This window comes from Scleropages formosus, chromosome 5 (genome assembly GCF_900964775.1).
Source record: "Scleropages formosus chromosome 5, fSclFor1.1, whole genome shotgun sequence".
Classification (NCBI taxonomy): domain Eukaryota; kingdom Metazoa; phylum Chordata; class Actinopteri; order Osteoglossiformes; family Osteoglossidae; genus Scleropages; species Scleropages formosus.
In genome coordinates, this window is record NC_041810.1 from 35880959 (window position 1) to 35935922 (window position 54964).

General features: G+C 42.9%; 1 protein-coding gene across 4 annotated transcripts; it reads right to left on the reverse strand.

The window, feature by feature from the left end:
- Positions 1-1501: 1501 nt before the first annotated feature.
- Positions 1502-46338, reverse strand: ift74 (intraflagellar transport 74). 4 transcript variants are annotated; one of them, XM_018734400.2, is made up of 20 exons: positions 46280-46338; positions 43375-43503; positions 34988-35123; positions 34154-34202; positions 27264-27362; positions 24163-24223; positions 21756-21815; positions 21600-21661; positions 20239-20377; positions 17941-18003; positions 17004-17141; positions 16388-16428; positions 16163-16242; positions 7027-7080; positions 6735-6832; positions 4502-4628; positions 4000-4163; positions 3552-3677; positions 3074-3134; positions 1502-2891 (listed from the first exon to the last, which is right to left on the reverse strand). In XM_018734400.2, the coding sequence occupies exons 2-20, from the start codon at positions 43477-43479 to the stop codon at positions 2776-2778; spliced, it is 1779 nt and encodes a 592-aa protein (XP_018589916.2). In that variant the 5' UTR covers positions 43480-43503; positions 46280-46338; the 3' UTR covers positions 1502-2775. The 4 variants fall into 4 exon arrangements, 3 of the variants coding, with proteins under 3 accessions (XP_018589916.2, XP_029108140.1, XP_029108141.1); XM_029252307.1 differs by having other exon boundaries at positions 46276-46327; XR_003797712.1 differs by lacking the exons at positions 1502-2891; positions 3074-3134; positions 3552-3677; ... (1 more) ...; positions 4502-4628; positions 6735-6832 and adding an exon at positions 10222-10508.
- Between the last annotated feature and the right edge of the window lie 8626 nt (positions 46339-54964).

Here is a 54964-nt window from a genome sequence, read left to right on the forward strand (position 1 = left end):
TCAGCTACTGCCATCAAACCTGTACAACTAATATAGAATGCTGCTGCAAGAGTTGTGTTTGACATGGTGAAGCGTGCACACGAGAACATGCAAACTCCACACAGATTTAGCGGGGATTGCATTAGCATCCTCTCGCACCTTCCAAGTGCTGTGAGATAGCGGCGCTTCCTGCATGTCCACGCAAAAACACAAGGCAAAGTTATTAGGCCAACTAGCTCTATGTCTGAACCTGGTGGCACTAAACTCCAGCTGAACTTTAGATCCTTTTTTCAGCAAGGAACTGGAATTGTGATGTTGGCTATAAAGTTCAAGGAATACCTTACTTCACATTAAACCTGGTCTGCACCGCTAAACTGAGCCGAGCCAATACACTTACCACATACATTACATGTCTCTGCAAAACAACTACTTTGAGAATGCGGGAAAACTGGTCTCATCAAATTTACTGATATGGAGCAGAGGCACTGCAGTTGTTAGTTCACCTCAAACCCCACCCATTCCCGTCACAGAGAACTATTAGAGAACTAATGGTATATCATATCTGATAAATTATACATAACTTAATTTATACTTAATCTATATTGGTATTCGCACATCTTGTTGTGACTTTTTGTACTATTTGTTTGTTTAGTGTCTGTATGTGTCTGAATGTCTCTGTATTACCTGCTGTATGCAACCGAATTTTCCCCCAGGGATCTATCTATCTATCTATCTATCTATCTATCTATCTATCTATCTATCTATCTATCTATTTCAATTAATTTTTTCCAACATTAATCTACACACAATATCGCAAAATGATAAAGCGAAAACAGGATTTTAGAAACGTATTAAAAATAAAAAACTGAAATATCACATTTACATAAGTTTTCAGATCATTTACTTAGTGCTTACTGTAGTTGAAGCACTTTTGGCAGCGATTACAGCCTTCAGTCTTCTTTGGTATGATGCGATAAGATGTGCACACCTGGGTTTGGGGATTTTCTGCCATTCTTCTCTGAAGATCCTCTCAAGGTCTGTCAGGTTCCTTGTAGACTGCTGTTTTCAAGTCTCTCCGGAGATCTTCGATTGGGTTCAAGTGTGTGTTCTGGCTGGCCCACTCAAGGACATTCAGAGATTTGTCCCTAAGCCACACTTGTTTTATTTTTGATGCTTTGATGCAAACTTTTGGCCCAGTCTGTGGTCCAGAGCCCTCTGGATTAGGTTTTCATTAAAGATATCACTGTAGTTTACGCCTTTTAGCTTTTCCACAATGCTGATTAGTCTCCCAGTACCTGCCACTGAAGAACAACCTTACAGCATGATGCTTCCATCACTATGCTTCACATCTGGTATGGTATTAAATAGGTGATGAGTGATGCCTGATTCCTCCAGACATGATGCTGAGAACTGCGGTCAAACCATTCAATCTTGGTTTCATCAGACCAAAGCATCTTGTTTCTCAAAGTCTGGGAGTCCTTTAGGTGCCTTTTTGCAAACTCCAAGTAGGCTTTCATGTATGTTTTACTGAGGAGATGCTTCTGTCTGGCCACTCTGTCATAAAGCCCAGACTGGTGGAGTGTTGCAATGATGGTTCTCTTTCTGGAAGTTTCTCCCATCTCCACACAGCACCTCTGGAGCTAAGCCAGAGTGAGTCATTGGGTTCTTGGTCACCTCTTTTATCAATGCCCTTCATTGCTCAATTTGGCTGGGCAGCCAGCTCTAGGAAGAGTTGTAGTTGTTCCAAACATCTTCCATTCAAGAATTTTGGATGCCACTGTGCTCTTGGGAACCTTCAATGCTGCAGACATTTTTTCATAGCCTTCTTCAGATCTGTGCCTTGACACAATCCTGTCTCTAAGCTCTGCAGGCAGTTCCTTTGACCTCATGGCTTGGCTTTTGCTCTGATGCACATTGTCAACTGTGGGATTGTATATAGAGACAAGTGTGTACCTTTCCAAAGCATGTCCAATCAATTGAATTTACCATAGGTAGACTCCAAACAAGGTGTACAAACGTCTCAAAGATGATCAACAGAAATAGGGTGTACCTGAGCTACATTTCAGGTATCATAGGAAAGGGTCTGAATACATATGTCAATGTGATATTTCAATTTATTATTTTTAATACATTTTGCAAAAAATTTCTAAAACTCTTGTTTCTGGTTTGTCACTATGGGGTATGGGGTGTACATTGATGAGGAGAAAAAATTAACAAACGATTTTAGCATAAGGCTCCAACATAAACAAGTGAAAAAAGTGAAGGGGTCTGAATACTTTTGAATGCACTTAATCCACTGAAATATTCACTGTAATGGTGACTTTTTGCAAAAAGCATCAGCTAAGAAACAATCTGTTGACAGGCTTTTACCTCACCGTGGACAAAGCTTTTAATTTACTGGTTTTAGTTACAATGGAGACAGAACTGTATGCAACAAATTAGGGCAAAAAGGAACGACAGTACTTTGTGCAAAAAAAATCACAGGAATTTAAAATGAAATGTGATGCATGATGCCAAAAGATTTTAATCCAGCTCAGTGTCTCCACATCAGACAGAACAAAAAGGCTGCAGTAATTCCTGACTGAATACTTAATGGAAATTGTGAAGTGTGTAGAAAGATTAACAGTTAATTAAATTTTAAAAATGTCTGAAATATGACTAAACAGATCTAATATTTCAAAAATGTATACTAGTATACTAATTACCATGAAGCATATGATTATTCCAACACATCTGTATTTGGAATTGTAAATATTCGCACCGAGAGTAATCTAGGGTCATATATGAAAGGGCCACTCAGTTTCTGGATGCCTGAACTGTGTCGACAAGGACCTTGTTGTACTCTGTTAGCTGTGCCATGACATTCTTCAACACAGCATGGTAGTCACTCTCCATTCTCTTTGAGGCAATGACTGCATACGTTAGTTATGGAAACAATTCTGATTTTATAAATCAAATCGTGCTTTTGACATATACCATCGAGAGCTGCTTTTAACATACACTAAATAAAATGGTTTATAATGGAAGATTTAAAAGCTATAATGAGAGGCATTCATTACTTATTAAAATGATACTAAAAGAGACAAAAGGATACACTCCCTCATGACATAGTTGTTCTGTTCATGGTGTTGCCATTTCTTTTCCAAGTTGGTTAGCTGAAAGGACAATGGAAAAACATGAATACAGCAAAAGGTATCAAACAAAAAGGAAATATAGGCAATTCTTCTCTCCTATATTTGTATTCAGATTTCTTCAAATTATTCTGAAAATTAATGTAATTCATGTGAAAGAAACTAAAAGACTGACCTAAAATTTAAAAAAGGTAGAAAACTGGTGATGGGAGCACTGCTGTTACTAATTTAAAGGAAAAATTTTACTGTCAAACATCATTTCTCAGAGGTTAACTTCAAATCAACATCTGGTTCCTTAAATCTGGCACCGCTGGGGTGTTGTTTTGTTTTCGATTATGTGGTTTTTAAATGTTTAAATGTGCTGTTGTTACCAATTTACAGCATCCTGTATTTCCTTCATAAATTCATGAATGTCTTTGAGAGCCACAATAACTGACCAACCTGTGCATGAGTTTCGTTTTCCACTAGTCGAGTCTGAAGTGTTTCATATTCATCGTTCACATCTGCCATGGCCTTTCTAAAGGTCTCTCTCCTCTGAATGAGTGACTCTCTGTCCTCCCACAGTTTCTGCATAAAAACACACAACATCTATGAGACACTTTTTAGTTTCCTTGCTAAGTGTACCTTGGAATTTTTAGTGAACTTCTGAGTTGAAAACAGTGCCATGTAGTAGACATGGTAAGAACTGAAGCAGACAGTGGATAAATCTGTCAAACTGAATAGATTCTCAAAAATAACATGGACAACACTAAAGTACCTAAAATGCTTCTTAAAATAAAAAGTAAATAACAAATGTAATTGTTTGTTTAACCTCATATGACTGACTAAATAAAGTTACTTAAACCAATTTTAAACTTTTACACAAGTTGCCTTTGCTCTTTCTTTTCACCTTTTTCTTCCCCTCTCCAGTTGCCTTTAGTGCACTCAAGTTGTTGTAAGTGTAGAGGCCTTCAGTCATGTGCTGGATCTTCTCTTTCAGGCTGTGGAGCTCCAGGTTGATTTTGCCTTCTAGTTGTTCTACATTCTGGAGGTCTTGCTGCAATCTTTGTCTCTCTGTTGACACACACACACCAGTATATCAACACTAACATTAAATGTTACATAGCTGTTTCACTTTTGTCAAAGAACACATGATGGGAAGGAATACATATTCTTACTTTTTAAATATATTAGTATTAAGTCTTTAATGTAGTGTACAGAGATTGTGGAAAGCGCTCGAAAGTTCATCCCGCATGAAACCCTGCTCAGCTCAGCAAAACATTTCCTTTGAAGAATCCTTACTTGTTAAAAACCATCAAGATGAAGTGGTGGAATCAAAAGATGATTTGCTTCATTTATGCCATGTACTCCACCCAGAACAAATAAGAGTTTATATCAGTAATGAGAACTACCTGACGTTAACCCATCTGCTGTGTTCTGTGACTTGTGCATTTCCGTCTCCTTGAAGATGAGATCCTCCTTCATAGACTTCAACTCACTGGCAGTGACAGATGAAATTTGGTTGATGCGATTCATGTTCTGGAAAAATAATAAATAAACCAAACTCTTTAAATTTCCTTATAGACATTTACACACACACACACACACACACACACACACACACACACACACACACACACACACACACACACACACACACGCACTGGCTGAAGCCGCTTGTCCTGAGCAGGGGTCTCAGCGAACCGGAGCCTAACCCAGCAACACAGGGCGCAAGGCTGGAGGGGGAGGGGACACACCCAGGATGGGATGCCAGTCCGCCGCAAGGCACCCCAAGCAGGATTTGAACCCCAGACCCACCAGAGAGTATGACCAAGCCATGCCCGCCCCACCCCGCCACCACACCTCCCTTTTAGACATTTAGTTAAATAAAAATTAATCTCAGGCACACGTAACAGTGCAAAAAAGTTGATGAACCAAGTTCATCATTACGGTTTATTCACTCATCGTCATTTTCATGAAGGACAACAGTAAAATAAGAAAAATAATAAGCAAAGGTGGATTAACTGACTTCGAAATAATTTCAAATTTTCATTTCAATGACAATAATGCTGACAGTTGGCAAAAAACCCTTTGAAATGTTTCCTTTGTACTCAGACTCATCTCTGCAGACCTTGATAAAATCCTGTCTAAAGATTCACGAAAAGTACTTCATGTGGTAATTCTTTACATCATTAACGTATCTTTGTGTAAGGACTTCTTCACGGTGTTAAGATGGCTGAAGACAGACGAGAAGCAAGATTTAGATTTTAATTGTTAGATTACATTATTTATTCAATGCTTGAATCCATGAATTTTTGGAGGCGCAATGAAGAGATGTGGAGACCTGGATTCAAGAGATTTATTGCGCGGTAGTTCTTCAAAGGTTACCCTTGTACTCTGAATCAACAAGTCCCCAAAACACTTCAGTCAGTAATGTCTTTTTTATACCTTTTTTTCTGGGGGGGAGGCTTTATCCCATTTGGACATACATATGTCCCACCCTTCTTTCACAACTCCATAACATTTAACTTTAACCTTTTGTTGAGGTTCAGTTTGTTAGTAAAGTTGTTAGTGAGGTTATTAATAAATTTTATTTCCATAGTGGCCACTGTGAACAAGTATCAACAAGAGTTCTGAATCACTCACATTTCACAACCATTAAATGCTCCAGAACACCCCATGAGGAGGCTCTCCATAGTCATCAACAACTTTTTAGGATACAGTCTTGAGTACTGATTCATTTTAAGACAGTCAAAGAATCATTTGCAATGTCCGTCTGTCTGAGTCAGGAATAGAACTTGGATTCGGAAGGTGCCTTGGTAATATTTATGTTTTAGGCTCTCTTTGATGATGAGGTTCATGTATTATCATCAGGTTCTCTTTTGATGATAGTGAAGTCCCAGTCAATGTTCAGAAGACTCCACAACTCCAGGGACACTGCATCGGTGTTGTTGGAATTCTGTTGTCATCTTATCCATTCCATTTATTCATTTAGCTGACACTTTTCTCCAAAGATTCTAGATTTAACATTCTCCAAATGTTAATCTATCTACAATTATTTATCCATTTGTACAGCTAGGTAATTTTTACTGGAGCAATTTAGAGTAAGTACCTTGCTCAAAGGTACTACAGCTAGAGGTGAGATTTAAACCGGCGACCTTTGGGCCCTAAGGCAGCAGCTCTAATCACTATGCTACCAGCTGTCCCATTCCTCCATTCCCAGATGTTCGCATTTACATTTACATTTATTCATTCATTCATCTTTACTGTAATTTTAACTAATATTAACCAACACCTGTATACAACGAGACCTACAGAGATAGATACACTACACTAAACTCTCAACAGTTATTCCCACATTCATACACCCAACAGGCAATTTAAAGTCACCAGGACTCCTGAAACACATGTCTCTGGACTGGAGGAGGAAATCCACTTGAACATGGGCAGAACATAGAAAGTCCAAAAAACACCAAGCAGGAATTTAAATCATGCTTGATTACACCATGAGGAATCATGAGGAAGCACCCGTCATGCCATTGCACCTCCCCAAGAGTGTATCAGTTCAGCAAAGTCATAAGGTAAACTCTCTGGGGCTGTGGATAAGTAAATTGATAAATAACTGTTTTAAGGCATGTCCCTTACCCTGCTTGTGTGTTCCAGCAGTGCCACGATGCCAGCCTGAATCTGAAGATTTCTTTCAAGTTCCTGAGCTTTTGTGTCTTCAAAAGACTCAAGAAAATCTGTTAAATTAAAAGTTGACATTACGGTCACCAGTGTCTATCAGTGCTCCATTTTCTGTGAATAACTCAGCAATTTTTGCAAATCTGCCTCACAGTCGTACAGTATGGGGTCATTTGTTCGTATCAAAACTTAGGTGTCTTATTCGATTCAGGTGAAAATTATGTTCAAAAAACTGGAAAAAACTGCTACTCACTGTCTATATTTTCCTCCCTCTTCTTCAATTCTTTGTATTTCTGATTTTGCTCCCCTGTAGAAAAAAACATACAAATCCAAAATTAAGCACACCTACACCTAAAAACAATTTAATTAAATGCATCAAATCATAGGGTAATGCAGTTCAAACTGTCAAAACACATACAATTCACAAAGGGGATGGGAATTCAGACATTTTTGGAGGAGCAGTATCTCTACTCCAAGGCTGTACCAGACTGTGAAGTTTTTTATGCTGTCACAGAGAGCGAGTCCAGCAATCCCATGGTTAAACCTCATTTTGGTTACTTGTGCTCTCAATCTTTCAGTCCTTATGCAAAGATCCTGACCATATGTGAGGACAGGGACTGACCAGCACTTACTGCTATAATGCCTGATGCTGATCCTGATGCTGCACTGATCTACCTTTCCATCTGTAACTAGATAACATGTATTTACCACTCAAACCCTTTTGACATCAATTCATGGAGCTCAATGTGTCAACGTGAGGGAGGATCTAGGTAACAGTTAGGGGAAGGGGACATCTGGATTATCATCAGCTGCACACTACTATCACACTTCCAACCGCGTGCTTAACCACCACACCTGCACCAAATCAAGGAGACCGGGAATGAAGAGGCTGCCCAGATACCCTCAGCTTGCAGAACCTCATTTCAGCAACTTCAATCCGTGCAATCTCCCTGTGTCCTCTCCTGTGCTCTACCTCGTTCCTACCTCCCCTGTCCTTGGTTTAACCTCTCTTGGTTCTTCGGCCTCCTGCTCCTGTCCTCTGGACTCCAGTTCCAAAATGCCCACCAACGCCTGACGAAGATCGACCAACCCTCGCCTGTCCCCCGACTACTCTCTTGGCTGATCCTCAATAAACGACGCAGCAGCACGAGTCCCGTCTGTTAGCTCCTTGTTGGACAATGACAACTACAATGATAATCCAGTTGACAGCCCCCATTTTTCTAACATCTTTGAGGGCAAAAAGAGTGAATGCAACACAATGTTCGTGCAGAGATATCTTAACGGTCTTTGGTGACACAAAAAATGACTCCATGCCAAGTCACAGTGAGCTCAGCCTAACCTGGAACCAGCTGTTCATGTGCTTAACTTGTACATCAAAGTCATAAATTCCTACATTTGGCAAATGGACTCTGCCCATCTCTCTGGGATGGGAAAGATTTGGAAATATTAATTTAACTAATTATCTAAATTAATTGTAACTATCTAAGCAGTGTTCATTTGCCAATTTTCGTCGCGAGGGGCCGTGACGCCATGTGCTACCCCGCCCCCTCCTGCCGCCAGGGATACACGGCACTGGACCCCCATGCTGGACCTTGCAGGTGGTGGGCCCACATGGCCCCCCCACGATGCCTTTTCGGGCTGAGCCTGGCCAGGCTACGTAGGCTGCCTGACCACCAGGTGCTCGCCTAGGAACACTACCCCCAGGCCTGGCTCCAGGGGTAGGTCCAGGTGACCCTATTCCGGGCAGGGTAAACTTTCTCTTGTTTACTTTTTTCATGGAGGTTTTTGGATCGTGTTAGTCTGGATCTTCACTCCAGACCTGTTCGCCTTGGGAGACCCTACTAGGAGCACAGTGCTCCCGACGACATAGCTCTGGAGATCCCTAGATCACGCAAGCCCTTCCACCACGCCAAGGCCCCGGAACCTTGGGGACAGTGCCCTTGGATTGGGGTGGTGGTCCCTATCTTTAAAGAAAGGGGACCGGAGAGTGTGTGCTAACTATCGGGGCATCACACTTCTCAGTCTCCCTGGGAAAGTCTATGCCGGGGTGCTGGAGAGGAGGCTCCGGCCAATAGTTGAACCTCAGATTGAAGAGGAACAATGCAGATTCTATCCTTGCTGTGGAACAGTGGACCAGCTTTTTACCCTCTCACAGATAACTGAGGGAGTATTGGAGTTCGCTAATCCAGTCCACATGTGTTTTGTGGACTTGGAGAAGGCCTATGACCGTGTTCCCTGGGAAATTCTGTGGGAGGTGCTTCGGGAGTATGGGGTACCGGGACCACTCTTGCAGGCCATTCGGTCCTTGTACATACGGAGCGATAGCTGTGTCCGCATACTCAGCATTAAGTCAGGCCTGTTCAGTGTGGGTGTTGGACTATACAACAAGGGTACAATTATCACAAGCTTACAATTATCTACCCATTTATACAGTTGAGTATTTTTTACTGGAGCAGTTTAGGGTAGGTACCTTGCTCAAGAGTACTACAAGCAGAGCCGGGAATTGAACTTGGCACCACTGGGTCCAAAGGCAGTGGTGCTAACCACTACATTACCAGCTGTCCCCATATTTTTTGCCAGTTTTTAAATACAATACTCTTTGTCCATGTTTCTGTTTAAGTTTTATGAGGAAAGTTTTGATCTCTTATTCCAGACAGTTTGTCTGTTGTCTTTATTAGCTTTATCAGTTTTTTTTGAAGAAAGAATAATGTTGATGTACAGCCAGCATTTGGGACTGCAGTGATACCTGATGGGGTTAGTAGTGGCTGATCACTTTTAATAACAAAGCAAAAACTAACTCTACAGGGAAGACGGCAATGGTAAACCACATTCATACTCTACAATGAAAACAGCATGAATACAAAAATCCCACTATACCATACCTCTTTGCAGTGCACCTATATATCATCACTGATGTAAGATGGGGTCACTAGATGTTTTGGGACTTTTGACATTAGACAGGTGCTCTAAGGTGACCCATCCTGGATTGATTAGGCCCCAGAATGGGTCCAGGTATCACTATCTCATGGCTCACCTCAGATTGAACATTGCATAGGCCAGACTTTCTAAACTTAGTCACCACTTTTGACTGCATGTATTACAACACTTTCCCTCTTGGGAATAACCTTATACTCAAATAGGGTGCTGAAGGATAACTTTTGCTTGTTTTCTTGCCCATACCAGGCAAAACGGCTCAAGCATGATGGTATACCAAGTCACCTCCAGAGGTAACAGGTTATCCCTTCCATAAATGCCTCAACTGCTGAGATAGTCTTTTCTTAAATCAGGAGGGGCCAGAGGATTCAAAGCAGGATGCTATGGTGATATACCCATACTTTGTACTTACCTGAAACTCTTAACTTGTATACTACCGCTAGCCATGCCTCCAACATTTGTTGTATTGGCTGAAAAACAACTGTGTCCCTCAAGCTGCTGTCAAATAACTTACCTAAACTTTTCCCTGGTTTCTCCAAGACGAATGCAATCTGAGTACTTCATATGGCAAATCAAAATTTATCAGAAGGTTCTCCCTTCCTCAGCACTAGAAATTTGATCTCTGATGACTTCATCCTAGCCCACAGGGCCTTTCCAGTCTCTGCAAAATACATCTGCACTGGGAGGCAGACAAACTTGTCCATGTGAGGTTATCCAGTAAGTCTCTGATGGGTGGTCTCCAGACCTCTGATGTAGGTTGAAGAGCTCTACACTGTACCTCTGCTGACTTTACAGCTGACTCTACAAGGATAAGGCCAGAGCAAACAGGATCACAGAAATAATAAAGCTTGCAATTATCCACTTCTTTAGCCTATGAAACTCAGTTTTCATCTCTGTCATCATGATCTTCATATTAATCACGAGAGTAATCCAGAATGATACACTTCATTCTGATGTTGTACTACACTTCCCTGTCTCCATCAGCTTGTATGATAATTAAGCCATAGGCATTTGTGAGATCTATCTGCCACACTGCAAAGTCTCCCTTGTTTACTCCGGGTGCTCCAGGTTCTTCCATAGTAAAAAGACATGTTTCAAGTTAACTGGTGACTCTAAATTGCCCTCGATGTGTGTGTCTACCTTGTGAAGTGGTGTCCTGTCAGCAGTGCATCCCTAATTAGCCTGGTGCTTCCAGAATGGGCTCCTTCCGCAAAACCACTGAAAACCCTGACTTAGACGAGCAGTTAACCATAGTGAGTGAGTCAGTGAGAGTAAACTCCAGAATGCATGAGAGCAGAATATGAGGCCACCTGTCCAAAACTGACGCTGAACTGCAACTGGGTCTTCAAAGAGGACTACAATCAGAATTTAATGGCTTAAAAAATAGACTTTTAGAGTTGTCAAGTCACAGTCCAGTTAAAAGTCCAGTCTAGTCAAAGCCAAATTCAATTAAAATGTTGTGACTGCTTCGGTGGGCTCACCACCTGCCAGAGAGGACATAAGGGGCCTGTGCGTTGTGATTTGGGCAGTGGTCGGGGCCGAGTGCCCGGTCGACCCAAACCTCGGACGCCAACTCTGGCTTTTGGGACTTGGAATGTCACCTCACTGGTGGGGAAGGAGCCTGAGCTAGTGCAGGAGGTTGAGAGATACCCTCTAGATATAGTCGGGCTCACTTCCACTCACAGCTTGGGTTCTGGAACCACTCTTCTCGACCAAGGGTGGACTCTCCACTATTCTGGCGTTGCGCAGGGTGAGAGGCGGCGGGCGGGTGTGGGTTTATTAATAGCCCCCCAGTTCAGCTGCCATGTGTTGGAGTCTACCCCGGTGAATGAGAGGGTCGTCTCCCTGGGCCTTCGGGTCAGGGAACGGTCTCTCACTGTAGTTTGTGCTTATGCGCCTAGCGGCAGTGTAGAGTACCCGGCCTTTTTAGAGTCCCTGGGGGGCGTGCTGGAAAGCGCTCCCACTGGGGACTGTGTCGTTCTACTGGGGGACTTTAACGCCCACGTGGGTAGCGACAGTGACACCTGGAGGGGTGTGATTGGGAGGAACGGCCTCCCTGATCTGAACCCGAGCGGTGAGTTGTTATTGGATTTCTGTGCTAGTCACGGTTTGTCCATAACAAACACCATGTTCATGCATAAGGGTGTCCATCAGTGCACTTGGCACCAGGACACCCTAGGTCGGAGGTCGATGATCGACTTTGTAGTCATTTCTTCTGATCTTTGGCCATATGTCTTGGACACTCGGGTGAAGAGAGGGGCTGAGCTGTCAACTGATCACCACCTGGTGGTGAGTTGGATTCGATGGCGGGGGAAAAAGCTGGACAGACCTGGCAAGCTCAAACGCATAGTGAGGGTCTGTTGGGAACGTCTGGCGGAGGCCCCTGTCAGAGAGGTCTTCAACTCCCACCTCCGACAGAGCTTCAACCAGGTCCCGAGGGAGACTGGGGACATTGAGTCCGAATGGACTATGTTCCACACCTCCATTGTCGGGGCGGCGGTTCGGAGTTGTGGCCATAAAGTCTCTGGTGCCTGTCGCGGCGGCAATCCCCGAACACGGTGGTGGACACTGGAGGTAAGGGATGCCGTCAAGCTGAAGAAGGAGTTCTATCGGGCCTGGCGGGCTCACAGGATTCCTGAAGCAGCTGACGGGTACCAGCGGGCCAGATGGAGCGCGGCTCTGGCAGTCGCCGCGGCAAAAACTCGGGCCTGGGAGGAGTTCAGTGAGGCCATGGAGGAAGACTTTCGGTCGGCCTCAAAGAGATTCTGGCAAACCGTCCGGCGACTCAGAGGAGGGAAGCAGTGTTCCGCCAACATTGTTTACAGTGGAAGTGGTGCGCTGCTGACCTCAACTGAGGATGTCCTCGGGCGGTGGAAGGAGTACTTTGAGGATCTCCTCAATCCCTCCGACACGCCTTCCGTAGAGGAAGCTGAGGCTGGGGACTCGGAGGGGGACTCGTCCATTACCCTGGCTGAAGTTTCTGAGGTAGTCAAAAAACTCCTCGGTGGCAAGGCTCCGGGGGTGGATGAGATCCGCCCCGAGTTTCTCAAGTCTCTGGATGTTGTGGGGCTGTCTTGGCTGACACGCCTCTGCAGCATCGCGTGGAGTTCGGGAACGGTGCCTCTGGACTGGCAGACCGGGGTGGTGGTCCCTCTTTTTAAGAAGGGGGACCGGAGATTGTGTTCCAGCTATAGGGGGATCACACTCCTTAGCCTCCCTGGGAAAGTCTATGCCGGGGTACTGGAGAGGAGAATCCGACCGATAGTCGAACCTCGGATCCAGGAGGAGCAATGCGGTTTTCACCCTGGCCGTGGAACACTGGACCAGCTCTATACCCTCACTAGGGTGTTGGAGGGTTCATAGGAGTTTGCCCAACCAGTCCATATGTGTTTTGTGGACCTGGAGAAGGCATTTGACCGTGTCCCTCGTGGCATCCTGTGGGGGGTACTTCGGGATTATGGGGTTCAGGGCTCGATGCTACGGGCTGTTCGTTCCCTGTATGACCAGAGCAGGAGCTTGGTTCGCATTGCCGGCAGTAAGTCAGACCTGTTCCCGGTGCATGTTGGACTCCTCCAGGGCTGCCCTTTGTCACCGATTCTGTTCATTATCTTCATGGACAGAATTTCTAGGCGCAGCCAGGGAACGGAGGGTGTCTGTTTTGGTGGCCGCAGGATCTCCTCTCTGCTTTTTGCGGACGATGTGGTCCTGTTGGCTTCATCGAATCAAGACTTACAGCGTGCACTGGAGAGGTTTGCAGCCAAGTGCGAAGTGGCGGGGATGAGAATCAGCACCTCCAAATCCGAGACCATGGTCCTCAGTCGTAAAAAGGTGGATTGCCCCCTCCGGATTAGGGGGGAGCTCCTCCCTCAAGTGGAGGAGTTTAAGTATCTCGGGGTCTTGTTTACGAGTGAGGGAAAAATGGAGCGGCAGGTTGACAGACGGATCGGTGCGGCGCCCGCAGTAATGCGGTCATTGTACCGGTCTGTTGTGGTGAAGAAGGAGCTGAGTCGTAAGGCAAAGCTCTCAATTTACCGGTCGATCTACGTTCCTACCCTCACCTATGGTCATGAACTCTGGATCATGACCGAAAGAATGAGATCGCGGATACAAGCGACAGAAATGAGTTTCCTCCGCAGAGTGGCTGGGCACACCCTTAGGGATAAGGTGAGGAGCTCAGTCACCCGGGAGGAGCTCGGAGTAGAGCCGCTGCTCCTCCGCATCGAAAGGAGCCAGTTGAGGTGGCTCGGGCATCTGTTCCGGATGCCTCCTGGACGCCTCCCTGGGGAGGTGTTCCGGGCACGTCCCACTGGGAGGAGGCCTCGGGGCAGACCCAGGACATGTTGGAGAGACTATGTCTCCCGGCTGGCCTGGGAACGCCTTGGGGTTCCCCCAGAGGAGCTGTAGGAGGTTTGCGGGGAGAGGGAAGTCTGGGGGGCTCTGCTTAGACTACTGCCCCCGCGACCCGGTCCTGGATAAGTGGAGGAAGATGGATGGATGGATGGATGTTGTGACTGCCGACAAGAGCATCTTCAAATATCAAGCTATTAAAGCAGTTCTGTGGGGAAGACTTGCCCAAAATTTCTCTCAGTCAACGGAGAAGTCTGATAGTTATGAAAAACATTGTATATGTAATTATATATGCAATTAGTTATGCCAAAAAGGGCAACACAGTTTTGAATCTAAGGACGATCTCAGATTTTCCACTCCCAGAAATTACATATTATAGACCATTGCTTCATACAAAACTCTTTGTCTTGTTGCATAACCCAACTTCTGTTAAGCTTCAGTTGACTGCTCACTACCCTGACACTCTCCTATAAAATGTCTTTAGAGAATTCTGAGTTTATTTTTCACTCAATGATAGCAAGCTGTTCAGGCCATAAGGCAGAAAAGCAGCCCCAAACCATGATCCTCCACCATATTTCATAGCTGAGAAGCTTCTGGTGATGGTGTGCAGTGCTTTTTTTCCTCCAAACATAGCATTGTGTGTTTCTGCCAAACAGTTTATGCATTGCCTCATCTGCCCACAGAACATTGTCCCAGAAGCACTGTGGAACTTGGTGGAAGCCCAGGTGGTCTTTTGCAAACCTGAGATGTGCAGCAATGTTTTCTTGAACAGCAGAGGTGTCCTTCCATGGATAATACTCTTGATCAGTGTTTTTTTGTACTTTCAGTACATAGAGAGAGATCTGGGCAAGTTAAAGAGTGCAGGTTCTTTGCTGTTACACTAGAGAATTTTCATCTCGTGCAGCTAAGCACTCTCTGCTCTTGTCATGATCTTTGCAGAGCAGTCAATCCTTGGGAGAGTAGCAACAGAACTGAATTTCTTCCGTTTGCAGACAATTTGTCTTATTGTGGACTGATAAAGACACAGACCTTTATAAATGCTTTTGTGGGCTTCTCTACCTTTATGGATCTCTACAATTCTTCTTCTCAGGTCTTCTGAAATTTCTTTTTAACAGGCAATGGTTCACATGAACAGATCTTTCTCTCTTACTGTCAGTAACCAAAATTAAGATTGTCTTTTCTCTTTTTCTTTCTTTTCTTTGCAAGGCAGGGCACCTTCAACTCATACATCTAATCTCATCTCACTGACTGGAACGTCTGACTCAAATACGTACATTCTGTCAACCAATCAATGTCTGTAACCGCTTTCCCAAGCGTGGCCATGGCGAGCCTAACCCAGCAATACAGGGCGTGAGGCCGAAGGTGGAGGGGACATACCCAGGATGACACGCCAGTCCCTCACAAGGCACCCCAAGCAGTACTCGAACCCGAGACCCATCACACAGCAGGCACCTGGCCAAATGCACACCATGCCACCACGCCCCCTCCAAAGTACAATTTATGTAATTCATATTTATATTTTTCATTTAGCACTTGTTTCTCCAAAGCAACACAAAAAAATTATGATGTAGTATTTACATGTTTATCCAACACAACTTAGAACGCCAGATATACACTGTACTAAATTCCCCACAATCACTCAGGCATCTATACAGGAGGGTACAGTAACACACACACACTGTACATACACAAATTCCTACACAATGGGCTATTTAGAGTTCACCTGAAACACATGTCTTTGGACTGTGGAAGAAAACCGGAGCACCGGGAGGAAAGCTATGCAAACACTGGGAGAACATGTAGTGACTGGAACATGGAAAAAGAGATCCAACTGGATAAACTGATCCAAAGTGAAGGTAAACCGATCAAAAATGAGAGAAAAAAAATGTGTGGCCTAACAGTGTTAACAAGCTGAACTGCATGAGTTAGAGTTTCATAAATTGGAAAAAAGTGCTTTAGCCGATGCTGATACTGTAAAAACAGACATGCAGTCGCCGGGTTGCACAGTACAGCTCTACACATTATTGTCCTGAAGCATGAGACATTTACAGTGACTATGAAATGGTTTACAACTTAAAAAATATGAAGATGTATATGATTAACCATACCTTGATGTTCTTCAATGTCACTGTTAAGTTGTTGCATTTTCTCATTGACCTGTCTAATTTTCACTTGAGTGTGTGTCAACCTAGAATACATGTAAAAATTATCTTAGTTTTCATCATCACCACGATCACCATCATAATTACATTTATTTCATTATCCTTATGGATTAAATCAAGAAATAGAACTTTCTGAGCAATGTTTGATAAGAAAAAAAACTGTCTTCTTACTGTCGTTCCATGCTTGCCAACTCCTGATTGTCTTCTTTGACCTAAAATGCAAAAACAACACAAAATTATTAAAATGATGTAAAACAAATGCAATATACAAGAATAAATTTAAATTGAAAAATAAACTGAAAAACTACAAGACAATGACAGCATCACACACTAACGCTGAGACACCAAAAATAAACAGCCATATTGGGTATGTTATTTACATTTATTCATTTAGCTTATTTAGTTCACTTTCATAGTAAAATAGCCTTTATTCAGCTACTTGTGGAACGTAGGCTGCTCCATGGTTGGAATATGACAAATGGAATGTACTCTAAAATCACGTGTCTCCATCCAAATCTCTCCTTCTGCACTCTTTGCATTTTTTTATCTTATACAGTAATGTTGCATTTCAATGATATTCTTTTAATTTAATTAAAAAAAACAACTAAAAAACAGCATGATATGCATCATGTTTAATTATTACATCATACAAAAAACTGTGAAAGATAGTGAGTCATTTAAATTATTTTTATCTTTCTGTGAATTTAGTGATTCAGGGCCTGTTAACTTGAAGTGGTACTTGATCAGTAGAGTTAGTGAGATTATTAATTATTACAGTCATGCTCACCTGTGTGAGCAGCTGCTCTCTCTCCTTTGGGGAGTTCATGTTGCTCTCTGAGACCAGGGAATCCCTGTGTTGCTCCAATTTTTGCAATTTTTCATGCAACAGAAGTGCTTCCTGCTTCACCTGTGAGTGGGCAATTTCCTGGGCAGGGATAAAAAGAAAACACGCTTGTTACTGCAGTCAAAATCCCCCGTGCAGTCCTGTGTGTAGCAATCAGAATTGCTATTCCCAAGCACAAGCACAATTTATAGGCTTCCCCAGTCCAAAAAGTGTAATTCACCAGCAAATGTAGAGGCAGAAGGGACGTATTCCTGTGCACTGGCTGACCAGTTCAAACACTATAGTTTTTCTTTGACACACTGGAGTGTGGAGCAAGCTGAGCATACAAAAGTAAACATGAAATTCAGTGGAAATTAAAATTCCAGAAGAACAAAAGTGCTGGCTGTCAGCAGTGAAACATGAGCATGGCAGTCAATCTGGATGTTAAAATATATATATTGGCTTTTTGACAACCTAGGACCTGATGTGGTGGAGGAAACTTTGTCCCTCAGAACTGCTAAAGGTCAACGTACAAGAAGGGTCTCAAAACTGACTTCAAACCAGTCTTTTCAGAGCCATATAATACAAAATGACCTGCACACAGCCTAGGGAAATTAGAGGAAAAACTTGTGAAACTTTGAAATTGTCTGGATTCCTTCTGGCTTCTAAAACAGCAAATGCAAAAATTGTGTGTACACTCAATCTCTACAGAACATACTGTTTGAACGTTCAGCATCAGGGATGGAAAATGTATGAATTCTCACTAATCTAGGACCAATCTGGAACTGATTTTGTGATGAGGTAATATTGCTGGAACTATGTTTCTATGTCGTGTCTGTAAGAAATGTACACCATTTCATTTATTTACAATATCACATTTCTCTGAGCTGTCTGTACTCACAGCTTCCAAAATCTCTTTGTGAGCAATGAGTCCATCCAGTTCTTGCTGATAACGGTCCAGTTCCTTGAAAACAAAAAGAAAGGAGCGCATATGAACCAGTTTTACTCCGTTACTTTCACTTATTTCTGATCAATTTGTACTAATACGTTATAATATTATCTCATTTTATTACGACAACTGGTGAAATTTACTGAAAAGATATATATTTTTCCATGAGTTCAAACTATATGACAAAATTACTAGAGGTTCAGACCATTAAAAAGTCTCATCTGAAACAAAGTAACATGGTACTTGAGTAGTGTTTTCTTTACTTGATACATTTTATTTTTACTCAGGTAGATTTTTTTTTTTTTTTGTCCGTGATAATGAACTTGGAGTACACAGGTTCGTCATGTTAAAACATATTCCAACTTTCTTCTATTTTTAAATTGCTTTACTGTCTTCACCATTCCATTTTTCTAAAGGTTTTGTTGTTCAGGTAAAATAACCGGGCATTTCCACATACTGGCATTAGTTGCCAGCAACATGAATTCAGATGGAACACAAACAGAATGCTGGGCTCAACTCGTTTAAAGTGTTTACAGCCCATATGACCACATTCATTATTACTTGTAAACTGGCTTACAATTGTTACTTTCTAGAATGCCCAGGAGGGGTGGACAACCACTGGCCCTTGGACCCCCAGAGATTTTTCTCTCCCTCGATTTTCAGTTGGGAGTTTTTGTTCTTATAGCTCTATTAAAGTATTATATTATGATAGCTGGTAGTCAACCGTCTTCTTTGTTTCTTATCTCATGTATTTGTTTTTCTTGTCTTATGCCTGTGTTAAAGTGCTCTATATCACTGTGTGAGAAGAGCGCTCTATAAAAATAAGTTGAATTGAATATGAAATGTTCCATAACGTGGTCAAACATTTGATGATCAGTACCATGAGCCACTCAGAAATCAGCATTTTGGGGTTTGTAGAGCTCAGATTTTTCCTTTTAATAATTTTAGATTAGTCTTAATTTTTATGTAGCTCCAAGATGGAATAATGTTAGAAGGGAAGTCCAATAGCTTTTTCATTTATTTAGCGATAGCCAAGATTTTTACATAACCTCCCCTATAAAGGTCTCAAGGGACATCTGTGTCATTATTTCTTTATTGTCAGTAATTTAAAACTAATCTTAATTGTAATTAAGCTGTGGGAGCAGCTGGTAGCATAGTGATTACAGCTACTGCCTTTGGATCCAAAGGTTGCAGGATTGATCACCACTTCTGGCTGTAGTACCCCTGAGCAAGGCAATTACCCTAAATTACTCTAGTAAAATTACCCAGCTGTATAAATAGGTGAGCAATTGTAACCTTAACATTGTAAGTTGCTTTGGAGAAAAGCATCTCACACACACACACACACACACACACACACACACACACACACACATTTTCAGAACCGCTTGTCCCATACGGGGTCACGGGAAACCAGAGCCTAACCCGGCAACTCAGGGCGTAAGGCCGGAGGGGGAGGGGACACACCCAGGAGGGGACGCCAGTCCGTCACAAGGCACCCCAAGCAGGACTCGAATCCCAGACCTACCGAAGAGCAGGACCCGGTCCAACCCACTACGTCACCGCGCCCCCAGAAAAGCATCAGCTAAATGAATTTAAAAAATGTAATGTGGTTTAAAGTTGATAAAAAAAATTAACAAAGGTGTTACACTGAGATGTAGTGGGGTCACATTCAGGTGTTCCCTGCCTTTGCCCTATTTCTGAGACACAACAGATCACCATTACACAAGTGGTTATTGATAACGGATGGAGAGGAGTGTTAGAGTATTTCTTTATTACAGCTTTGTGTAGAGATTCTACAATTGTATTCCAATGGTGTTTTTAAGCTGAGGATGCAGCATAGTGTTCCTGACTTTCCAGCTCTGATATGGACTGAAGGCATTTGGCTGCAGGTATCAAACACAGTTAGTGCTGTGGACTGTGTGGACACTGAGCAAGATGCTTTATGCTGACTGGTACCGACTACATTCATCTGAGCTCCCAGGAAGTTATTGCTGAAAGACAGATGTACTTGAAATACTGAAAGACTCACGAAGACAGTGTGGATAATGGAAAAATATTACATGAAAGACAATCTTAGAACCGACTTACTCAACACAGCAGCACGTTTTACATAAATTCACACCTTTTTTTTTTTTTTTTTTTAAAGTAACCGATGAACTGAAATGAACCTAATTGTCCAAGTTTGTCATTCTACACTTGTATACTGTTTCATTTAAAATCAAAACAGTAATAAGCTAAAGGTCACACCTGTAGGAGTTCTTCATTGGCTGTTTTCGTTTCAGAATACTTGACCTGGCTGTTTAAGGTCATTTTCTTCATAATTGTGTCTGTAGCCTGTTTCTCTCCATCAACTTCACTCTCAGTGACTCTGAGCATCTCCTCTTTTCTGAAAGGAAAATATTTGTGCAATGAAAAAAGAAAGTAATTTAATTTTTTCAATTATGGTTTCTATTTCACTGCATGACTGTAGAATTTCGCATAAAATCCTGTTAACATAACTTCACATGAGCAAAATGCGTAGCTAAGGTAGAGCTGGTGAGGAAAATCTGTGTTGGAGCATCACCTTATAAATTGAATAGCTATTAGACAAACTGAAATTGGCTGGAATCAATATGTATAGATAATCTGATCATGGCCAATTCTGCTTCGGCCTCTCAGGGCACCACTACAGTCAGCAACACCAGTTTGGCCTCATCGTGAGTGACTTACAGCTGGGGCAGGGGATCTAAGAAGCCAAATGTTGAACCACTGCTACCTGAACCACCAATATGGACCCGTAACACACACTCAACACTTAGCAGCCCGTAGGATGAGGCTGACAGTAATGTGCTCATAACTGGTGATTTAACGGTTTGCAATGAATTCTGAGTCAAGTAAATCAAGCAGTTAAAGTAAAGCACCTCCCAGGACACAGGGTTTACAATACTGAGGCAAGACTGGACTCTTTTACCTACCCCTTGCTGTTTCAGGACAGCACCGATGATGTTCATTTTCAGCAGTCTGAGGTAGAGATCTTCATATCAACATGTACATAAATCACATATTACTGACCAAGGAGTTGGAGTTGTCTGTGATGATGGACTTCTAGAAATATCGATGGCTTTACAACTTTTGAAGTTATAGAAATAGATCTTATATCGAAATCTAGCATAATTATATATGCAGTAATTTAGAAAAACCGAAGTGCTGAACAGGCAGGTAAAGCACCAATTTGTGCAAAAAAAATTGTGAGTGTGTAGCCTTGGACTGCTAACAGTGAACATTTTTGAAACTACATTGACTTATTGTATTATGAGCACGTGAGTTCTTAATTTTTGAAGACAGGAACATTTCTAATTAGTTCTGTATCATCTCTTATCCTTGGCTTGAATTTCTATGTCCAGCCATTATTTGGTAGTAAAACACACTCAGAATAAAAAGAACGGTGTGGAACCACCTTTACTCAATTCAATGCCACTGTTTACAGCTTGTGTTGTGTTGTGCTGCATCCTTAAGGTCAACAATCCAATCCAACAATAAGAATTTAGCAAGAGCTTATAGAGACATGGATGCTGTGGAAATTAATATTAATATAATTAAATGTTTGTAAATAAGTATTTATGACTTACTCTCGCCTCTCTGTGAAAATGATATCCATATTTTGGGCCTCTCTGTCATTCTGTGCCTTCAGCTACATAGGAGAAATAAAAGTTGTTACAGTTATACTCATTATTAATATTACTTATTACAGTTGTGAAAGCTATGAGAAAACAGAATATACCTACCATGCTGAAATCATGCATTACTTCATCCATTTCAGTGTTGGTGTTCAATTTATCCACAAGCTGAAATCGTACAGGAAGAGTTAAAAGCACAGACTGGTAGTAACATGTCTAATTTTCTCCATTATTTGTAGGTTAAGTACATTTCTGGAGAGACTGTACCTTTCACAGGAGTTTTGGCATTGATCATTTTTCACATTTATTGAAGAACATTGGTAAAGAAAAAGGGCATTGGGTGACACTTGTGCAATTTGAATTGATATGTTAGCTCTCTTTTTATGAAAAAGTATCAAATACTTCTCAAAAAAAAAGGCATGGGACAGAAGTCTTTGGAAAACTACTCTGGGTGGCCTAAATATCCAAACCGAACACTGAAAGTTGCTTTGGACAAAGGTTTCAATTAAATAATGGTTAATGATGGGCTTTGTTCTTTTGTTTTATATTAATCTGAGGATAAGGCTACTAGGCAATATCTCACTTTAGATGCACAGCACTTTACTGAAACAATATACAGCGGATTGTCAACTTAAAAACAGAAGTGTGTGTGTTTGTAAATCTACTTGTTCACTGCATCAAAAGGAATAAAAGCTTAACAATACATACATACCTCCCTGTATTTTGGACCTTTAACTTGAAACAACATGAGGAACACTGCATGTTTATGGGTCAAATCAGGCATTAATTGGCATTAAGTGTTTGTGGAAATAACTAATTTTTAATTAGTTTTATTATTGCTTGATAAAGTTAATATGTTAAATGTGAATTTTTTTAAATGTATTATTCCTAAATTCAAGGCTTTCACAGACTCTACCTAAAAAATAAATCAAGGTATATAATTTCTACTATTGTACTTTTATTGACTGTATACATAATAAAGGAAACAAAACAGTCAGATGTTGAACAACACATGTGCTTATGTGATGACTGAATTATTGCAAGGATGGAATATTTTCTTTATTTTTAAAGAAACCATTTTGTTTAAAATTAACAAAAGGTCATAAAATAAACTCACCAGGGTGCAACCTTGTATCTTTGAGAATTCATAACTCAAAACTCAAAGAGTTTTCACCCCAAGCAGGACCCTCACCCCAGACCCACCAGAAAGCACAACCCAGGAAAGCCAACTGTGCCACTGTGCCCCCCCTGGGGGTGAATACTTATGCATTAAATTATTTTCCATGTTTTAATTTAGTAAAATGTCAGTTTTTTCAGCTTTCGGTGTTTTCTGTGTATCCTCAGGTAAATAGATCATAGTTCCATGCTGTAACACAAAAAACTGTGAGAAAGTCCAAGGAGGGTGAATACTTTTTGTAGGCACTGTGATTAATGAACTTCTACTCATAGTCTCTGAATATGATTTTAAAATTGAGTAGTTTTAAGCAGGGGCATGGCAGTATGGTGATGTGGTGGGTTTAGCTGGTGCCTGCTGTGTAGTGGGTCTGGGGTTCGAGTCCTGCTTGGGGTGCCTTGCGACGGACTAGCATCCCGTCTTGGGTGTGTGTCCACCTCCCCCTTCGGCCTTGCGCCCTGTATTGCCAGGTTAGGCTCCGGCTTTTCGCGACCCCACTCTGGAAAAGCGGTTCTTGATGTTGGTTAGCCAGTGAACTTTTACTAAATGTTATATAAATAATTCTGAATCAGCTAAGACAAGAGCAACTTGAGAATCCGTCACCATGAAGATGCACAGCAACCACTGGCTCCTGTGACACCCATACGATGTTTGCTTACAAACTGAACGAAAGGCATCCTTTTTGTTTATGCACAAATAAACTTTTCCTTGTTTTGTGTTCATTTCACCCAGTCTGTCCACTGGCCTTAGGTACAAGTCCCTTTCAAGCAGTAGTCCCATGAAAAATTAGAGCTTTTTTCACTTTCTGTCGATAGTGGATCACATAAATGTTGACTCAAGTCTGTGGTCATTTTTCAACACCATAATTTTGTGCATTATCAAAACGACCCGTTTTAAGTGTTCATCACTACTGATGAGCTTCATCTTTCATGCACTGTTTCTCTTTCTGATTCAAGTTTCCTTGTTTGCATATGCGATTTAAATTTGACATTTGTATTGTTACATTAAATAATATTGCAGTTGTTGGGACATGCATATCAGAATTTCAGGTGTTGTTCAGCCTTCCTAAAACTAATTTCACAAGTATTGTTCTATGAAATGGTCCGCGTTGCCTTAAAACTAATAAATTAAACTGTGATTTACCTTTCTGATAACTGAAACATAAATGGTAACACATACTAAATGTTATGACTCACCTGCCTTTGTAACTGTTATTAGTCTACTTTGAAGTTTGCTTTTTTATGGGCAGTGTCTGGAATTTTGTCCATCCTCAATACGTAGGCATCATTACAGCTATTTTTAGTGAATCACATACAATTCTTAGTTAATTAAAACAGTTACCATGTTATAATCTGCCAGCTCCCCCTGGAGATCTTTTATTTCACCAGCAAGACCTTCTGCCCTAAAAGAAGACCAAAATTATTAGAATAATAAGAATAATTCTTTAATGACCACAGATTCAAAATAAAACACTAAGACAATGGCTAGGACATTAGACCTACCACAACACTTCTGTCTGTACTCATTACTCTTAGTACGCTCATAAAAACTTGTTCTGTCCCGCTTGTCCTAAAAGGGTCGTGGTGGCAGCAGGGAGAGCAGAGAGGCACAGCTGTCCCTGTCCCCCGCAACTTCCTCCAGCTCAGCCTGGGGAATCCCCAGCCATTCCCAGGCCAACTGTGAGATATAATCTCTCCAGCGGGTCCTGGGCCGACCTCGGAGCCTCATCCCAGTTGGCCGTGCCTGGTATACCTCCTAAGTGAGGCACCCAAGGATCCTTATCAGAAGCCCGAACCACCTCAACTGGCTCCTCTCAATGTGGAGGAGTAGCGGCTCTACTCTGAGCACCTCCCGGATGTCCGAACTCCTCATCTTGTCACGGAGAGTGAGTCCCAACACCCTGCAGAGAAAACTCATTTTGGCCGCTTGTATCCGCGATCTTATTCTTTCGGTCATCACCCAAAGTTGATGACCATAGGTGAGGGTAGGGACTTAGATCGACCGGTAAATGGAGAGTTTCGCCTTATGGTTCAGCTCCCCCTTCACTGCTCCCAGTCTGTGGCCGATCTTACGCTCCCTTCTTCCCTCACTCGTGAACAAGACCCCAAAATACTTGAACTCCTCCACCTGGGGCAAAAATTCTCCCTTTACCTGGAGGGGGCATACCATCCTTTTCTGTGAGAGAACCATGGACTCAGACTTTGAGGTGCTGAGCCTCATCCCCACCGCTTCACACTCGGCTACAAACCGTTCCAGTGCATGCTGGAGGCAACCATGTGACGGTGCCAAAAGGACAACCTCATCCGCAAAAAGCAGAGACGTCACCTTCCGACTCCCACACAGAATGCCCTCCTGACCTTGACTGCGCCTTGATATCCTGTCCATGAAAACCACAAACAGGAGTGGAGACAAGGCACAACCTTGGCGGAGTCCAACACCCACACTGAACAGGATTGACTTAATGCCGAGTATGCAGACACAGTTTTCACTCCGTATGTACAAGGACCGAATGGCCTGCAGTAGTGGCCCCGGTACCCCATACTCCCGAAGCACCTTCCGCAGAATTTCCTGGGGGACACAGTCATAGGCCTTCTCCAAGTCCACAAAACACATGTAGACTGGATTAGCAAATTCCCATGCCCCTTCAATTATCTGTGAGAGGGTAAAAAGCTGGTCCACTGTTCCACGGCCAGGGTGGAATCCGCATTGTTCCTCTTCAATCTGAGGTTCAACTATCAGCCAGAGCCTCCTCTCCAGCACCCCGGCATAGACTTTCCCAGGGAGGCTGAGAAGTGTGATGCCCCGATAGTTGGCACACACTCTCCAGTCCCCTTTCTTAAAGATAGGGACCACCACTCCAGTTTGCCAATCCAAAGGCACTGTCCCCGAGGTCCATGCAACATTGCAGAGGCGTGTCAACCATGACAGCCCTGTAACATCCAGGACCTTAGGCATTTCCGGGCGGATCTCATCCACCCCCGGTGCTTTGCCACTGTGGAGCTTCCCAACTACCTCAGTGACTTCCACCAGGGAAATGGACTCTGACAGCCCGAAAGCCTCTGTCCCTGACTCCTGTAAGGGAGGCATATCACTCGGGTGTAAGATTCCTTCAAAGTGCTCCTTCCACTTCCTGACAATGTCCTCATCAGAGGTCAGAGTTTCTCCACTCCTGCTAAACACAGCCTGAGCGAAACTCCTCTGACCCCTTCTGAGCTGCCAGATGGCTCCAGAACTTCTTTGAAGCCGACCGATAGTCGTTTTCCATGGCTTTTCCAAACTCCTCAGCACCTCTCTTCACCCGAGTGTCCAGAACATGTGGCCTCAAGTCAGAAGAAAGGACTACAAAGTCGATCATTGACCTTTGGCCTAAGGAGCTCTGGTTCCAAGTACACTTATGAGCATCCTTGTGTTCGAACATGGTGTTTGTTATGGACAAACCATGACTAGTACAGAAGTCCAATAACATTTCACCATTCGGGTTCAGATTAGGCAAGTCGTTCTTCCTGATCACCCCCGCCAGATTTCCCATTCATTGCCAACGTGAGCGTTGAAGTCCCCCGGCAGGACTATGGAGTGTGTAGGTGGGGCCCTGTCCAGAACCCCACCCACCTTCTCCAAGAAGGCCAAATACTCTGAACTGCTGTTTGGTGCATAAGCACACACAACAGTCAAAGTTTTCCTCTCTGCGACCCGAGGTTGCAATGAGGCGACCCTCTCGTCCACTGGGGCAAACTCCAACTTTATGGCAGCCAGCCGGGGGCTTGTAAGTATCCCCACACCCGCCCAGTGCCTCTCACCTCATGCAACTCCTGAGTAGGAGAGGGACCACCCCCTATCGAGGAGTTTGGTTCCAGAGCCAACACTCTGAGTGGAGGTGAGCCCAACTATATCTAGTTGGTATTTCTCAACCTCCTGCACCAATTTCAGCTCCTTCCCCCCTAAGTGAGGTGACATTCCATATACCAAGAACCAGATTCCGTCGCGAGGGGCTACGACGCCATGCGCCACCCCGCCCCCTCCCGCTACCAGGTATACATTGCACTGGACCCCCACGCTGGACCTTGCAGGTGGTGGGCCCACATGGCCCCCCCACGATGCCTTTTCTGACTAAGCCCGGCCAGGCTACGTGGGCTGCCCGGCCACCAGCTGTTCTCCTAGGAACACTACCCCCAGGCCTGGCTCCAGGGGTAGGTCCAGGTGACCCTATTCCGAGCAAGGTAAATAATCTGCCGTTTACTTTTTCCATGGAGGTTTTTGGATCGTGTTAGTCTGGATCTTCACTCCAAACCTGTTCGCCTTGGGAGACCCTACCAGGAGCATAGTGCTCCCGAAGACATAGCTCTGGAGATCCCTAGATCACGCAAGCCCTTCCACCACGCCAAGGCCCCGATCCAGGAAGGGACACTCATAAAATCTAAATTAAAAAGTAATATTCCACATACCTTTTCTCATAGGACAAGTAGACAGAGTTCTCTTGGTTAAAGGTGTCAATTTCCTTTTGTAACTTGCTGGATTCAGTTGTAAGTTCATTTATTTTACTCCTGTTAAAAATAAATCAAGACACTGAATTTACCTCACATATACAAAAAAAAATAAAAAAGGGGGAAACTGCAGTTATGTAAACATATTACTTTTACAAAATATCTAGTTTTGTGTTATTGCCCTAAAGACAGATATTTTAGGTAAAAAAAAATGCATAAACACAATGAAAAAGCACCTTGTAAGTTCCCTTAAATACAGTTTTATTCTAGGTTAATAATTTTCCTTAAATGGGATATTGGAACACTAAAAAAAGCATAGGAACAGAGGATCACTGGTTCAAATACTGTTTTTTAGAAAACACATTCCAGCGGCAGGTCACTTTTCAATTTTAGTCAAAAGATTCAAATTTCAAGTTCAAGTTCAAGTTTCAAGTTTATTGTCATAGATACAAGTACCATGTACATGCATCATGAAAATCTTCCTGAATGCTTCTCCACAGACTATGGGCAAGGACAATAGGAATACTGCACAAACAAAACAATGACAAACAAAACAGTGACAGTAAATAACAATAAATAATGGTAACAGTAGTAGCAATAATGGTAACAGTCAGAGAACTCAGAACGAGAGAATGAGAATGCTTGAAGAGACAGTGTAATTTACCAATGCGCTTGGGTGGAGCAGTCCAACTCTAGTTACTAAAGGTGGCACATTGGTTAGTGTTGTATAGTCTTACAGCAGTGGGGTAAAAGCTGTTCCTGTACCTAGCTGAGCGGGTTCGAATAGACCTAAGCTGTTTTGCAGATGGCAGGGAAGAGAAAAGTGCCCGTGCGGGGTGACTATGATCTCTCATGATGCACATCGTCTTTCTAAGGCAGCGTGTGGTGTAGGTGTCCTCGACTGCTGGTAGCTGTGTGCCGATGATTTCCTCAGCTTTTTTGTCCTGTATGGAGCAGCTGCCACCCCAGGATGTAATACACCCTGTGAGGACAGACTCCACAACACACCTGTAGAAAGTGGTGAGGACTGTAGTGGACATCCTGGCTTTCTTCAGACGCCTGAGGAAGTGGAGGCATTGATGGGCCTTTTTAATGGTCGAGATGCTGTGTGCTCAGTCCATGTGAGTTTAGCAATGAGGGTGACCCCGAGGAATTTGAAGCTGTTGATCCTCTCTACCATGTCCCCTCCTACGTAGATGGGTGCCTGAACCGTATCCTGTTTCCTGAAGTCAATCACCAGCTCCTTAGTTTTACTGACATTTAGAGACAGGTTGTTGTCCTGGCACCACTCTGCCAGGAGCCTCACCTCCTCTCTGTAGGCCGTCTCATCGTCATGTGTGAACAGGGAGTATAGCACTGGGCTCAGGACGCTTCCCTGTGGAGTGCCAGTGTTGAGGATCAGTGGGGAGGAGGTATTACTGCCAATCCACACACGCTGGGGTCTGTTGGTGAGGAAATCCAGGATCCAACTGCACAATGTGGCACTCAGTCCCAGCCCTAATAGTTTCTGGATCAGCTTGGTTGGGATGACAGTGTTAAATGCTGAGCTACAGTCTACAAACAATAGCCTTGCATAACAGTTTTATTATCCAGGTGAGACAGAATGGTGTGAAGTGTGTGTGATATTGCATCTTCAGTGGATCTGTTGTGGTGGTAGGCAAACTGCAGTGGGTCCAGTGTCTGGGATGGTGTCCTTAATGTGTCCCAGCACCAGCCTTTCAAAGCATTTCATTGCAATGGGGGTCAGTGCCACTGGGCGATAGTCATTAATGCAGCTCACTTTGTTCTTCTTAGGAACGGGGATAATGGTGGTGTTTTTGAAACAAGCGGGTAAAGCTGAGCTTTTTAAGGAGGTGTTAAATATGTCCGTGAAGACAGAAGCCAGTTGCTCACTGCATGTTTTTAAAACTCGCTCTGCAGCTTTGCGGATGTTGACTCGGCTAAAAGTTCTTCTCACCTGTGCCACAGAGATGGTGAGACTGACATTATCATGTACTGTGGGGATGCGCAGTGGGAGGTCTTTGTTCTCGAATTCGAAGCGGCCATAAAAAGCATTTAGTTTGTCTGGAAGAGACGCAGCGGCACCTGTCAATGACTGCCTCTGTAGTTTATAATCTGTTAAAGTTTGGATTCCCTGCCACAGCCTACATGCATCTTGAGTGCAGTTAAACTGTGATTCCACCTTCCTGCTATATTCCCGTTTTGCGCTGGCAATGACTTTGCGGAGCTCGTACTTGCTCTTCTTGTACGCGTCTGTGTCTCCGGACTGAAAAGCGCAAGTTTGCGCACGGATCTTATTTCAGATTTCAGCGGTTATCCACGGTTTTTGGTTGGGGAATGAGCGAACTGTTTAATGTGGTATGCAGACATTTACACAGAACCCGATGAAGTCCGTGACCACTGTGGCATACTCGTAGAGATTGGAGGATGAGTTTCTGAACATGTCCCAGTCCATGGAGTCAAAGCAGTCCCGGAGCCTTTCCTCTGCTTCTGGTGTCGAGTGCTGTACAGTGCACGTCACAGGTTCCTCTCGCTTCAGTTTCTGCTTGTAGACCGGGAGCAGCAGAATCGAGGCGTGATCTGACTGCCCGAGGTGTGGACACAGCAAGGAGCAGTACGCACCTTTGTGTCAAGTGTAGCAGTGGTTGAGGGTGTTTGAGCCTCTGGTGGGGCAGGAGATGTGCCGATGGTACTTGGGCTACACATTCCTGAAATCGGCTTGGTTAAAGTCCCCAGAGATAATGAACAGTCCATCTGGGTGCTTGTTCTCGTACTTAGTAATGACGTGATAGAGTTTGTTCAGAGCGCTGTGTGTATTCCCTTGCGGGGGGATGTAAACTGCGGCCAGGAGCACAGCCGAGAACTCCCTGGGCAGGTAGAACGGTCGGCATTTGATCGGGAGGTATTCAAGGTCCGGAGTGCAGATCTGTGCAATCACTTCCACATTCGTGCACCATGCATTGTTCATAAGAAAGCATATGCCCCCTCCTCTCTTTTTCCCCGATGAATCAGTCCGATCTGCACGGTAGACTGAGAACCCCTCGGGGTGGACCGTGTGGTCCGGTGTGCTGGCGGTGAGCCACGTCTCCGTAAAGCAGAAAACACAGCAGTTCCGTAAATCTCTTTGGAACTTAAGTCACACTCTGAGATCGTCCAGTTTGTTGTCCAGAGACTGAACGTTCGACAGGAAAATGCTGGGCATCGGAGGTCGTAGCCCGCAGCGTTTCGCTCTCACCTGAACGCCTGCCCTGCGGCCCCGTTTCTGAGATCACGTCTTCTGTGTGGTTTCAGGTGGGACGCGGTCATGATGTTGTTCGCGGCAGAGCGAAGGTAGCGAGTTCGGCTCTCTAACACTAAGAATTGCGTCTAATTGCACCACTTCACGTATTTGCAGAAGTGTTTGGCGGTCATAAGTAATAAGAGAATAAACTGGCTGGAAGAACAGTGACACAAACAAAATAATATACACTAAACTAACAAGTCTGCGAGGAGAAGCAATCAACACGTCGCCTCACGCCGGCACCATGTTCCAAAGGAACTGACACAGATAGAGTCCTGAGAGTGAAGCTGGACCCCAAGATGGACTCTGAATAAACGCTGGTCTCTCATGGACAATGACTCACATCCTTTCCACACCACCATAGTTAAAAAACAGTAACACTTTCAGCAACAGGCTGGTCCAGTTGCAGTGGTCCAAAGAGTTGCTGGAGATCATTTCTCCAAGCAGCAGTAAAGCTCTACAGTGAGCCCTCACATGTCAGGGAGGTGAATGATTTCTAGTCCCACCACTCGAGTGCTGCACTACCTCTTGTCACCTGTTACCTTACCGCATCTCACTTCAGTCCAGTCTTTCCCCTTTTTGCACTTAAGTATCCACTTGCTGATATTATGTTTCTACTTATTTCACTTGCCAACGTATTTATATGTTTGGTAACTTTAAATATGTACGCTTGTACGTATGAATATGTATGTTGTGCATGGTGCACTGCTGCAACCAAAGTGAATTTCTATCTGGGATTAATAAAGTTTTGTTCATTCATTCTATTCCAAATTGATTTAAAGAGGTATTGCTGGTACTGTTACCCTGTTTTTGCTATCTGAAATCTTGTTTGCCCCCAATAACTTTACTGGTGAGGGTGCAAATAAAGATGTATTCATTTGGAGCCTGTTCTCTGATTACTTTTAACAATGTTTACTTCAACATAGAAACATACTGTATACACTTGTATATACTTTACAATTACAGAATCAAACTCTGAAATCCCAATCTCAGAGACTTCACTTACAAGGAACTTCTTGCTTCTTTCCATTTTCTTCAGTGAAAGCTGGTTTCTTTTTCCCTCCTTACCCCTCTTTACCCCTCCTCCTCAACTCACAAGGCTAAAAAGTTTTGTCTTGGTTTGAACAGACAAAATTGATTTCACCACCAAAAGGTTCTCAACATCTGTCTCCTTCATCCACACCAGGACTCACAGCAAGGCCTCAAGGGTTCCCTGCATGACAGTGTCTAGTAACCTGGTGACCTTAAAAAGGTATGAAAACTAAGACTAAAGAGAATAAAAAGTACTTCACATTGCCAGTCAAACAAAGACTTTTGAGAGAAGTTAATGAAAGATGGACAAGAACTCCAGCTGCAGACAGTGCACTAAAGGTACACTGGGAAAGGAGTACATCTTAGATTTATAATTATTCATTTAGCAGACGCTTTTCTCCAAAGTGACGTACATCTCAGAAGATACAATTTGTGCATTACATTAGGAGAAAGAGACATAGTTGCAGACGTGATTCTTAAGAAAAGTTAGTTTCCTCTTTACACACCAATGTTCATCGCACAAGTAGCTGCATAAAACTCAGAATGGACTAATCCTGATCACGTTTGGACAATTTCTTTTAAAGATACACAAACATTTACGTACAGTACAGGAGTAGCAGCTGTGTAAAGGTTGATCCGGGCATGATCATAAAGTTATGGTGCATGAACCTTTACATCTTACTTGAGCTTAAGAGATCTTGGACAAAGTGAGTCTGGAAGAAGTAAGTTTTCAGACCCTTTTTAAATGTGGACAGAGTTCCAGGAGTTCTGAGTGCGAGGGGGTGGTCGTTTCACCACAACGGAGCCAGATTCAAGAACCTCCGTGCTTTACTTTTTCGTGTGCGGGACCACCAAGCGAGTAGAAGTAGACGAGCGAAGCGGTCTGGTTGGGTGTAGGTGGTTGATCAAGTCTTCTAAATAGCTAGGAGCAGTTCTATTGATGCATTTGTAGGTAATAACTAGGGTCTTAAATTTGATCCAGGCAGCTATAGGAAGCCAGTGCTGAGAAACAACTGGAGGAGATACATGGGAACTCTACGGGAGTACTTTGAGAGTGGTGCACAATGCGGACCCTGAAAGAGGAACCATCCCGAAGCTGACCTGGAGTTCACGTGTAGCTCACCAGACAGCACAAAAGTGATCCAGCTAAGATGCTAGAAAACATCTTATGGTTGGGTGAAAGCAAGATTGACCTTTTTTCCACAACAAAGTGATTTAGGTGGCACACAAACAACTGTATATACCCCAAAAAACACCATCACCAAACACAAGCACTACACTATATTAATACTTCTTGTGAGCAGGGACTGATCATTTTGCCAGAATCAAAGAAATGATGGACAGAACAAGTACAAGAAAATACTACAAGGGAACATGTTTCAGGAATGGGTAGTAATGAGTCACATTTACCCTGATACTTACATAAAAGTACTGAAAAAGCTGTCACTGTTGTGGATACTGTGTTGTGAGAAAACACATTTATGTTGTTGTAATAAGACCCAAAGTGGTACATTATTGACTGTGGGCCTCTTTGACTACAAAAAATCCTTTTATCAACTGAGAGGCATTTCTTTTAAAACTGGGTTAGTCAGAACTTTACACTTGTTATACTCTGTGCCAACAAAAATAGCATGTTTCTAACGTGTTACGTGTTCGAAACGAAGAATCCAAATTAAGGTTAAATCACTGAATTTCTGTATATTTAAATGCTGTCAAAGTATTGCTGGAGTATTTTCATTTGTTTATAACTACTACTCAAGAGTTGTGAGTCAATATGGAATTAAAGTTAATATACTAATTGCACATATCTGAAACATTATTTTTTCATTTCAATAACAGTTTTCATTTCAGAACAGTAGAGCAATTTTTAACTTCATTTCGTTTTGGCAAATCATCTGTTCTTTCAATTAGGAAAAAAAGGGTAGTGTAAAGACAGATAATTATGATAATACACTTTCTCCTCACATTACAAATGTTTGAGATACGAATGATACAAGCATTTTATGGAAGGAGTATTTATAAAGTTTATTTGTATATATTAAGTTGTTTTTTTCTTTGCTCCTCTTTTTCCTCACAAGCTTGTTTCTGGGGTCAGTTGTTGCCTGAGATGAACCAAGATTTTAGGCAGAAGGTATTTTTATTTTCAGTCATTAATCTGGTAACTATTTATTTTCATTTGTGATCTGTTTCATGTTTTGAAAATTACTGCAAACCAGGTGGTACTGTTACAAACAAAGGATGGCTCTCGATTTACTCAAGCAAAATATTTCAGTTTATATTTTTAGTGAAAAAATCCTGGCTTTATATACTTTCAGTTTGGACACATTAATAGATAGTAAATACCCTAACCAGAAAAAGATGTGCCTTCTGTACTCCAGCATTATCTGAAACTGCTTTTAGGTTTTAGTATGTTTGCAAAGCCCAGTAGATTAACATTGATATGAATATTGTTGGCAATTTTTGTCACATTCTGGAGTATGACTGTTAGCTGATTCAGCATATCTGAAATGGAAATGACAAAATTAGGAATGCATTTTACCTGAGCAGTCCAAGGTAGTATGATTTATCAAGGATTTGTCTTTGAGGTCCTGAAACATAACAAAACCATTGAGCGCATTACATTTCAAGTACAGCTGGTCCCGATTTACAAACTTTCAATGAGACCTATTCTGGCTGGTAAACCACATCAAATCACATGTCAAATTGTCACCCAGTGCATCAACAGACAGCGATGGTAACTAGTAAATGTTGCCTTAAGCTTTTCAAAGGATTTGAGAAGGTGGAACAGAAGAAAACAGAGGGTGAACCTTTGAGCAAAAAAAAAAAAAAAAAAAAACGCTCTCGGTCCCCATTAAGTTTGTAAGTCAAAAACAAACTGTATTCCATTTTTTTCAATTAAATGTAATAACCCTTCTATTACAACAGATAACAGACCACTCGCTATCCATTATCGCTTAATGAAGGCAGGATTCCAGCACTCCGGAGACTATCCCAGAAGCACTGGGAGCTGGGCTAGTGCAGGTACCACGTTGATGAGACGTGTGTCTGTCTGTCACAGGGTCATCACACACATTTGCACACACACTCTATCATCAATCTGGAGTGACCAGATGCATTTGCAATGTCTTTGGGCTGTGGAAGGAACAGAGACTGAGCAGGGACTGGACCTCCGCTCCGTCACTCAGTCCAGACACTGTGAGGCACCCCCCCAACCCACTGTGCCATTGTGTTTCCCATGAAAAATAATCAAAATTGTTGAAATATTAGACAATATTAGGCAAAAAAATGTTACAAGTATTTTAAAAAATAAACTTGAATGATATACTGAAACATTTCTTAAGGCTTTCCTGAACCAGTCTGCAGATTGTATTACCTCTCATCCCAGTCTTCATGCCACTCAAGCCCTGCTGAGTAACCGGTCGGTCCGTTACTGTGATCTGAGCAGAAAGGACTCCTGACGTGATCATCGGTCCTCCTCTTGTCCCTGGCCGTCCCGTCTTGGGCACCATCTTTGGCACAAGCAGAACAATATAGTATATACTTTTTAAAAAACTCTAATCAACTCCATATATTACATTTTGTGTCTTACTTTAATATGTGCTTCATTTTATTTAACTATTTACTTCTCTGGAACTTCAGAAAAGTGTAATAATTTTTTTCTGATTAAAATGATTTTCTTTTTTCTGTACTTCACATTTATAACACATTAAAGATTCACCAAGTTTTTGTAACATCCATCAACAGACTGTATTTCTGTGGAAAGGAAATTAATTTGTTTGTGTTTGGATGGGTTGGAAAACACACAAAAAGGTAACAAAGGCATCCGATTATGTATTAATTGGAATAGTCTTATCCATCTTTAATTCCTCAGCTCTGCTCTGGTTGGTTACCAACTGCCCTCCTAACTACCCATACCTCCCCATTTTTAAACAAACCTTCTCGGAACCTAAATTCCATCCACAGTTTGTCCCGTTCCCTCCTTCCTTTCAATGTCAAGTGTCTCAAAACCCCACTCTGACATTACTTTTTACTCTGGCTGGTCCAGAACGCAACACAGCACACTTAAAGTGTCCTGCAATCTTTCACCATTTCCAAGAAACACACCTAACCATCCTGTTTAAAGCCTTAACTCCATGAATGTCCAGGTAATATATTCACGAATACCAAGCATGTCGAAATTTTTTCCAATAGCAGAATAAGAATTATCCAGTTCAATACACCAAGCAACTTCATGCACACCCATTCCTCACATACTGGCACCAATAAGTGCTATAAAATTACCCCGTAGGGCAAATTGCTGTAGTGATGATGTTTCTGTGGAGGGCAGAGTGGCGGAAAAAGCATCAGCTAAATAAATGTAAATAATAGTTAATTAAATTAATGTAGTTAATAAATGTAAATGTAATGTAAGGAAGAAATGGACAAGTACCTCACTTGTACCTCCCAACAACATCCACTCACCGGCCACTTTATTAAGTACACTTTGCTAGTAATGGGTTGGACCCCCTTTTGCCTTCAGAACTGCCTTAATTCTTCGTGGCATAGATTCAACAAGGTGCTGGAAACATTCCTCAGAGATTTTGGTTCATATTGATATGATAGCATCACGCAGTTGCTGCAGATTTGTCAGCTGTACATCCATGATGCGAATCTCCCATTCCACCACATCCCAAAGGTGCTCCATTGGATTGAGATCTGGTGACTGTGGAGGCCATTTGAGTATAGTGAACTCATTGTCATGTTCAAGGAACCAGTTTGAGATGATTTGAGCTTTGTGACATGGCGCGTTATCCTGCTGGAAGTAGCCATCAGAAGATGGGTACACTGTGGTCATAAAGGGATGGACATGGTCAGCAACAATACTCAGGTAGGCCGTGGCGTTTAAACAATGCTCAGTTGGTACTAAGGGGCCCAAAGTGTGCCTAGAAAATATCCCCCACACCGTTACACCACCACCACCAGCCTGAACCATTGATACAAGGCAGGATGGATCCATGCTTTCATGTTGTTTATGCCAAATTCTGACGCTACCATCTGAATGTCGCAGCAGAAATTGAGACTCATCAGACCAGGAAACATTTTTTCAGTCTTCTATTGTCCAATTTTGGTGAGAGCTTGCAAACTGTAGCCTCAGTTTCCTGTTCTCAGCTGACAGGAGTGGCACCCGGTGTGGTTTTCTGCTGCTGTAGCCCATCTGCTTCAAGGTTCGACGTGTTGTGCATTCAGAGATGCTCTTCTGCATACCTCGGTTGTAACGAGTGGTTATTTGAGTTACTGTTGCCTTTCTATCAGCTCGAACTAGTCTGGCCATTCTCCTCTGACCTCTGGCATCAACAAGGCATTTTCGCCCACAGAACTGCCACTCACTGGATATTTTCTCTTTTTCTGACCATTCTCTGTAAACCCTAGAGATGGTTATGTGTGAAAATCCCAGTAGATCAGCAGTTTCTGAAATACTCAGACCAGCCCGTCTGGCACCAACAAGCATGCCATGTTCAAAGTCACTTAAATCACCTTTCTTCCTCATTCTGATGCTCAGTTTGAACTTCAGCAGATCGTCTTGACCGTGTCTACATGCTTAACTGCATGCTGATTAGATATTTGCATTAACGAGCAGTTGAACCAGTGTACCTAATAAAGTGGCCAGTGAGTGTAGCATGATTCAACAAGAGAGCGGGAGCTGAGGCATTGCAGGGTCTTCACAGAACCAGAGTCCCCTAACAAAGACAAGCGGGAAACAAGTTGTGTACTTATTACAAGTATGTAGAATCGTTGTCCTGCTGCATGATGTTGTAAAATACAGTGGTGACCTTTCTGGTTCATTATTCCTTGCACTCGGTGTAAATCTCTCATCTTTCCACCTCCAAAACAGCCCCATACTATTACACTTCCTCACCCATGCTTAAAAAAGGCCTCAACATCTCCGCCAGCATCCTTTCATTTACTCTATGTGTTACACATGTTCTTTTTGACCCAAAGACCTCAATCTTAGACTCATCTGTCCATAAAACTCTTTTCCAGTCATCCACTGTCTAATAATTTACATTTACTAATTTAGCAGACACTTTCATCCAAAATGACTTCCAAAGAACTCTATGTAGCATTATCAGACCACACACCTTATTCACTGTGGTAACTTGCACTGCTAGATACACTGCTTACACTGGGTCACTCATCCATACATTAGTGGAACAGACTCTCTCTGTGTCACTCACACACTATGGCTGAACCTGAACAGCATGTCTTTGGACTGTGGGAGGAAACCAGAGCACGCGGAGGAAACCCACACAGACACGAGAGAACATGCAAACTCCATAAAGACTGAGCGGGGATCAAACCCACATCCTCTCACACCACCCAGGCTCTGTGTGATAGCAGCACTACTCACTGTGCCACCGTGCCGCCCATAATATGTGTGTTCTTTTGCCCATTTTAACCTTTTCTTTTTATTATTGCCACTTTCACATGCAACTTTTTCTTTGCAACTCTGCCTCTAAGGCCAGCATCCCGGAGTCGTCTTTTTATCGTTGCAGATGACCCTGATACTTGATGTAAACTATTGAAGGAAGCAGCTAACTGAGGACCTCTTAGGTGTGTCTCAGATTACACACACTCATGTATTTATCCTCTTGTGCAGTTGTGCATCTGGGCTGTCCGCTTCTTTTTCTATCCTGGTTACATCCACTTTACACTCATTTCTCAGTAGTGAACGTACTGAACACCTTTGTATGAAATATTTACTTTCTCAACCATTAATAGCCTATATCTGCAACATCAGTAACGGTGTATTGGCTATATTTTACATCAATTAAATGGTACCTTCATTAAAAAGGAAATCAAATGATCAAAAACATAAAAATTTCTTGGTGAGTCCAAACTTTTTATGGTACTGTAAATGCCAGCAATGTGCCTGTGCCTGAGCATTTTGAGTCCCCTAGAGTTATTTACTACACATGGTATTTGTGCTCATCTGTGCCTCTGGGATCCTTTTGTGAACCCACATGTCACATGGAATTCACTAAAATCCATCACAAGCAAATAAGAAATGGACGTCTGATCACTACTTGCATCTCCCCTCTTCGTTTCTCTGAACTGGCTTCCCATAGCCGCCCAGATCAAATTTAAGACCCTGGTTATGACCTAGAAAAGCATCAACAGAACTGCTCCCAGCTATCTACAAGACTTGATCATCCGCTACACCCCAACCAGACTGCTACACTCTTCCAACATCTGCCTGCTTGGTGGTCCCATGCATGAAAGGTAAAGCACGGAGGTTCTCGGTTCTGTCTCCGTTGTGACAAAACGACCTCCACCTTAACTGAGAACTGCTGAATCTCTGTCCACATTTAAAAGGGGTCTTAAAACCCACCTCTTCCAAACTCACTTCACCCATGATCTCTTAAGCTCATGTAAGGTGTAAATGTTCATGCACTATAACTTTAAGATTACCCCTGGATCAACCTTTACACAGCTACTCCTGTAATGTAATGTACATGTTTGTATGTATCTTTTAAAAAAAAATTACTAGGAAGTTGATCAGGAATCGTTGATATACTGATAAAGCTTAATGCAGCTACTCGTGTGATGAGCACTGGTTCATACGGCAGAAAGAAACTAACTGCACTTAAGAACCACACGTCTATATCTTAGTGTCTTTCTGCTAATATAATAAATATATTGTATTTTGTTTGAGATGTTCGTTGCTGGACTGGCGTCCCGTCCTGGGTATGTCCCCTCCCCCTCCGGCCTTACGCCCTCTGTTGCCGGGTAGGCTCCGGTTCCCCGCGACCCCGTATGGGACAAGCGGTTCCGAAAATGTGTGTGTGTGTTCGTTGCTTTGGAGAAAAGCGTCTGATAAATGAATAAATGTAAATGTAACTGTGAATGTAAGAAATAAAAGCATAATTGTAAGACATTTAAAAACTAAGCTATGTACATCAAAACACAGACAACATTTCCACACATCAGCTGGGAGCCAGGGGCCAATCAGAGGAAATACAGTGAACTGGAAAGCTCATGTAGGGCACTGCACCTCCACCACCAGTGCTGCTCTACAGATCCATTGATGCACAACACAATTGTTCCCTATCCCTAACCCAACTGTTCCCTCACTCTAACCCTAACCAAGTGTTCCCTAAATCTAACCCTAACCCAGCTGTTCCCTAACCCTAACCTAATTAAAAGGGTAACTGCTGTTTGAATACAACCAGGTCTCACTTGGCCAACCCTATTCAATTTACATTTGACTTACTTAAATCCTAACCAGCAGAAGTTGGCAAAACAGCGATTCATGGCAACACACACACACACACACACACACACACAAACACACACACACACACACACACATTTTCTGAACCGCTTGTCCCATATGGGGTCACGGGGAACCGGAGCCTACCCGGTAACACAGGGCGTAAGGCCGGAGGGGGAGGGGACACACCCAGGACGGGACGCCAGTCCGTCGCAAGGCACCCCAAGCGGGACTCGAACCCCAGACCCACCGGAGAGCAGGACTGTGGTCCAACCCACTGCACCACCGCACCCCCTGATCACACACAAACAAAATATCTGAATCCCTCCAGGGCTGGACAGGGTTACACAACTGTTCTAAAGCTCAGACTCAGTGAAACCATGGTCACAGCCACACTCTTCAAACAGAGAGTGCTGTGTCACAAAGCAAGACAATAATCCCAAACATACAAACAAGTGAACATGAGAATGGCTGGGAAAAAGTTATGGAATGACATAATCAAAGTCCTCATCTGAATGAAAGTAATATGGTGTTACAAGAGCTGAAAATAGCTATTTATGCTCAAAAATCTTCCAATGTTGCTAAGGTAAAGCAGTTGTGTATAGAAGAGTGGTCCACAACTCCTCTCTTGTGATGTGAGAGCCCTTGTTACATTAACATTTACATTTATTCACTTAGCAGATGCTTTTCTCCAAAGCGACTCACAATGGATATTATGTAGTGTTATCAGCCCACACACCTTCCTCACCAAGGTGACTTATACTGCTAGATACACTAGTCACTCATTCATACATCACTGAAACACACTCTCTGTGTCACTCACACAATAACACACTAGTTAACAGTGGTTGCAATTTAATTTACTTTCAGTCATCACCTCTTCCTTTCACCTCTTACTGACTGCGATGGGACAATTACTGTACTTTTTTCCATGCCTATCATTACACATTTCACTATGTTCCACATCAAGGAAATAGACGGTGTTGCCCCCCCACCAGGCTGCATATATATGCTACTACAATTGATAAGAAGTTACGTTATGCTATCAAATTTAAGGAAAAAGTTACATGCTATCAGGTTAATGGGTGGGGGGGGCTGGGCCACTAGAAGGTAAAAGTGGATTAAAATACAGTCTTTCCCACCTTATGAAGATAATGTGTTCCTGAAAAATCTTCCGTAAGATAAACTCTCATAATTCAGACTCACTTTAACTGGTAAAAATGTGTGTTTCTCAGCACCAAAGGCGACACCCCACACACAGACACACACAGGCTAAAACCGCTTGTGCTGAGCGGGGTTGCAGCGAACCAGAGCCTATCCCGGCAACACAGGGCGCAGGGCTGGAGAGGGAGTGGACACACCCAGGATGGGATGCCAGTCCATTGCAAGGCACCCCAAGCAGGACTCGAACCCCAGACCTGCCAGAGAGCGGGCATGGGCATTGCCCCACCATGCCCCCCATGAAAGTGACACCCATATCCCTTTAAAATAGACACAATTACTTCAGTTACAAACATTAGTTATCATAACGCAACGTAACAAGGCAGTTTCCCGTCATTATTTACTCCATTTTACTGTTTAACTGTTGCCTGTGCTCCTTCAGCTGTTTCATAGCTATTAAATACTGCACACTTATAGTAAACTGTGGATTATTCTCATGTGCTCCTGTTTCCCCCAACTCCAAGACAGTGTTTAAGGTGGACCAAAGAATCTGAGTTGCCTTTTGTGTGTGTGTTACCTTACGTTGCTGCTGACAGAACAACCAACAAATGACTACAACCGGTTGTCCCAAGCGGGGTCGCAACGAACCGGAGCCTAACTCGGCAACACGGGATGAAGGGCCGAAGGAGGAGGGGACACACCCAGGAAGGGACGCCAGTCCGTCACAAAGCACCACAAGCAGGGCTCGAATCTCAGACCCACCGCTAACAGAACATACAGCCAAAATTCGCGTCTAACCCGTCACCACATAAACCTTACAGGATGTCTTACAATAAACTTGAGCTTACTTAAATTAAAAAAAAACACCAATATAAATGGAATAATAATATATATAAATAAACTCAGGGTAAAGACCAATTCTTCTGGCTCAAATAGGCCTATGTCGGGAGAGACTGCAGACCCCACCATGTCTGTATTGTGCAATGTGGAGGAAAATTTAAAATCTCATGTTTCGCCTCTGCAAACATATATAGACATACACAGACAATTCTATGCCGAGTAGAAAATTATACACCAACAGCTTGACATTCAACACTGTCATCCCAACCAAGAACAGTCAGTGTCCACGTGTGACCAGCTACACTGTCGCAACACTGAGTATATTGAAGCATCTTTTAACATCACTGCATCGCTGCACAACATGGAAAAGACTGAGGGACTTTTCTCCCTGCAACTTGTGCAGCAACCAAACACTGAGGTCCATCCCAGTGATCAGAGCCTACTGCTCTACCCTACTACTCTACTCTTCTACTCTACGCTTCTACCCTACTTCTCTACTCTACTACCCTACAACTCTACTACCCTACTATTCTACTACGCTACCCTATGACTCTACTACCCTACTACTCTCTACTACTCTACTATTCTACTCTACAACTACCTGCAGACATATTGGACCCCTCTCGCAGAGCGCTGCAACAGCAGAACCTCAACACGTTCAGAGCCACAAGTTCTCCAAACTGGTGTCACAGCAACACAGCACTATGCTGATGTACGTTGCTGAGGAAAATCACAAACTGTTGGGCGCAGAGCAGATATCTGCAGTTCAGCTACTTCATATGTGTCTATTTTATCTGTTTTTACTGGAAAACAGGCTCCTGGGCTCTGGGTTCAAATCCACTTCAGTTTGTGCAGTTTTGCTATGTTCTGTTTTCTCCAAAGTTCAAAGACATGTCTTTCAGAACTTAAAACTTGTTCTGAAAATGATATTCATACTGCTAAAGATAATTTTTTTTATATTATATTCAATAGGGGGGCGCGGTGGCGCAGCCGGTTCGGCCAGGTCCCGCTCTCTGGTACGTCTGGGGTTCAAGTCCTGCTTGGGGTGCCTTGCGATGGACTTGCGTCTTGTCCTTGGTGTGTCCCCTCCCACTCCAGTCTTGTGCCATGTGTTGGTGGATTAGGCTCCAGTTCACCAGAACCCCACTTGGGACAAGCGGTTTCAAACACTGTGTGTGATTATATTTAATACACCAAGAGAAAATGTATATTATTTTCATATCAATCAATAAATACAGACGACAAACCATTTCATATGAAACATGGCTTTGTCATTTGACGCACCAGCTGGGATTTGGAAAGCCAGTCATCGTGCTCTATATTTGTATTTTTTTTTTTACGCATTGTATGAAAAAAAACAGCAATTTGTTTTTATATTGATTCCCCGCGACCCCGTATGGGACAAGCGGTTCAGAAAATGTGTGTGTGTGTTGTTAAAATCAAGAGTTACCTGTTGGAGAAACTTGAGAAATACAATATACACAGGATTGCACTATAAACTGACATACCCCTGTAGCAGTCTGTGGAGGCCTGATGGCTGTCGGAGGTCTTCCTGCTCCAAGAAGAGCCCCACGACTTATATGCTTGCTTGAAGATGGTCTCTGACTCGACATTGCTGTGTTGGGGATTCTGTACAACTGGTAAACACAAACAACAAGTAAGATTTTGATATAGTGTGGTAATGGAAACAATAACCTATACACCCAAACCTCAATTTACAAAACTAATTACTTCCCATCAATGTATAGCTCTGAAATTCATAACACGCCCATTACCTAAAACGGAACATTTGAACATGGCATTAAATTAATAAATTAAAATACACAGAACATAGTTACTGAATATATTATGTTGCAAGTTGTTGCTGCAGTTACACAATGATCACATAAGTTTCAGAGTTTTTTTTCTTTTTTTTTTTTTAACTACTTTTATAATCAGTATATGGTACCTCCATACGTCTGCATGAAGAACTAACTAATTGGTTTTATGCATCTCCTTCCAGCCATCCATCACCACTACTCTTCCTACCTGCCTCTGAACCCTCAGTCATGTTCTTGCAAAAGTTACAGTCCCTCCTGCATTCTGCCTTCTCCTCTACTAAGCAGGTATGTATGTATGTATGTATGTATGTATGTATGCAATGGGCACTGGCTAAAATAGTGGCCTCTGCAACTCGGAGGTTGAAGATAAAGGTTTTTGATTTCTGACACTAGTGACAGAACAACAAAATGATTTGCATAACGACTTTGAAAATTAAGCTTAAGCAGTGTCTTCAGATATGGAAAAAATCCAGAAAAAATTGCTTTGCATTATCAAACTTTCAAATGACATATCTCCCAATATTGATGGGAAGGTTTATTCAAATATACAGAGTGCTCTATGAGAGAGCTGTGTTGTGGAACTGCACATTGTCACACGGAACACAGGGAGCCAGGACGGCTGAACCCAAGTGCAGCGTTGTTTGTCTGAAGTTGAGGGAAGAGTCAAGTTCTGAAAACCAGGGACGGGCGAAGGGTCGGTCGATCAGCGAACAGGACAGGAATGAGGATCCATGGACGTGGTTGGAGAACAAAGCAAGTAGTCAAAAAACCAAAGATTGTAAACAGAGAATAGAGTTAAGTGTTTGTGCGAAGCACCGCGAGGAAGGGCGGTGTCCCAAACGAGAGTCCGTAACGGTACGGGAGCTGAAGAGGGTCTTTATAGGGTGAGCGATTACTCAGGAGCTAGTACAGAGTCAGGTGTTGTCGCTTGTGTTGTGGGCGTGGACATGACACACACATGTATTTCAAACAACTTTTACCCATTGACAATAATGGTAAATGCTATAGCTGAGTTTGAGTGTAATTTTGAACCTACTTACACCAAATAGATGCAAATTATGGGAACTGTCATACACTAAATACCTCCAATACAACTATCATACTGCTGCATGTGTGGTAATTAATGGTACTTCAGCTTTTGCATCATCACCGTCACAAAGGTGCTGTAAATAACATTCACTGGTCTTTATACATACGGTGCTCTTACCATGCTATCCCATCTAACTTGATTTCTAAAGAAACTGACTTTCTTGCATCCTCTGAATCACTAGCACCCATGATAAACATGAACAAGACCTAAAATTATGTGAATAAAAGCAAAGTACAAACCCATTTACAAAAAAGTTGGGACAGTATGTAAAAAACAAATAAAAACAGAAAGCAGTGATTTGTAAATGCTCTTGTACCAAATCAGTACAAAGAAATTTAATGTTGTACTTCATACACTTAAAACGAATTTATATATATAAGCTATTTCCGATTGTGATGCCTGCAACACGTCCCACAGAAGTTGGGACAGGTGCCCGTTTACCTGTGGAAATGTTTTATTAAAAAGAAAAACCTGTTTGGAACTTTCCACACATAAATAAGTGAATAGGTAACAGGTGATGCTGTCATGATCGATGTTAAAGGAGCATCCAGGAAAAGCTCCATTATTTACAAACAATGATCTGTTGAGGCCTTTGCTACTTTGCGCTGAACTGCTTCAGTGAACTGTTGAACAGTTTAGAACCAACATTGATCAACATGGAATTGCAAAGAATGTCACCATGTATGGTTTATAACATTATTAAAACAATGAAAGAATCCAGGGCAAACGGCGTGAAAAGGGAGAGGCCGCAAACCAATACTGAATGCCCATGATCTTGGAGCCCTCAGATGGCACTGCATAAAAAAAACAGACATTCTTGGGTTTATGTTTTTGTCCATTTTCACAGCTGAATATCTCAGTGGAGTAGATGAAGGTGATGAAGAGATAGTTTTTCCTCGTGATATATCGAAAAGGCGATGTAGCTTTTAACTGGGTGTAGTATGTACTGTACTCTGAAATACCACACAGCTGGCTTCCTGAAGAAGGGTCATTCCAACAGACACACCGGCCATGAGGAATGTGCGCGCGCACACACAGATGAGACGGCTGTGGACACTTACTGAAAGTGTGTCATGTGGAGTAACACACACTGACACTGCTGATTATGCTCACTGGAGTCAAATAAACTTGCAACTACTACATACATGATGATGATGATGATGATGATATTGACTGTATCATTACTGTGTTCTCTATGAAACGGCCAGCTGGACTATTTAAAAATTACATTCTTTTGTTGGCCACTTTGCAGCTCGCTTCAGCTAAACTAGATGTATCATGATTTTTTGTAGAGCCCGATGTGAACAGTAAACAACACTGTTCAACACTGTTCTCATGGTAACGTGGGGAAAACATGAGAACATTGTTTCCGAAACGCTATCAATATAGCAAAATGTACCGACACTCGACACTCACTTCTACAGTAATACTTTACAACAGCAATGTCGATTACTAATCCCCATACAACATCACTTTACAACACAGTAAATATCGCTTACTTACGAGGGTTTCTTGAGAAAGGCACGCGAGATCCCGTTGCCTAGCGCCGACACGGAGCGTATCGCGAGACGCACGAGCCAGCGCGGGACAGGAACATCCGCTCACGTGACCTCACGATCTCCCATTAATATGGCTGCCACTGGCACGGGGCTGTTTGTGCTGTTGCAACTGTGAGACTTTATTCATTGCAACAGCAACACTGAGTCGTAGCGACAAACAGTGATATTCGAACTGTATCCGCAAGCATACATATCAGGTAAAGCGACGAACAATGTTTCACAGAAGTGATCAAAAGCCATTCTAGTAAGTTGTGTGAAGAATATATGATGAACTCAATGGCAGAAACTAAGAGAGACTGCAGCCTCAAAAGAGTAAATAATACTATAGTGTAAGTTCAAATAAACTGCATGTTTGTTATGTGGCCTGGTCTGAATGTCTAAAATGAAACGAAAATCAATTTTTATTGCCGGATCCAAACACTACTCATAGTTAATTGAAAAAAATCTGAATAATCCTTTTTTATGTTTAACACCATCATCATATAACTTAACTGATAAACACCTAGGCTAGATAAACAATGTAATTCTATTTCTAATGACATATTTCTGTATTTTTTAAAGAGCTGTTTTTTAACCATCTACTCCAGTACTAGCTAATGTAAGGGGTTCTGGCTTTGATAATATTATGTTGACCGCACAGTTTAAGTAGCTTCGATTTAATCCCTGCAGAGGAAATTCTGTGCTAATTCACTCAGTGAACCCAAATCCTCATTAAATTCCTTAAACCTGCTGTCTAATGTGCCATTTTTGTTCAAAATTTTACAATCCCAAATTGTAAAATTATTATCATAATACATCTGAAAAATTTCACAGCACTTAAACAGCCCTCAACTGTGTTGCTAATGAAATTGTCATCTTGACTGATACTGGTCAAATAATAATTAGGTAGATAATAATAAGTAAATAATTGTAGGTGCTTTAGCATTGTAAGTTGCTATGGAGAAAAGCTTCAGTTAAATTAATAAATGTAAAAGTAACATTTTAATATAGAACAGTCATTCAGATCAGTACATTCCATTTACAGTTTACACACAAAATGAAAGTATTTGTTCTCAACATTTTGTGTAACTTTAAGAATCCCAAGGACCCCATTCTTCTAGTGATGCCAATACTCTATTACAGTGTTACAAAGGGCAGGTATAGTGTTTACCCTAGTCCAGTTTCCCACTGAGTACCACTCATCTCTCCATGAAACATACATTTAGGAATTTTGCTGAAGCAACTCAGGAACCACTGTATTTACACCGTATTTAAAATATATGTTTTGAAAGCTGAAAAGTTCTTTGAAGGAATGGTACGATTGTAGCTTTTGGTACGAGTTAAGTAAACTGGGGAGGAAACTGTGGGATGCAAGGATCGAGTTACGTGAAATGTTCACAGGCTGATTCCATGTGCGGCAAGGTCCAGTGCATCAATGTAAACGTCAACTTTCCGGCTCGGGGGCATCCGTCAGCATACAGGTCATTCAGGGTGCCAGCTGTGTTAATGCAGACTTCAATCTGGGCTCGGATGTCCGAGACCCTGGCTATGTCCACCCCAGTAGCGGCTGTTCCCCGGAGAAGACCTGCCTACAATTCCAGTGCGTGGACACCACAGCACTGGTAACCAATTTGACTTGTGATGCTCAGTCAGCCAACAATGGCAATGGGGTGTGCAACAACCTGGGGAACTGTTACTGTTATGACAGCTGGGCATCACCCTGGTGCAACAAAGTCGGCTTTGGGGCCAGCATCGACGGTGGCCCTGCCCGAATAAACTATTCCCTCAGGAACAGCTTGCTGATCTTCTTCCTTGTCGTTCCTGTCCTCATCATTCTGGCATTGCTGTATGTGTTCAAGTGTGACTTGATGAAACAGTGCTGTAGGAGGAGACTCCCCAGGTTGCGAACCCCAGCTAATGATAATGCCAATGGGAATCTACAAAGAAATGCAACCCCAAAACCTTAAACACAGGTTCCTGAAAGACCACAACAGGCAACACCCAGATACCCAGCACCTCTCCTGGATCCATTGCCTAGGTATGAAGAGGTGAACTACGGCATCTGGCCAGATTTGGAGCAGACAACTCCCAAACCAGCACAGAATCAGGGGCCTAGTGTCCCGAAGCCCATCCCCCCGACAAAAGACCCACCTGTATGAGGTCACAGAAGACATGACAGCTGGCTGTGGAACAAATCTGCTCATATCTATGTCTGATTTTAGGACTTTTATTTGTACACTCTGTAAAATATGTACAATGCCAGCTTTTGCACCTATTTTTTCATGCTTTTGATATCTGAGAGCAAAGGGAGAATGTCAGGATATGGAACAAAAGTTATTGTATTAATTGTCTGTTACTATTATTTCAAGTTATTGAACATAAACAAGATACCAAAGATAAAAGCAAAACATTGTTACTTTTTCATTTCCATTTTTAAAAACTTTTTTGTTCAGTTAGAGGGAAATAAACTACTGAACTCAGTGCCTTTTAATTTTTTTTTTTGCCTTTTAATGGTAATAACGTTTTAAAATTAATTTAATATTAATTTTGAAATATTTGTGCTTACAAAAAAGGGTGGCACAGTGGGTAGTGCAAGAGAACTTGGAATCGATTCTCTGCTCAGGGCTAGTAACACTGCAAAGTATCTATTTTAAGTTGCTTTGGAGAAAAGCATCTGCTAAGTGAGTAAATGTAAGTAAAATTTCAGTCTTTATACATCTTGTTGAAGCCTGGTTTAATAAACAGTAAAACAATAAACAATAAAATCCATCACATAAAATTACAGTTTAATTATATCGTAATAAATTTCATACATGCTGAGGAAAACATTTCATGTGTTTCAACTTAATAAATGAAAGTATATGACATGTATTAAAAAAACAAAATAAGTTAATATTTACGTATAAGCAAGCCTTGCTGCAAGGTTGTAAAGAATTTCTAGTGGAGCAGAGATGTTATAAAATTTATTGATTGTGAGAAATACATGGCTCTCGTGTCTCTTCTCCACCTCTATTTCTCTGTCCTCCCTGTTCTTCTGGTGTGTGTGTGTGTCAGATCTGTTAATGTGTGTGTAAGTTGAAGTTCCTGTTTTAACTTTTCTCTCTTTGTCTATGCGCATGAGCATAGAGGCGACTGAAATATCACATATCCTTCCTATATCCTCCATATGTGTAGAACCAATTAAAGTGTTCTGTTGTTTAATATTACCTTTTATAGTCTTGTCCCTAGACCTCGACTCACTTTCTAAACCAATGAGAACTCATTTCTTTGTTCTGCAAAATAGTATATAATCTTTGTGAACATACAATAAACTTGAGGAGAATTTTGAACGAAACACTCTGCTTGTTCTTGTGTCCTGCTCCTCCTAGTGATCACTGGTCTCTGGTGTCCGGATGGCTCCGAGGTGGCAGAAGGTTGAGATAGAAGTTAAAATAATTTCTAATCTAACACTGATTCAGCTGAATCTCTTGTTTTAAGGGTTGTTACTCTGTTAACTCTGGGAACAGCTATTTCAATGTTCTTTAAAAAAAACACACACATCCGGTATTACACTAATACACATCCGACAGTAAGCACCAGGGAAGGATTATAGGTTGCACAAGATGTACGTAGTTACTTCCGTCCCGTTTATGGCCCGTCAGTGGAATCCTTCTTATTGAGTTGGAGTTTGATAAGAGATAAACTCAAACTTGTGCAAGTTGCCTTTTCCCTTCTTCGTATATGTCAAATGTATATCTGCAGTTTTTCGAGTGTTAAAAGGCACCAGTAAGATGTAAAAGGAAAAGGTTTCTTTACTCATAGAAAAAGGAAGTTAGCTTTCCGAGCGTTAATGATGAATTAGTTGCAGCACCTAAATAATAAATAGGGGGGTTAAGTACACTTCCATGTGTCCAGTGTTGATTTGCATGCGTTGTTAGTGACACTGAGATTATCCACAGGTGCACTGCTCTCTGACTGTGTGATCAGTCATAGGCTTTATTTACATGGGTGTCATGGACTGTACTGTACTGTGTTTGGACCATGTTCACTATGCTCAGTTGAGGGGCTGCTGCAGCCCAACCTGCACAACCTACTAGTATTATTGGCCTCTGCACAGGTACTGCAGCTTATGTGTGTGCATAATTGGTCACCGGCTTACAATATATATATAAATATTGATGTTCATTTTTTGCAAATAAAGAAAAACACTTAGGCATGGGCAGATACAAATATGGAAATTACATGAAAAATATATAAATTCTATTTACACACACATATACACTGACTGAAACTGCTTCTCCCAAGCAGGATCGCAGCAAACCGGAGCCTAACCCGGCAACACCGGGCACAAGGCTGGAGGGGGATGGGACACACCCAGGAGGGGACACCAGTCTGTCGCAGAGCACCCCAAACAGGACTCAAACCCCCGACCCACCAGAGGACAGGCACAGGCCAAACCTGCTGCACCACCACACCCCCACATTCTATTTATGCAAATGAATTCTGTACATTTTGCCATATATAGTGTCATGGACAAAGGCAGAAAAATAAGACATCAAAAAATATTTTTTCTATTCATTTTGGTTCCTGCTTTTAATGTTTCATGTGTTATTTCAATAAATTTGTACTAAAATAGCTATTCCCCCTTTTTTTTTTTTTTTACAGTACCACTCAAAACCTCATAGGGCAGGCCATGACCCCCCAACTGCATTGTTAGCAGACTAGTGTGGCTATTGTTAGCATGTCAGTCCTCAACTTTGATGGTAACGACTCACGACTGCCGGTTTGGCTTAAGCACTATGTACACTAGTTACAAAATTAACATGGACATTTAAGTGCTATTGAAACGTTCTAGGGTGGCGCAGTGGGTTGGATCAGGTCCTGCTCTCTGGTGGGTCTGGGGTTCAAGTCCCACTTGGGGTGCCTTGCAACGGACTGGCGTCCCGTCCTGGGTGTGTCCCCTCCCCCTCCGGCCTTACACCCTGTGTTGCCGGGTAGGCTCCGGTTCCCCGCGACCCTGTATGGGATAAGCGGTTCAGAAAATGTGTGTGTGTGTGTGTGAAATGTTCTATGCTGTTGAAAAGTGCTGTTAAAAAATTTGTTATGAGCTACTGGCATTCTTTCAGTGTGTTGTATAGTGTATTTTCATATGCATGTAAAGTGGTTGCTCAATAGCTAATGTACTGCTTGCCTTTCCTAAAGCATGCACTGTTTGTGATTACAGGAAGAATTCCTTAAGTAAAGGGGTTATGTGATGTTTTGCTTCTGCGTACTGCTAGTTGGCGTTCAAGGTTTTGCGATGCAATTAGAGAGATAATTGTCAGGTGCATAGTTTTACTATGCTGCATATATTTACGTAGAACTACGTGTGAGTGGTGCAAGAAATATTAAACAAGGTTGTGTATGCAGTCATCGTTTATTGGGCGACAAATCATGGCACTCTCCAGATTCAATGGAATCAGACACAGCAAGAACAGGGCGATGATGTGAGAAGTACGATATCGCCACAGAAGATGGCGTTCATGCCGCCAAAAAAAATCATCGAAGTTGATGTTGCCTATGCGCGAGTGTATGGTTCCTAGCACGCTGGCGCCAATCATGCTGATTTCGTCAATGATCACTCGTCTCAGCGTCGGTGACTTCGGCGCCCTGCTGCCCCGACCCACTCAGCCCAAATATCAGGTCGGTCGCTGCTGCATGCATGTCAATGGACTCGTGCTATACGGCGATGCCGGGTGCACGAGAAGTCGATGGTTGTGGCTCCAAGGCCTCCTGAGGCGATTTTGCAGCATCCCACGCTGCCTTGTCCCGAGCACGCTGCTCACGGTCTCCCTGAGCTGGTGTCTTGGCTGGTGTCTTATCCGCCTTTGGGCCCCCTACCTCGGTCTAAATTAAGGTTTTCCTGCCGGTGTGATATGTGTCCGATAGCGCGGCTCTCTAGCGACGAACTGAGGTACTGATGTCACCACTATGATGTGGTTAAAATGTGATGACATATAGTGCAACACACGGCAACTCCATAACGAGCCAAATGTGGGACATTTTCGCAATGTTACCAGCTCACTCAGGCTGAACCGACAGCGGCCGTTCATATGTCGTTCGATGCGGTGTTCCTTCCTCTGTCCAACGGTATATGCAGTATCTCTCTGTGTCTTTTCATTTGCGAGCAGTAGCAGTGAGAGGGGTTGCATTTTTTCGTGACAGTCAATTCCCAAGTTACCCCCCCCCCACCTAATGAGGATAAAGACGTAGTTCTACATCAAAAAGAGAAGACTTGTCTTATACGTGGTGATGTTGACTTGGTGTATTACGGGCTTGTTCGTTTTCATTATTCAAGTCTTTGAATAATAATTCTCCTGCTTCCCTTGTCTACTAAAGACACAACATGCATTCTCACACACACACACATTATCAGAACCGCTTGTCCCTTACAGGGCGTAAGGCCGGAGGGGGGAGGGGACACACCCAGGACGGGACGCCAGTCCGTCGCAAGGTACCCCAAGCGGGACTTGAACCCCAGACCCACTGGACAGCAGGACTGCGGTCCAACCCACTGCGCCACCGCACCCCCTCACAACATGCATTCTATTCAGAACAAAAAAAAAATCAAGTACTGTACACAAAAATGTATCATCAAGCATATTCACAGTGATGAAGACTGACCGGTGACCACCACCCTCTTCATCTTACTGCACTGCGAGACACGTGTTCCTCTATCATGGCTCTTTGGGTGTGGGGCGCTCGCAGGTGTGCGGGGCACGTGTGCAGATGTGTGTTTCGCCGGCCGTGTGGGCTCGTGCACAAGTGAGGCTGCGACCGCAGGTGGCAAGACTCGTGCACGTGCATAGCGAACATGGCTGATGAATGTGTTCATGGGTTTTACACATATGTATTCATTCTAAACTTTTGCGTCACTTTTCTATATGTGCATATATAGTCTATATAGGGGTGCGGTGGCGCAGTGGGTTGGACCGGGTCCTGCTCTCCAGTGGGTCTGGGGTTCAAGTCCCTCTTGGAGTGCCTTGCGACGGACTGGCGTCCTGTCCTGGGTGTGTCCCCTCCCCCTCCGGCCTTACGCCCCGTGTTGCCGGGTAGGCTCCGTTTCCCTGCAACCCTGTATGGGATAAGCGGTTCAGAAAGTGTGTGTGTGTATGTATGTATGTATACTCTATATATTTGTATATTTTTCTGCGTCTGTTTGTCACGTCCCATGGGGTCACTGCCCCTACTGGTCAGAGGCGGCGCCACTCAGTCAGTGCTGCTAGGGAACAGCCACGTATCGGCTCACAGTCTCATAGGACACGGAGGTATAAAAGGAGCCAGGGGAGCAGAACAGATTGTGGATTCTTCATCAGGGGTTCCATTGTGCTCTTGGCGATTAGTAATCTCTTGTTTCCTAGATGTTCATGTTCCAGTCCCGAGTGCCCGTCCTGTCAGTTCCTGCCTGTTCTCCAGTGTTCCAGGCCGGTATTTCGTTACATCTCGGGGTTGCGGTCATACTCAAAGAGTAGCGTTTAACTGTTCATGGTAGTTCAAACACCGTGTGTGTTTTCTGGTTTCCTGTTTCACTTGACACTTCCACCGAGTGTCTTACAGTACGCACAGTGCACTTTTAACATCACCCTGTACGTGAGGTCATTTTACGTTTTGTCCGTGTTTGGACGTAATAGCAACGCGCGTCCGTGTCGGACTCTCGTCCGGACGCTACATGATTGTTACTTTGATTCTCTCTTCGTTCACACGACCAGCGATCATTTCACTCCGCGCTGGATTCCATGATCACATTATGATTCATAAAGTCAAGTTTCTCATTTCCACACGTAGCAGTGAAATTGGGGGGTAATGATAGTAACATATTATTTCAGATTTCTACTTTTGCATTTCCATACCAGATATTCTTGGGAATTTCACCTATACATGTAACATGGAATTGTTTTTTTTTTCCTAATGCTGTGTTTCTGAAAAATGTGTCCCATCATCATGACATGTGTGTAGGCATCCAACATTCATAAGGAACGGTGTCCGTGCGTCCTTCCTTACTGCATCCAAACCCAGAGTGCTGCACACTACATTGGTGTCAGCAGCAGGTTGGGGCAGGACCATGAAAAGATGGATTCGTGAGCCGTAGAACTCCGAAGATGCAGAAGCGGGAATTGGCGCAAAGGAAGAAGCCAGCAGGCCGATAAAACGGTGACTGAAAGATGAGCCTGCAGTGATCGGGACTGACGTAGAGGAGCTGTTGCTAGGCATGGGTGTCTGGCCAGGACATCGGGGGAGAGTGTGCTCTGTCAAAGGCAGCGGAGAAGAGCTGCGAGGTGCTGCTGAGGGTAGGTGAGCAGGTCGAGTGGAGTCTCCGTGCACCCAGGGAAAAAGCAGCAGAGGAAGCCATTAAACCATCACCAAGCACGAGTGTTTGCGTTTAATAAAGTTCCCGTGCAAAAGAGAGCTAGATGCTAGTTTCGGAACAGCAAAACCCGTCTACTTATAGACATGGCTTCCCCATCGAGTCGATCAAATCCTTAAAACCAAGATCACTCACATTTAAAGATGCCGCCACTGTGGTTGAGAAAGCCCGCGTTTGAATGAAGTCCTTTCGAGCTACCCTAAAAAGGGGCACCCAAGGGGAGCAAGCAGCTGCCTTGAAAGCAGGAATTCTGTACAACCGAAATCC

Excerpts from the sequence above, each read along its gene's own strand:
- ift74 (XM_018734400.2), bottom strand. The coding sequence starts at position 43,479 with ATGTCGAGTCAGAGACCATCTTCAAGCAAGCATATAAGTCGTGGGGCT. Across the intron at positions 21,816-24,162 it reads AGCTGGCAGATTATAACATG|CTTGTGGATAAATTGAACAC; the intron begins GTAACTGTTTTA and ends GTACGATTTCAG. Across the intron at positions 17,142-17,940 it reads ACAAAGAGATTTTGGAAGCT|GAAATTGCCCACTCACAGGT; the intron begins GTGAGTACAGAC and ends ATCCCTGCCCAG.